Genomic DNA, 72,089 nt, shown 5'->3' with positions numbered 1-72,089 from the left:
TCTAAACAAAGCTGGGGCGTAAGCTGTTCAGCGTCGAGCCCTCTCAGATCTCGGACCTGCGGAAACCTTACAACTGCTCTCAATGGGGCGACACGGCGCTTCTGGTGGCGCCGCTTACCAGGCAACGGTCTCGGGTTACACTTAATCGGAGTAGCTCGAAGTTAAAGAAGCTAGACGCGTCACTCGCCTTCACAACAACAACAACCACAACAACAACATCATTTATTTATTCCAAAGAGATAAATACCCATGGTTTCTTACCAAGATATTATAACACATAATTCTAGTTAATTTGCCGCGACATCCTCCTCACCCTGGACCAACTCCAACGATACATCGATTTATTTTTGTCTGGTAATCTCTCTTGGCTTCAGAGCAGTGCAAATAAGTCGATAAACTCCGTCTCGGACAATCCGTAACTTCTTTACCCTCGCCCTTTTCCACATATATCGCCATACGAGTCTTCTTGAATAACGATGATATCTCCGATTTTGATCTTCCGGCTTCTACAGACGTTCTGAACTTGATGATAGCTCCTGAGTCGCCGTAAGTAGTCCTTGTTCCAACTATTCCAGAAGTCTTCTGTTAGTTTCTACTGGAGCTTGAATTATTTTACTTATCTGACTGAGGGCTCGGATCCACTCGGTAAAGGACACGGTGTCCGTAATTAAAGTTCCAGTTTCAAAAATTTCTACAAAGAGAACTGCTGCTCAGAATGACGTCAGGCTGTGAGCGTCTTAACGTAAATGACGCGGTCGGCTAGAAACGACAGATGAATGTAATACGACGGCTATGGTTTGAGTTGCACATTACACTATCCGTACTGTTCAATGTACATCACTGCATTAGTTCGACAGTCAACAGTTGCGGCACTGTTAATTAGGTAAGCCCACCGAAAGGGAATGTCGTACCACATCGGATAGGAAAACCTGTTTTTAATTGTTATGAGGCAAAAAACAGCACAAACCGCAAAATGCCATCGCTTTTTAATTGACCTGGAACCGAAGACCGCATAAAAAGCAAAATGACATCGATTTGTAACTATCGTGAGACTGGTGAATGACATGTTCAACGTATTTTCCACCGTTTTGTGCCCCAAGTTGTAATCAAGAAACAGCATGTTTCACAACAGATCGAAGTGTCTCGGAGGTCACGTTCAGAACGCGTTGCGCAATGCGTGCCTTCAATTCAGTTTCGCGTTCGTAATTGGAGAACTGAAGACAAAAAAAATGGCTCTGAGCACTACGGGACTTAACTTCTGAGGTCATCAGTCCCTAGAACTTAGAACTACTTAAACAGAACAAACCTAAGGACATCACACACAACCACGCCCGAGGCAAGATTCGAACCTGCGACCGTAGCGGTGCGCGGTTCCAGACTGTAACGCCTAGAACCGCTCGGCCACCGCGGCCGGCGGTAAAACAGGTATCATGAGATGAAAAAGAAAAAGTTCGGGGTATACAAGGAAATGAGACTGTCTAATCAGTACATCACCAATAAGTTGAATCGTTCAAGTACAGTGAAGACATCTTTCATTTAATACCACAGCGAGAAGCCGCAAGCACTAAATTCAGGTGATCTGGACAGTCAGGCTATAGAGAAATGATGGTTGATAATTCTAGCATTCCCGAAATGCCTCTGCAGCACCCGCTTCAATGGACGTGCAGTGTGTAGAGGAGCACCATCTCGCATAAAACTGATCCTACCCACGCATCCACGCTGTTAAAGGGTTGGAATGGCGTTGCTGCGCAAGACTCTCGTAGCGCCCACCAGTGACGCTACAGTTTATAGGGCCCGTAGGACTCATCTCCTCGAAAAAATACGGCCCTATGATAAACGACGTCGTCAGCCCGCATCACACAGTCACATTTGCACGAATGAAGTGTTGGAGGCGTAAATAGTCTTCGTCTGGCCAGAGAACGTTTCATGACCATTCATTGACCGCTGTTATGTCAGCAAAAAATTCCAGAGCGAGCGTTTGTCTTACTGGCAGGTCAACAGGTAGCAATTCCCGACCATGATTTTATGTTCCGTTGTTGCTGGCATGTCAATCGCTCTGGTCATTTCCTCGTGCACTGGATGTTTCCACAACACAACTCGACCCTCTTGTAATGCTGTGGCCACATGTTCGACAGACGTTGGATAACTTATTTCCTCCCTCTGCCAAAAGAACCTGACTTTTTGAATTTTCTCCAGACACTTAGCAAACATCGGGCAATGCCTTTTTTCGTATCCTTGAGTGTCCAGACATTCTGCAGAGCAACTGGCGCACTGTCACCTTTCTCGAAAAAGAGTTTTACCAGCAGCACGCGATCCTTCGAGCAGTCATGTTCGGCGTCCGGGGCTCAAACTGAGGAACAGCCGTGTGCCCCTCGTCTGTTGGTGTGCGCATACTGACGCCTACAGCACCATCTATTGCTAAAATTTTCGTTAATGTTTTTCTACCATGACGTTTTCTCCTGCATCAATAATATACTGTTCAAATTTGACGTCATTCTGAGCAGTGATTATCTTTCTACAGCGTTTTGAAACGGCAACTTTAGTAAGTCTTCCTCCTACCAGGAAGACCGTCGGTGTATTCACTTTGTCACATGTCCGGGAGACACGTCTACAATTGAGTTGAGATGTTTATAAGACTGTTCGAATCTTCAGATGTGTGTGAATTCCTAAGGGACCAAACTGCTTAAGCTAACTTATGCTAAGAACAACACACACATCCATAGCCGAGGGAGGACTCGAACCTCCGGCGGGAGGGGTTGCGCAATCCAAGACATGGCGCTTCAAACCGCGCGGCCATTCGGCGCGGCTTATAAGAATGTTTTGAAGTCTCTCTTCGTACAGAATTTTTCGAAGGCAACGTTTTACTGGACCAAACATTCTCTCCCTCCAGGGTCCCCACCAAGCTACACGTGGAGCGATGAACTAGGTGATACTGCTTTGGGATATGAAGCAGTCAGTCCAAAGCGTAGCAGTCCCATTGCCACAGTCCGTTATGTTGCAGTAATAACGCAGTAGCCCGCATCCCAACAATTTAGTTAGCAATACGAGACGACAGATTGTTCTCTTGATGGGCACATCAGTAACATACAAATATTTCCCTTTCTCTCACACGTGACGTACAAGACGGCACAACAGACTCGGTCAGAACCGTCGCAAATGCTGTGAACGTGCAAATAGCTGTACTCGGAAGTTGGGATCCACGTGGGTGCAGATATATCAGAGAGGTGCGGAAGGGATGATAGTCACATACGCCTTTTCGAGCGAAGCTGAGGAGGCAGGATTCCAACTCGATCCTAGAAGCCAAGTGTCTTGGAACAACATGACGGATACTGGCGACACTAAACCCAGAGGATAGTAGAAGCTTACGATTAACAGCGGTGTCGATTGCAGAAACGCCTGGTCGGCTTTCACTGAGTATCCACCCAAACTTCGCTTTGAGGATATTCAGACTTTTTCTGTTAGTCTGGATACATTCCAATCTCTGTATTCCTCTACAGTTTCTTTACCCTCTACAGCTCCGTCTAGTACCATAGAAGTTATTCCTTGATGTCTTAATACGTACCTATCACCCTGTCTCTTCTTGTCAATTTTCCTTTCCTCGGCGATTCTGAGGAGAACCTCACTTCTTATCTGTCCACTTAGTATTCAACGTTCTTCTCTAGCACCACATCTCAAATACTTCGATTCTCTTCTATTCCGGTTTTCCCACAGTCCATGTGCCATCAAACGCTGTGCTCCAAACGAACATTCTCTAAATTTCTTCGCCAAATTCTGTGTTTGATACTAGTACACATCTCTTGGCAACGAGTGCTATTTTACCAGGGCTAGTCTGCTTTTTTGTTCTCTTTGCTCTGCCCATCCTGGGTTATTTTGTTGCCTAGGTAGCACAATTCCTTAAGTTCGCCTACTTCGTGGTCGCCATTCCTGATGTTAACTTTCTCACTGTTCCTATTTCTGTAACTCTGCAACCCTGTGCCACGCTACCAAATAACCAAAGGTAGGACTGGGTCGATTTTTGTTCATTTGCACTTAGTTGAAGCATAGGTAACACAGTCTTTATTTAACATTAAGTTCGCCTTGATAGTACAAGCTAGTGATCTTTAACAATTTATGAGCTTTTTAGAAAACTCTGGTAACAACCTAGCTAGATGAAATTTTTCACACACAGCCGGGAGGGCTAAAACCGGAAATACAACATATTCCCAACAGAAAACGCCAGAATGGCCGATTTTAAAGAAAGGCAAACAACAACCAATAACGCCTGATTAAAAAAATTGAACTAATAACTAAAAACACCTGAAGGGCTGATTGCAACAACAAATAGCAAACTGCAACCACCGATACCTGAAAAGCTGATTTAAAGAAATAGCAACTACAACCAATGATGCCTAAAGGGCTAAATAAAGAAATGCAATTAAAAACTCAATAATGAACTAGTACTTTAAATGTTAGTTCTCAAACACGACTGAAGGGCTATCTTAAACACACACTATTTCACAACAAGTTATTTGACTGAATAATTAACGAGACATTTTAAACAGAACCAAAAGGTTTAACAAAGGACTCACAGTAATAGGCAGTCTTTAAAATTTCCACAGATAATTACCGTCGGCAATAAAATAACTGAAAAATTTAGTTCTCAGCGCTAAATTAGTGCGAGCTGCTTCACATTTCTCACATAAGTGACCTGGCCGGTACACTATAGCCGCTTCACAAACCACCAGTGTAGCTTGCGAGCGTCCACACGTCTGGAACAGACTAAAACGTTCAATTACGAGCCGGTACTGACAAATACAATAATAACAGAAATAAGAACCTAAAACGTTAATAAGCTGGCACCGCAAGGAAGCATTTTGTTACTGAAATACACTCCTGGAAATGGAAACAAGAACACATTGCCACCGGTGTGTCAGACCCACCATACTTGCTCCGGACACTGCGAGAGGGCTGTACAAGCAATGATCACACGCACGGCACAGCGGACACACCAGGAACCGCGGTGTTGGCCGTTGAATGGTGCTTGCTGCGCAGCATTTGTGCACCGCCGCCGTCAGTGTCAGCCAGTTTTCCGTGGCATACGGAGCTCCATCGCAGTCTTTAACACTGGTAGCATGCCGCGATAGCGTGGACGTGAACCGTATGTGCAGTTGACGGACTTTGAGCGAGGGCGTATAGTGGGCATGCGGGAGGCCGGGTGGACGTACCGCCGAATTGCTCAACACGTGGGGCGTGAGGTCTCCACAGTACATCGATGTTGTCGCCAGTGGTCGGCGGAAGGTGCACGTGCCCGTCGACCTGGGACCGGACCGCAGCGACGCACGGATGCACGCCAAGACCGTAGGATCCTACGCAGTGCCGTAGGGGACCGCACCGCCACTTCCCAGCTAATTAGGGACACTGTTGCTCCTGGGGTATCGGCGAGGACCATTCGCAACCGTCTCCATGAAGCTGGGCTACGGTCCCGCACACCGTTAGGCCGTCTTCCGCTCACGCCCCAACATCGTGAAGCCCGCCTCCAGTGGTGTCGCGACAGGCGTGAATGGAGGGACGAATGGAGACGTGTCGTCTTCAGCGATGAGAGTCGCTTCTGCCTTGGTGCCAATGATGGTCGTATGCGTGTTTGGCGCCGTGCAGGTGAGCGCTACAATCAGGACTGCATACGACCGAGGCACACAGGGCCAACACCCGGCATCATGGTGTGGGGAGCGATCTCCTACACTGGCCGTACACCTCTGGTGATCGTCGAGGGGACACTGAACAGTGCACGGTACATCCAAACCGTCATCGAACCCATCGTTCTACCATTCCTAGACCGGCAAGGGAACTTGCTGTTCCAACAGGACAGTGCACGTCCGCATGTATCCCGTGCCACCCAACGTGCTCTAGAAGGTGTAAGTCAACTACCCTGGCCAGCAAGATCTCCGGATCTGTCCCCCATTGAGCATGTTTGGGACTGGATGAAGCGTCGTCTCACGCGGTCTGCACGTCCAGCACGAACGCTGGTCCAACTGAGGCGCCAGGTGGAAATGGCATGGCAAGCCGTTCCACAGGACTACATCCAGCATCTCTACGATCGTCTCCATGGGAGAATAGCAGCCTGCATTGCTACGAAAGGTGGATATACACTGTACTAGTGCCGACATTGTGCATGCTCTGTTGCCTGTGTCTATGTGCCTCTGGTTCTGTCAGTGTGATCATGTGATGTATCTGACCCCAGGAATGTGTCAATAAAGTTTCCCCTTCCTGGGACAACGAATTCACGGTGTTCTTGTTTCAATTTCCAGGAGTGTACAAGTTCTCGGCGCCAGCCGCCGATTAAACAAGCTCTCGGGAGATACCAACACGACAGAGCAACCGTACACAGCAAACACACTCTCCGTGAAGTTGTTGAAGAAACAGAGCATAAAATATCTTAATAAAGGGCGAGGCAGATTGAGCCGACCCAAAGATCGGATCAGTAAGTGCATTCAGGCAACTCAAACTGCATAGTGACTAACTAGAACGGCTGACGGTAGCGGAGGGCTCTTGGGGAGGTGGGACACACTTTCGAAGTAGTCTGCAGAATCAAATAATAATTACGCTCACCGTAGTAGCAGGCTGCTGATTTCATTGTTGATCTAGCAAAACCGGAATGGATAGCCTGTAACGAATCTCGCTTGTGCGCCTCGCACAAACAGCGAGGCCGTCATTCCATAATTCCCTACGGTTTGCAACTAGCACGTTGCACCGTGCCAACAGCCCGTGATGAAACTCCACAAGAAGCGGCGTACGGTGTACTTGTACGTCTCCAGCATGGCCTGGCGTGTTTACTTCCTTATGCAGGCCTCTGTTTCCAGCTAAAAGCTAACACCGTCCAACCTACAAGCCATCACGTGCCAACTAATCGAGAACTCACTGCATCACAGTTCTCATTGACAGCCAAGGCGCGACTCTGTACTGCACAACCCGCCGATGACTCTCCCCCTCTGCTCACTAACCTCTGACAAAGATCACTAGCCGTAAATAGAAAAGATAAACTAGCCAATTGCTGATAGCGATCCGGCTCACTCATTACTTTCGTTTTTCTTCGATTTACTCTCAGTCCATATTCTGCATTAATTAAACTGTTCGTTCCATTCAACACATTCTTCTTCTCTTTCACTTAGGATAGCAATGTCATTAGCGGATCTTATCATTGATATCCAATCACCCTGGCTTCTAATTCCACTCTTGAACCTTCTTTTATTTCCATCATTACTTCTTCGATGTACAGATTGAACAATAGAGGCGAAAGACTACATCGCCTCTCTTAATCCGAGCACTTCCCCCATGATGTTCCAGTCTTATTGTTCTCTCTTGCTTCTTCTACATATTATATGTTTCCCTTCAGCTTGCCCCTATTTTTCTCAGAATTTCGAACATCTTGCACCATTCAACATAGTCGGATGCTTTTTTCAGGTCGACAGATCCAATGAACGTATTTCGATTTTCCTTCAGCCTTGCTTCCATTATCAACCGCAACGTCAGAACTGCATCTTTGGTGTCTTTACCTCTCCTAAAGCCAAACTGATCATCATCTGACAGATCCTCAATCCATTCTTCTACATATTATTCTTGTCAACAGTTTAGATGCAAGAACTGTTAAGCTGATTGTGCGATCTTCCTTGCATTGGCGGCTCTTTTTATCTTTCGAATTGTGAGGATAATGTTTCTCCGGAAGTTTGATGGTATATAACCAATCTCGTATATTCTACCTATCAACGTGAGTAGATGTTTTGTTGCCACTACCCCCAGTGCTTTCAGAAATTCTGATGGAATATTACCTCTCTCTTCTGCCTTACTTGATATCAAATCTTCCACAACTCTTTTAAGTTCTGAATTTAATATTAGATCCCCTGTCTCTTCTCTTTCGACTCCTGTTTCTTCTTCCATCACGTCATCACACAAGTTTTCCGTCTCATACAGGCCTTCAACGTATTCTTTCCACCTATCTGCTCCCTCTTCTGCATTTCCCTGTGGAATTCCCATTACACTCTTAATGTTTCCACACTTGCTTTTAATTTCACGAAGGTTGTTTTGACTTGTTTATATGCTGAGTCAGTCCTACCGACAATCATTTATTTTTCGATTACTACACATTTTTCACGTAGCCGTTTCGCCTTGTCGTCCCTGCACTTCCTGTTTATTTCATTTTTAAGTGACTTGTCTTTGTGTTTCTCTAAATCACCCTGAGCATTTTTGTACTTCATTTTTACGTCGACCAATCGAAGTATTTCTTCTCTTATCCATGGTCTGTTTTTCTTTCCAACTTCGTGCTGCCCTGTTTACAGTTGTCCAACTCTCTGCACCTGAACTGCCAACGAACTGTTCGTTATTGCAGTATCTATAGCCTCAGTGAACTTCAAGCGTATCTGCTCATTCCTTATTATTTCCGTATCCCATTTCGTTGGGTTTAATTCTTCCTGACTTGTCTCTTAAGCCGACCGTTGTGGCCGAGCGGTTCTAGACGCTTCAGTCCTGAGCCGCGCTGCTGCTACGGTAGTAGGTTCAACTCCTGCCTCGGGCATGGATCTGTGTGATGTCCTTAGGTTAGTTAGGTTTAAGTAATTCTAAGTCTAGAGGACTGATGACCTCAGATGTTAAGTCCCACAGTGTTCAGAGCCATTTGAACCACTTAGTCTCTTAAACTTCAGCCTATTCTTCGTCATCTGCATCTGGTCCTGGGTACGCCGTACAATCCAATATCCGATTTCTCAACCTCTGCCTGACCATGATGGAAGCTGACTGGAATCTTCCTGCCGTTTTCAAGTATACATAATCCTTTTGTGATTCTTGAAGAGAGTATTCGCTATTACTAGCAGAAATAAATTGTAGAACTCAATCAGTCTTTCACCTCTCTCATTCCTACTGCCAAGTCATATTCTCCTGGAACCGTTTCTTCTTCTCCTTTCGTACAGCCTCATCCCTGTCCCCCACAACTATTAGATTTTTGATCTGAACTACCCGTTTAGTATCCGCATATACTTCCTCTGTCTCTTCTTCATGACGCTACATGTACACATGAACTGTAGCTATCGGTGCTGATTTTCAGTCGATTCTGATGAGAACAACCCTGTCACTGAACTGTTCACGGTATCTCACTCTCTGTCCTACCTTCCTGTCCATGTCGAATCCTACTCCCGTTACACCATTTTATGCGCTGTTGACATTAACCTCTACTCATCCGACCAGAAGTATCTTCTTCCCATTTCACTTCACTGGCCCTTACTATATGTAGACTGAGCCTCTGCATTTCCATTTTCAGACTTTGTATCTTCCCTACTATTCAAGCTTCTGACTTTTCATGCCACTATTCGTAGAACGTCACCCTTCGTTTGTTATTCAATATTTTTCTGACGGTCACCTCCCCATTGACAGACTCCTCCAGGAGATCCGAATGGGGCACTATTCTGGAATCTTTTGCCAATGGAGAGATGATCATGACACTTTTTCAGATGCCTGGTGTCATGTCGTGTGGATAAACATTGTTTGTCTTTAATGCAGTGATTTCCGTTGCCTTTTGCATCTTCATTCCTTTGATCATTGCTGATTTTTCACCTTTTATGGCAGTTTCCCATCTCAAGGGCAAGAGAGTATCCTGAATCTTTTTCCGCTCCTAAGCCCGCTTTGACGTTGGCAGACGGAAGTCTTCGGCCGCCATTGCTGATGATTTTTATTGAAAATTCGAAGAGTGGCGAGGTTCTAACGCAGGGGCGAGGACATTTTGACTACTAGTCAAAGAAGCTACCCCTAGACAACTGGCGCTACAAATGTAGGCAGGTATATATCCATACTGTCGATGTATCGCGAAGAATTTACCAGTATTGGTCGGGCCTCATAACTAGATTAATGAGAACGTCTGTATGTTTGTCAGTAGGATCTGCCAGTGATAGATTACATGCAAATGCAGGATTGTGACGTCTGGTGATAAAGGCGGGTGTCTACTGAAGGAATACGAACACTGAAAGGAGTTAATATCAATGTGCTAGTTGTTCCATATATTTCTTTAATTTAGAAGGGCGAGTCTGCCAGATTCAGATGTGGCAACAGTGGACTCAGATGCATTGAACGTCGTGGCCTGAGAGTCAATCACTTGTAAATTCAGATTGGCAATAAAAGATCTGTTAACAGAGTTTGACTGGCTGCCAGCGACCAGATTACAACTTGTAAGTTTTTCCTCGCCTGTGAATCATGTGATATAAACACGTAAACACGTGCTGTCTGCAGGTGCGTGAAGCTCGGACTTTATGTTTTTACTTGGAGGCTAATTATAATTAAACTTTCCCTACTCGAGAGAACCCCCGTGAAAAATAAGTGATCGTAGAACATTGTAACTTTGTGGAAACATTTGTACGGACACGCGGAAAATAAATAACCAATAAACCATTGAACGGAATACATTTTTAATTCCACGTAAGGAGGATCACATTTGTTAGTTGCGTAACATGTTTACATTCTAGGTTAAAACGTGGCTTAGTGTGACGACCATCGGCATCCAAGAGTAATGTGAAGTTCATACGGATACGAATACAATTTCACAATTGTTCGCAGTGCTTTTCGAACGGTGGACCATGGAATATTCAGCTTTCGTAACGTAACTAGTGCACTGCTTGAAGATCGCACACTGCATCCAGCATTTTCAGTTATGGAAACAGTAGCTTCTTCAGCAGTTTGCGGCGCAATTGGTTGTCAGCCTCTCCCAGGAGGAAATCCCAAATCGACAGCTAATTCTAACGTACAAATCCTGTTCTTCAACCCCGGTGAGGAAAGAGGAACTCTCCGTATTCCTTTAATGCACCGAAAAGCGGGGACAATGTTCCTGTTGTTTTGATTCAACACCTATACGAGTATAGTTCAGCTCACGTTGACTGAACACACGTTGACTGTCTGCGATTGTAATGCACGCTGATGCTCATGTTTCAACCTCGCGTTACCGTACCAGTACCGGCGCCTAAGCTCAAGTCACTACACCAGCATTACTAGTAACACAAATCCGTACATCATTCCTATAAATTTGGGTAACCATACGGTAAATAGTTTCCCGACTTCACTCGCCCATGTAGCGAAAATTTAATTCGATCATCTTGTACATTGCCCACTGAACTGGAGCTCGTTTGCGCTCTGGAAGACTTAATGGTATGCGGTTACAAATAGATTTGTGATGGTTGCCTTTACAGAACGAGCAGAACGTTTTGGTGCTCTCCATGCAATTTTTAAAAGTATGTCCTTTCCTGATTCAAAGATAATAGCGGTTACACGACTTCAATACCTTCAGACGTTCCTGTAGCGCCAGTACAATTTGGCATGCCGGGCTTCGCTTTAGCAGTATAATTCTCGCACACATTTACATCGGTATTGTAATTTTCCTGTGACAAAAGATCGTCTAATTGGTTTTCGAATAGTACAACGATTGACAGAGTGTCCTTTCCCCTGCAAACGTGCCTTGTAAGAGTCAGATTTGGAGAGCAGTGTTTCAGATGAGAATTCTCCGATCGTGGTGGGGTATCGTGTAATATTCGATCTTTGGTCAGTCCGCTTTCGTTTCAGAATATTTAGTTTTTACGTCGACTTGTATCTCTAAAATTTGGAGTAGGAATTAAAATCCATGGAGTAGAAAAAAACTTTGATGTTTGCCGATGACATCGTGGTTCTGTCAGAGATAGCAAAGGACCTGGAAGAGCAGTTGAACGGAATGGACTGTGTCTTGAAATGAGGATATCAGATAAACAACAATAAAAGCAAAACGAGGATAATGGAATGTACTCGAATTCAATCGGGTGATACTGAGGGAATTAGATTAGGAAATGAGACACTTAAAGTAGTAAGTAAGTTTTGATATTTGGGGAGCAAACTAACTGATGATGCTCGAAGTAGACAGGGTATAAAATGTAGACTGTCGATGACAAGGAAAGCGTTTCTTAAGAAAAGAAATTTGTTAACATCGAGTATAGATTTAAGTGGCAGGAAGTCGTTTCTGAAAGTATTTGTATGGAGTGTGGCCTTGTATGGAAGTGAAACATGGACGATAACTAGTTTAAACAAGAAGAGAATAGAAGCTTTCGAAATGTAGTGCTACAGAAGAATGCTGAAGATCGGATGGGTAGATCACATAAATAATGAGGAGGTACTGAATAGAATTGGGGAGAAGAGAAATTTGTGGCACAACTGGGCTAGGTGGTGGTGGTGGTGGTTAGTGTTTAACGTCACGTCGACAACGAGGTCATTAGAGACGGAGCGCAACCTCGGGTTAGGGAAGGATTGGGAAGGAAATCGGCCGTGCCCTTTCTAAGGAACCATCCCGGCATTTGCCTGAAGCGATTTAGGGAAATCACGGAAAACCTAAATCAGGATGGCCGGAGACGGGATTGAACCGTCGTCCTCCCGAATGCGAGTCTAGTGTGCTAACCACTGCGCCACCTCGCTCGGTCTTGGCTAGGAGAAGGGATTGGTTGGGAGAACATGTTCTGAGGCATCAAGGGATCACCGATTTGGTATTGGAGGGCAGTGTGGAAAGTAAAAATCGTAGAGGGAGACCAAGAGATGAATACACTACACAGATTCAAAAGGATGTAGGTCGCAGTGATACTGGGAGATGAAGAATCTTGCACAGGATAGAGTAGCATGGAGAGCTGCATCAATCCAGTCTCTGGACTGAAGACCACAACAACAACATGTCTCTCTAGGTACGGTCAGAATTTAATGATCTTCTCGTAGGACAGTTAGTAGATTTTGTGTACAAATCAATATTATGGCAGCAGCAAGTAAACAAGAGGTGACAGATCGTGTAACAAAAGCAGCGCGAAAACCAGAGATAATAACAATAGCAAGCTACACCGATCTTCAATATACCAAGATTTGCAGTAAATGTCAACAACAGTATCACTAGCAGTAATACGCTTGTAATTTTTACTGAAATGTTAGATAAGGGCAAATTATGTAACAGGCGTCAAACAGATCCTTCCCGTTAGCGTGACTGTAATGTTGCTCATCACAGCTGGTAAGCGTAACACTGGTGCTAGTCAAGGAATTTTCGTGTGGTACAGGCACAAGTAAACAAAACACTTATTGAGAAAGCAAAATTAATTTTTTCCTTACTTTATTTTTAAAGTAAGCTCTTAGTGGGAAAGCTGATTGGTAAAAACTAACATTTGTATAATGTTAAAGACAATGCATTTAGCCTCCCTTTCCACCTGCATGTTGTCAAAGGGTTGCCTGTCCTCAGGCGCTAGAGCAGCCTTGAGGCATCACTCAGTTGAATCAATGTCGAAGTCTCTGACACGTACATTTGTAACGTTCTCAGCAAATGTGCGTAGGAGCCACCCACAGTGTTGCCGTTTTGTTCACATCAAATGACATTGTTGCACCCTTCCACCGATAACGCGAAGTAGGAAAGCTCGAAACGATTAAACTTTCTTTGCGGGTTCACATCACGCTCAAATTCCTTCGAATGGTTTTGAAGGATCGCTAGTCCATCACTCCTGTATAACAGAGCAAACACTACCGGTCGCACAACTCTCCAATGAGGTCAGATCATGTTCAATAGGATTGTATACCACGATCTTTATTTTATTTATTTATTTATTGTTCCGTGGGACCAAATTAAGGAAAAGTCTCCATGGTCATGGCACGAGTCAATAAATGAAATTATAACACGATAGTAGAAACAGATAAAATGAAATATGAGAAACGTATTCAGACGACAATTCGTAAGTTTAAATAAAGAAAATTAACAATGTAACACTGGAATTTGCTTAATTTTTCTGCTCTTCCAGGGGCTCCTCGACAGAATAGGAGTGAGCCATGAGGAAACTCTTCAGTTTGGACATAAAAGTGTTTGGGGTACTGCTAAGATTTTTGAGTTTTTGTGGTAGCTAATTGAAAATGGATACAGGAGAATAGTGCACTCCTTTCTGCACAATAGTCAAGGAAGTGCATTTCACGTGCAGATTTGATTTCTGCCTACTAATAACTGAGTGAAAGTTGCTAACTCTTGGGAATAAGCTAATATTGCTAACAACAAACGATATTAAAGAAAATATATACTGTGAGGGCAATGTCAGAATTCCCTGACTAATGAATAGGGGCCGACAAGAGGTTCTCGAACTTACACCACATATAGCTCGAACAGCCCGTTTTTGAGCCAAAAATACCGTTTCTGAAACAGAATAATTACCTCAAAAAATAATACCATATGACATAAGCGTATGAAAATATGCGAAGTAGCCTACTTTTCGTGTTGAACTGTCACTTATTTCAGATACTGTTCTAATGGTAAATAAAGCAGCATTTACTTTCTGAACAAGATCCTGAACATGGGCTTTCCACAACAGCTTACTATCTATCCGAACGCCTAGGATCTTGATGTGTTCCGTCTCGCTTATAATATGCCCATTCTGTCTGATCAAAATATCGGTTCATGTTGAATTGTGAGTTAGAAACTGTAAAAACTGAGTCTTACTGTGATTTAGCATCAAATTATTTTCCACAAGCCACGAACTTATTTCATGAACTACATTATTTGATAATGTTTCAGTATTACACACAAGATCCTTCACTACCAAGCTGGTGTCATCAGAAAACAGAAATATTTTTGAATCACCTGTAATACTAGAAGGTATATCATTTATATAAATAAGAAACAGCAGTGGCCCCAGCACCGACCCTTGGGGAACGCCCCACTTAACAGTGCCCCATTGGGACTGAACATCACTACAACTCTCAATATTGTGGAGAATTACCCTCTGCTTTCTGTTCTTAAAGTAAGAGGCGAACCAATTGTAAGCTACTCCCCTTACTCCATAATGGTCCTATTTTGTGGTCAACACAGTCAAAAGCCTTCGTTAAATCAAAGAAAACACCTAGGGTTCGCAACCTTTTATTTAATCCGTCCAAAACCCCAAAGAGAAAAGGGAATATAGCATTTTCAGATGTTAACCCATTTCTTAAACCAAACTGTACATTTGACAGCAAATTATGTGAATTTAAATGCTCCAGTAACCTTGTATGTACAACCTTCTCGATAACTTTAGCAAACATCGATGGCATTGAAATAGGTCTATACTTGTCAACATTATCCCTGTCTCTCTTTTTATAAAGTGGATTCACTTCCGAGTACTTTAATCGGTCAGCAAACCAACCACTCCTAAAGGAAAAGTTACAGATATGACAAGTAATGGGCTAACATACATAGGACAATACCTCAGTACTCTGCTAGATACCCCGTCATATCCATGAGAGTTCTTGGTCTTTAGTGATTTAATTATTAACTCAATCTCACTCTTGTCTTGTTAGGTTGATTCGTGTGCTACGTCTTGAGGTGGCATAATTCTCAGTGGCGGTGTGTATGATATGATTTCATCGACAACCCATAAGAAAACAGCGTGGTTTCAACGATGAGCGTCGCGGTTCTGATCTCCATTGCAGAGACGTCAAAAGAAAGGGTTAAATGTGAGTAATAGGGCGATGAGCCGACTTTCCGATCGTGTGGCACGTCCTCGGTGGCGTCGGGCAGAATTGTGCTGAAATTTGGTGCCAATGTGATATCAGTTCACATGGCTCTGAGGACTATGGGACTTAACATCTGAGATCATCAGTCCCCTAGAACTTAGAGCTACTTAAACCTAACTAACCTAAGGACATCACACAAATCGATGCCTGAGGCAAGATTCGAACCTGCGACCGTAGCGGTCGCGCGGTTCCAGACTGAAGCGCCTAGAACTGCTCGGCCACTCCGGCCAGCTGTGATATAAGTAACCCACCGTAGACATGAATGAACTTCTGAGCTATGGCCTTTCTCCGCATGTATCTACATCTTACAGTTTGCAGCGTCGCTGAGATCGAGGGTGATGTCGCAGAGCGCCACGCTATTGCACCCTTACAGAGGAAGGTCGTCGGCACCTTTGATCCAAATTTCAAACTTATGCGATGCAATGGGACCAGTTAAGTGGTTTCGCACAAGTAATATTTTTGCGTAGTGTAGATCACAGAACGATACTAGTAATAATGTTCAGATTGTTAGCAAAATAATGTATTTAAGAGGCCGGTATTAATTGTTGGTTATGGTAAAAAACTCGATCTCTCCTGAGAATGACAACGTGAGACTAATATCGTCGAACTGGGACTTGGAGTGGAACATCCACGTCACATGAAAACTCATTGACAGGTCCAAACAGTCATAATTAGTCAAAATGTAGAAGCTACGTCATTAATGATTAGGGGAATGTTATCTGATTTGACAAAACTGTAACAAAATCAGTAATCAAAGGAAGCAGGGTACAGATAGAGTTGTTAGAGCCTGATGTAGGTATGCTAAATATTACCAGAGCCTGAAGGTCAGAATGATTAGAATCGAGACCAGTTGCGCAGATTTACAGCTACTGGTATTTAGTACTAAGGACTGAGATACAGGAGCAGATTGTAGAAAAAACAGAGCGGTCTACATCGTTAAACCATGAGCAAGGCACAAGCTTGACTAGTATTTTGATGAAATACGCCAAAGTGCTTGAAGAAGATGCAAATGCCACCTAACTGTTATATCACATTTCATCTGCTGCCGTAACTACCATTCTGTCCCTTGTATTAGAACGTGCTCTTCCACCTAACAGTCGAAATGGATAAGCTAGTTACATGTGACTGAAGAAACAGTTAATAATTTGCTGTGTACCTCTACAAGGTGGATACCTAATGAATTAATGTTTACATGTACATACCTATTCCGCAAGCCATCGTATGGTGCATAGCGGTGGGTAACTTGCACCAGTACTAGTCAGTTCCTCCCCTGTTCCACTCGTAAATAGAGCGAGGGGGAAAACAAGTGTATATGTTACCGACCAAAACCGATTTTAGGATGAACTAGTTTCGTCTACGTCAAACTCGTTCATCTTGTTACCGATAGGATATAACAGTTAAGCCTAGGTCGAATCAGTTTATCCTAGTTAGAATTTACATACTTTAGGATAAACTGGTACGTCCTAGTCTGAACTAATTTTGCTTAGTCGGAACGCATGTCGCTGCCTCTATGAAAGGAGAATTCCCGAGAGTCAGAGATCTGACTCGCCCCTCGCGACTCTCTTCGCTCGCACTTCTCTTTGTTTTGAGCGGTATTTTGCAGCGACGAGTGCGAGTGTTAAGTTACTGGTTGCGTTTAAAAGATTTTATTATAATCCTAATATAATTATTGTGAGGCGTTTGAACCTGGATGAGCCTTCGCGTAGTAGACGAGCCAATCAAAAGTTGTGGAGAGAAAAGTTTCTGGAGGAAATTCTGTAGAATGAAAACAAAAAGTCATCTCATTATAATGTGTTATCAGTAGACGAATAGGTTAAACAAGTAGACTACGCAGAAAAGTTGGAAAACAGGACATCACTACAAAAAACAAGACTGAAACGATTTGCTGTTTTGAAAATTGGTGATGTAAAAAAACTCATTGCACAATGTGAAGGGAATATAAAATACTTTGTTCCAGCTGAAGAACTTTATTATGCGATTGACGCAGCTCATGTAGCTGTGGGTCATGGTGGTTGCAATGGAATGTTAGCCAAGACATCAAAAAGATATGCGAATACCACAAAGAAAATCATATGCCTCTCTTTATCAATGGGTGATATTCGTCAACAAAAGAAGACAATGAAGAAAAGAGGATTGCTTCGAAGTCATTTCTCCATACGCTAATGAACAGCAGATGCCAAGTCGATTTGACTGATTCCCGAACACAACCAGACGGGAATTTAAAATTCATTCTACACTCCTGAAAATGGAAAAAAGAACACATTGATACCGGTGTGTCAGACCCACCATACTTGCTCCGGACACTGCGAGAGGGCTGTACAAGCAATGATCACACGCACGGCACAGTGGACACACCAGGAACCGCGGTGTTGGCCGTCGAATGGCGTTAGCTACGCAGCATTTGTGCACCGCCGCCGTCAGTGTCAGCCAGTTTGCCGTGGCATACGGAGCTCCATCGCAGTCTTTAACACTGGTAGCATGCCGCGACAGCGTGGACGTGAACCATATGTGCAGTTGACGGACTTTGAGCGAGGGCGTATAGTGGGCATGCGGAAGGCCGGGTGGACGTACCGCCGAATTGCTCAACACGTAGGGCGTGAGGTCTCTGTAGTACATCGATGTTGTCGCCAGTGGTCGGCGGAAGGTGCACGTGCCCGTCGACCTAGGACCGGACTGCAGCGACGCACGGATGCACGCCAAGGCCGTAGGATCCTATGCAGTGCCGTAGGGGACCGCACCGCCACTTCCGAGCAAATTAGGGACACTGTTGCTCATGGGGTATCGACGAGGACCATTCGCAACCGTGTCCATGAAGCTGGGCTACGGTCCCGTACACCGTTAGGCCGTCTTCCGCTCACGCCCCAACATCGTGCAGCCCGCCTCCAGTGGTGTCGCGACAGGCGTGAATGGAGGGACGAATGGAGACGTGTCGTCTTCAGCGATGAGAGTCGCTTCTGCCTTGGTGCCAATGATGGTCGTATGCGTGTTTGGCGCCGTGCAGGTGAGCGCCACAATCAGGACTGCATACGACCGAGGCACACAGGGCCAACACCCGGCATCATGGTGTAGGGAGCGATCTCCTGCACTGGCCGTACACCTCTGGTGACGGTCGAGGGGACACTGAATAGTGCACGGTACATCCAAACCGTCATCGAACCCATCATTCTACCATTCCTAGACCGGCAAGGGAACTTGCTGTTCCAACAGGACAATGCACGTCGGCATGTATCCCGTGCCACCCAACGTGCTCTAGAAGGTGTAAGTCAACTACCCTGTCCAGCAAGATCTCCGGATCTGTCCCCCATTGAGCATGTTTGGGACTGGATGAAGCGTCGTCTCACGCGGTCTGTACGTCCAGCACGAACGCTGGTCCAACTGAGGCGCCAGGTGGAAATGGCATGGCAAGCCGTTCCACAGGACTACATCCAGCATCTCTACGATCGTCTCCATGGGAGAATAGCAGCCTGCATTGCTGCGAAAGGTGGATGTACACTGTACTAGTGCCGACATTGTGCATGCTCTGTTGCCTGTGCCTATGTGCCTGTGGTTCTGTCAGTGTGATCATGTGATGTATCTGACCCCAGGAATGTGTCAATAAAGTTTCGCCTTCCTGGGACAATGAATTCACGGTGTTCTTATTTCAATTTCCCGGAGTGTAGTTTACCAAGGCCATCTCGCAAAAGTTGGTTTCCTTCGTGCGTTAACATCAAAGAGGGCTGAAGAAGTGGCCTATCATTTGAATGGCATATTCCTAACTGTAGGGGCGCCTACATTCTTCAATCTGATAATGGCAGAGAATTTGTCAATAATGTTATAAGTGAACTCGCAAAGCTTCGGTCAGAACGGAAAATTTTGCATGGAAAACCAAGGTACAGCCAAAGTCAGGGTTTTGTTGAACGTGCCAACCAAGACATTGAAAATATGAAGTTCTTAGTAAAGGACAACATTTCGACGAAGTGGTCGGAAGGATTAAAATATGTTCAATTTATGAAAAATGAATCTTACCACTCTGGCATAAAACAATCACCTTACAAAGCATTATTCGGAATCGAACCTAGAGTAGGACTTTCCACTTCCTCGTTGCCTCAAGAAATCATAAATGATATTCAAGATGAAGATTACCTAAAGAAGGCAGTCGAAGATGAGAGCAATACTGAACAGCATGAAGACAGTGATGACGATAACATTGTGAAAATTGACACAAACGACTTACAAAATGCTACAAAAATTGCGACAGACAATTTTTTTTAAATGCTAAAAGAATGAAAGCTTCCTCTGACAAGTCCTATCCACCAGCTGACATTGAAGACAATGTAACCATACTTATTCCAGATGTAGATGAAGGCAGAGGTGACCTTCGAAACATAATTGGAGTAATACTTCAAGAGACTGATGAGCGCCTCCATAAATTTGGCGCCAGACATGGCGTATTTCAAAAACATTATTACAAGTATAACTTTATTAAAATTTTCCATAATTTTTGTAATAAAATATTAAAAAGATATTTGTTTTAACTTCTTTTTTATTTTTTTAGAACTGATTTCGATGCCTGCATTCACAGGTTGTTAGATGTGGGAGATATTAACCAGGATATTGAAATATCTTTAAGGAATGAAGCCACAAAATATTCCACTCCATCAGGGCAAGGCTTCGTGAAATGCAGTTGTATGAAAAACTGTACAACAAACAAACGCAATTTTAAGAATAACAAAGTACTCTGCAATTCTAAGTGCCACCAAAGTAAACCTTACGAAAATAAGTAAATAAGAAAATTTGCAGATAAGGCAATTTCTGTGGATGGATATACGTAAGTTAATCAAGTAATAGCTGTAAAATTACTGACTAGTTAATAAATAACTTTAATGAATCATATTGACTATTTTATTTATTCAGTTTACCTTGAAAAGCTTATATAAAATAGAAACTAAGTGAAATTAGTTCGGTTATTTACTATCAAAAACAGTCTTGATCACAGTTTATTTATTATGGTGACCGGTTTCGATCACTACAGTGGTCATCTTCAGGCCGATGAGTAAGAACCACCTTCTGCTGGAGTAGAGAATCTCCAGCAGAAATCGGTTCTTACTCACTGGTCTGAAGATGACTACTGCAGTGATCGAAACCGGTCACCATAATAAATAATCTGTGATCAAGACTGTTTTTGATAGTAAATATTTGTGACACATTGATGACTGTCACTCCCATAATGTATTCAAAAGTAAGAAATTAGTTCAGACTAGGACGTACCAGTTTACCCTAAAGCACGTAAATTCTAACTAGGATAAACCGATTCGACCTGTGCTAAACTGTTTTATCCTATCGGTAACGGAATGAACGAGTTTGAACTAGGCGAAACTAGTTGATCCTAAAGTCGGGTCTGGCCGGTAGCATATATATGCCTTCGTACGAGCCCTACTTTCTCTTATCCTATCCTTATGCTCTGTCGGCAGTAGAATTAGTCAGCTTCAAACGCCAGTTCTCTGAATTTTATAAACACAATTCCTTGAGAAGAACGTCACCTTCCTTCCAGGTATTCCCATTTGAGATCCCAAAGCATTTCCGTAATACTTGTGTGAAACTACCAGTAACAGATATAGCAGCCCACTTCTGAAATGCTTCAATATCTTCCCTTCATGCGACCCGTTTGGGAACACAGACACTCAAGCTATACTGAAGAATTCACGGTCTCCTTTATAGGTGACGCACACTTTCCTAAAATTCTTTCAGTAAACCAAAGTCGGCCTTTCCTCTTCCCTACTATTGTCCTGACATGCTCGTTCTATTTCAAATCGCTTTGCAACGTTACGCTTAGATATGTAATCGACATGACTGTTTTAAGCAGCACATTACTAATACAATATTCGAACATTACGCGACTGTTTTTCCTACTTATCTGCGTTAGCTTACGTTTTTCTATATTTAGAGCTATCTGCCATTCATCTATATGCTCGTACCTTCGTTGACATTCTGTAGGGGGGGGGGGGGGGGGGAAATCTAGGAATACGGAATCAGCCTGCGGCCTTTCAGCCATGCTTCGCAGGATATCATATGAGAAAGCGCAAGCTGAGATTTGCGCAAGTGATTCTTCCTAAATCCATGCTGATTTGTGGGCGAAAACTTTTCGGCCTCAAGGAAGTTCATGATATTTGAACTGAGAATATGTTCAAGAATTATGCAGCAAACCGTGTTAAGGATATTGATTTGTAATTTTGCAGGTCAGTTCTTTTACCCTTCTTACACACAGGAGTCAGTTGCGCTTATCTCCAGTCACTTGGGTCTTTGGCCTGAGCCAGAGATTCCAGATAAAAGTAAGCTGAGTAAGGGGCTAGTGCCATAGAGTAGGGCCTACTGTCTGTAAAACAGAACTGGGATTGCTCCCGGAGTGGCGACTTATTTGTTTTCAAGTCTTACAGCTGCTTCTCTATGCTCGGGAAGCGTATTACTAGTCGACCGTGTGGGCCTCTCTGCGAAGGTCAAACAAGGGTATGTTCGTACGATGAGGCTGCGTGAACGCGTAATTTAAAACTTAACTATCCTTTTGTTATCTACTATAGCCACATCAGATCCTTCGTGGATGGCGAGTCTACAACCTACACATCCGATTGTATTGAGGATCCTTGGCTGAAACGATACCTGCTGCACCGACAAACTATCTGCCATAAGCTTATCTGCTCGTCATATCTGTTAAAAGAGATACATGTTAGTGTAACGCCTTTGTATCGCCGACCTTTGACAATAACTACAAACAAAAAACATTCTAAAGTACAGTTGTACTGTTTCTTTCAAAGAAAACTGGTATTCAACCAGTGGTAATACAAGTGGATCGTATTAAAAAAAAAAAACAGTCTATAAGAACTGTCATGAATCATAAACTCATACGGTTAACAAATGTTGCTCAAGGTTGAAGGACTCCTCCAGGTTTCCTGGGTTTCCCTCGGACCATGTCTGAGTCGGGGGACGAAATAATAAATTTGATCAGAGGTATAAATAGAACCCAATCTCATGATAATATAAAAATGAGTGAGATCACACTGATGGTGTATTGGAAACACTCACTGTTGACACGGTATCGGCGTAGTGCATAGATGCAAAAAATTAATATTTGAATTTTTTATTCGATATTATGTAACAGTACATTTTCACGGAACAGAATCACAACTTTACTTCAGTCTATCTCCATCTGCAGTACGGTAATCACATATACGAAAAAATAGCACCCATGTCCCAAAATCATTTTATTCCGAGTCATTTTAACGCATTTTCTACATCTCTGAACCTCACTTCTTCGTTAGAGATCACTTCTTAGATCTCACGTCTTTATTAGCGCTCATTCCTATGATAGCGTCTTCTATAACAAACAGTTTCTGAGCTAGTTCTTGCTTAGGCTTTATTATGGCATTAGAACTGAATGAATCTATTAATTAGAATGAATATTGAGAACTATTTCTTGGTAAAGTTTCAAAATCTTATTGTGAGTGTAGTCATGTAGAAGACATTGTAAGATAATGTAATTGGTCGTAATAATCGATTCCATAATGTAAAATTATTTGTAATGAACTGCTTAACAAATATTAACATCAATTCAACCGTGGTTAATTCAAAATAGGTGTGCAAGTTTCGTGATCATATCAGGAAGGCTAGAATTTAATGGTAGTTATTCAGGCTAGTATTTATTTTGCTGGTACATGAACCTGCTACTCGAATTGAATATAAACGTTCAGATTATTCAAATTAAAACCTTCAATAATTCTATATACTCTCTAACGCCATGTTCAGCCAGATTAGGCGCGTGCTATTGTCATATTGAATAGTATCACTCGGAAACAAAGCACAATTTTTGATACTCCCGTGCTAGTTGAAATTTCGTAATACTGATCAGAGTAATCCCTTTGTATTCTGACAGTCGCCCCGTCGTCTGCTTTGCCATTGTTATCTGTGTGTGTAATTTTATGCTTCTCTAGTGCGAAACTTCGAGATATGAACCAATGCAACTTGAAGATATGTTGTGGATTGTTCCAGTCAACGTGTGGATAATCAAATAGTCTCGTGCCCTTGTGATACAGATCGATTACTTCCGCCGAACGTTATTTAGTAAGCACAAAACATATCAACCGATCAAATGAAGGAGGGTAAGAACAAATTCTAGTCTTGATCATGCAATTTGTTTGAAAATATACCCATTCAATCTACATGAACAATAAACAAGTTACAAAATGTCCAACGGGCACATAAATAATGAAGCGACTGCAATAAATAAATACCGGCTATCTTCCGCCAAATTCTGCCAAGTGTGAATAACGAGATCTTAGACTTTCTGCACAGAATGACTTACTTCGCTTCTTTACTGATAACTAGAATAATCTACTCCAATCAGCTGTCGTAAAACCTCAGTGAAGAAACTTTTGCAAGTGATGCCAACAGTTTACAATATCTACGATGAATGCCAAAGCAGGTGGCAATTTCACCGCCTCAAACTGTGTGCCCGAGGAGAGCAGTGACGATTCTCCAAGTGTCCTGCGCTACAAACAAGGCAGTGGCTCCCAAAGGTTTTAGTGCCCTGAAACCTAAACACTCAGACACCATACTACTGCCCAGAAACGACTAAGTCCAAACTCTGTCGAACTCGCTTAACTATCAAGAACAAACGTAAGCCGAAGACACCTAACCAAAAGCGAAATACAGGAACGTCTGTAACACAAGTGCATAACAGAGAAAGAGATTCCCGGGTAACTGTATGACAGACGCAAAAGGAGAACTCCCGGCTTAAGAGGAGAAGTTCAAAATCATCTTGTACGAACAGCAAAGTTCAATACGCTAGCTGACGCCTGAAACAGAAATTCTATCTACCCTGGAGAGCTCTGACAGAACTCTTCTAATTTCGCAGGCTAAGTCACAAGTCCTCCCCTCTAAAACTGCTGGCTCTCCAGCTCGCCTTTGGTTACCTTTCAACTAAGTAAGGGCGGGCGAATCATAATCTTAGTATCCTTGCTTGAACTCCCACTCTTTTCACTGTAGAAAGCTTTACGCAACCACAAACTCTCTCGTGGCTTCTCCCATCTATTCATACAAATACGCCAACCAGAAACGTCCGCTTTAAAATCGCTGGAAACGCGCTAGCAGACGTACCGGCATGCTAACGGCTCGTGGCGCCATCACACTGCCCGATACATTCCAGGCTGCTTCTACAATGTTTAAATGATTCTCAGTCCCACCAACTTGGCGTTACCCGACCACCGCCAGTCATTGTGTGGCCGTATCCTTGTGAAACTTGGCGCCTAAGGTGTCACCTGGAACGGCGATCGCTCGCCCAGGACAGCATCTATGCCACTGCGTGCCCCTAAGAGGTAATTGTGTTAGCGTTCTTCCTCAGAAATGGCATTTGAGGGCCCTGACCCCACTGTGCACCCTGTTGCTCTAACTCCTGACCGCATAGCGACTGAGAAACCAGTGTCGCTTCGCTCCATGTAGTTCGACACGGCCACGCAACGTTAAATCCGATCACCCAACATAGGAGTGATGTCCAATGTTTAGTAACAAGGTGTTCTTCATGAAGTCAGTTATATTCTATTTTCATCATAAAATGGCACCATGACTGTCAAATGATATCAAAAAACAATCTAAGTACATGTTACAGTGTAGGTCAAAAGCATTGTCAGGTGCAAAATCTTGCCATCTAAAAACACCGCCCCCTCCCTCTCGAAAAAAAAATGGCAATTTCGTACTAGCATGGGCTGACTCTTACAGTGGTACCTTATGCAGTACAAAATGATCCAAACATCAGATGCTTCATTTCCCTATCACACAAATTTACTCCCAATAATCGAGAGCAGGAGGACTGAGGACCGCCGAGGGCCAGTGTGCACTGATCAGCCAGATCATTTTGGCCACTGACCAGCTATCGATATAAACCCCTCCAGGCGAAAGCAGCGTCACCTGGCGAGAAATGACTGTAGTCAGACAGACACTCAATGCAAGTAGTATCAGTGAGCGTGCTGTCCATGTGTCGATTGGGGAAGGCCTGTGGTCTATCTGAGTTTGACCAAGGGCAGATTGTGATGATCCGGAGACTTGGCATGAGCATTACGGAAAATGCACGAGTGTTCGGGGAGAGCTGTGGTGAGTGTCTTCAACATGTGTGAAACCACGTCCACACGTCTTGGGGTTGGACGGTCAAGCGTGATTACAGATGACGGACGTCATAGGCTGGGCAGACTGCTAAAATAGGACAGGCGTAACTAACGTCAGAATTTACTGCTGGGCAGAGTACAAGTGTGTCTGAACACACAGTGCACCGAACACACATAATAATTGGCCTCTGCAGCCGACGACCCATCGGAAACCACGACTGAAACAGGCACGTGATCATCGCCTCTGGATTTTGGCACAATGGCAGAGCTTTGCTTGGTCTGATGAGTTCCGACACCTTCTTCATCATGCCGATGGGAGGACACGAATCCGTCGTCTTTCAGGGGAACAGCTCCGTGACACCTGTACTGCGGGAAGGAGACAAGCTGGTGGCGGTTCTATTATGTTCGAGGGAAATATTCACTTGGACATTCATGGGTCGACTGGAGCTCGTGCAAGGCACCACTACAGCCAAGGAGTATCATACACCCCTTCATGGCGATCATGTTTCCCGGTGGCAGTGGCATATTTCAACAAGATAATGCGGCATGTCACAAGGCTAAGAGTGTGATGGAGTGGTTCGAGGAACACTGTGGCGAATTCCACTTGATGTCCTGGGCCCCAAACTCGCTAGATCTGAACATGATCGAATACATCTGGGATGTGATTCAATGTGGCGTCATAGCACATCGCCCCGCTCCCCGGAATTTACAGGAATTGGTGACTTGTGTGTGTGCAGATGTGGTGCCAACTCTCTCCAGCGAACCTCCAGCGGCCTCATTGCTTCCATGCCCGATTCGTCGCCGTTGTTATCCTTGCTAAAGGTGGACATACCGGCTATTAGGTGGGGTGCCATAATGTCCTGACTGATCAGTGTATCTATCCACACTCATTCACCCGTTCTTCCGTGGGTTACTGGCTCAATAATATAAATTTAAAACATAGTTATTATTTACATTACATTAGTGGCTGCTTAGATGTATAAAAAATATTATTCTCAGACTTGACCATAATAATTAGAGGTAAAATAAGTCACTTTAATAAAACAAAAGTTAAAAGAAACAGTGCAATGTATAACGAGCTTTCGTTCCCTACTGAAAATAGCCGCTCCCATATTCATTCAATAGTCCCTAACCATAACTTATTTTGACAAGCACAATATAGAGGAATATCATGTCTGCAATAATGTATCACAGGAACGTTATATGCAAGCATGAATTCTGTGTTACATGTGTCACTGTGAACTGTAAGAGGACATGATGTAATATGGAGAGGAAATGCTTCCAGAGTGGTCGTCTACCAAGCTATTTAGTTAGTGACTCATCTTAAAACAAAAGGCAAAGCAAGCAGATTCGCCATCTTACCTTCAAACAAGACATTTGTTACTATACCTTACACAAAGTTCATTGTAAAATTACAGTGCAGTTATGTCTGAACGTTTCCTTTTTTCTGTAATGTGAGTGAACTAAATACAACATTTCCGTAACTGTGTTTATATGGCCAGTGCACGTATATGATGTACAATTTGTAAATATTCCATGTACGCTAAATTTAGTTAAAAACATTGGCTGCTGTGACAAACTGCATGTACATTTAAAATTATAAAGTTCAACAGAAGACATTAAATGAAAACTGGAAGCAACAACTAAATTTTTACAACATTTTACGTTTACTTAAACAATATGGTAGCTGAACATTAGTGAAATAAAAAAATCAGTAAATCGATAAATATAAACAACATATAAGAATGCGAAACATACAATGAACAAAAAATAATATACATAATTATCATGTACAGAAACCAAACATAATAATAGGATATAAAACAATTAGTGTATCAGGTGACATGAAATCGAATTATATATGGCAGTCAGGGCTAAAGTACACGTTATGATATTGGTACATGAGGCTGATTTGTCTTTTATGAGCTGCCTCACACAACATGAAGTATTCACTTCGGTGATGAATTTATTGTGTTCGACAGGGGAGATGTTATAATATTTCACTCTACATGAATGTCACTACGACACTTACACATTCCACTCACTTTTCTGAAAGTAGTTTGCAGTCGGAGACGGAACTGAATAGTTCAAATAAGGAGGAATGTGGTGAAGAACGACCCATGGACCGTCATCTCGCTGTCAACTCAACATGAACCCTCAGCTTGTGCAGTGACCCTCAGAGGATGCACCATGACCCTCAGGGCATGCAGGTCAGTCGGCATAATGCGCTTCCAACGATCTCAGTTACCATTGTGTACTTTCCGGAACAATTCATATGTGTGTCCATGTTGGGGCTCCACATAGTGTTAAGGTGGATGACAGTCAGATATGACTTTGGTGGATCTACAATTTTTCTGCGATGATTAGGAATAAATACGTGTACATACCTAGTCTTCTATTCTTCGTGTTCTTTAAATATCGTTATTCTGTTTTAATACCCAGTCTTCATCCCTTCACGTTCTATTGCTTTTGTTTTGTTGACTACTGTAGTTGAAATTAGGACATGGGCAATTACGATAGGCAGGTTTATTTCCTGTACGATTAGATTATTTTCAGAACGTGAGTCATTGTGTGTGGCTGCGGTTGTTTGGGATTGGTGCTAGCTAGCAATAAGGGTGTACAGATAGTGATTATGATGTCACTCTCTTACAGTTAAAGATCTCTCGGAAGAGCTGCAAGCTAATAATAGAGGTTACAGACAGTGACTGTGATGTAACTCCACCTAACAATCTCTAGGAAGAAGACGAGAGCTGTCCTATTCTTCACACAAGTATGAGCAGCCCAGCTGTTATTCGGTTACTAATTATGCTTAGTAGTACAAATAAAGTTTTCCTGTCTAGGTACTTTGATACAGGTGTTTGAGACGGATTTTTAGTTGCAGTTTCCACCCACTTTTCTGGCGTCTCAACAAGCCCAGATCATGTTAGCTCACGAAGGTTGCGTGCTGTTAACGGCTACACGTCGGTCAGAAGCCCCGTTTGTAATCCTCAGGGGATCAGCGAGTGTTACCGTGCCGCCTGTCGACATGTGAGACCAGCCTGTAGCACACTCTGGTCTTCCCTTTCGCCGTCAATGGCTGCCTGGTCGCCATTCACCGTTGCTGCTCGGATCACTGCACCCCATTCCGTGGCTCCATTCTGTTTGCGCATTCGTGCATGTCCCAGCGACGAATCACATACCTGTACTGGCCGTAAATTCAATCATACTCCATCTAGGCTCAATAAAATATGAAATTTTAGAGACCAACAAAACCCTTAAGAAAGCAATACAAAGATATATACATGCGGAATGAAATAAAATTTGAGCCCCTACAACATTCTCCTGACTGAAGTTACAAAATTTAGTGTCCAAACAACAGTGAAGTCCTTCAAGATTTATCTACGTAGCAACGAACTGCTGCTCAATATTACAAAAGTTTCTCAGGACTCTCACTTATATTTAAGTTTAACAAATCAAATAATTTACAAATTCTTAACAAAATGTATAGCCACAAAGTGGTAGCATCTATAAAAATATTTAAAATATTCGGATTCCTCAACATCGCCTAATGTGCTATAATGGCCTGTTTACATTAATTAATTACTTCCATTGATCAGTCTCAGGGTAACTGCTATGATGTGGACTGTGTGAAGTGCATAAGAAATGCTCGCATGAATAAAGAGTATTCTTTTTTTTTTAAAAAAAAAGCTTAAAGTTTTTATTATCTACCCCATTCCCTTAAACGGCACAAAATTCGTATATTATACCCACAGAGTTTTGTATTCCTATTCAAACATTCGTCTATGGTATAGAAGGAGTTGTCAGGGAGATTTGATTTCAATTTGTTTTTAAAACTGTTCCTCCCGTGTGTCAGATATTTTATTTCATCCAGTAATTTATCAAAAATTTTTACAGCAGCATATTTTACTCCTCTCTTTGGCAAAGATAGGTTAAGTAGAGTATAGTGTAAGTCTTTTCTTCTGGTATTATAATCATGAAAGTAATTGTTGTTTTTAAACTGCTCCATGTTGTTGAGAAAAAAATTCATTACTGAGTTAATGTACTGTGAGGCTGTTTTAAGAATTCCTAACCTTTTAAAGAGATGCCTACAAGATGTGCGACTATGAGCACTACACATTATTCTAATCACTTTCTTTTGAGCAGTGAGTACTTTTTGCCTAAGTGTTGAGCTAACCCAAAATATTATTCCATATGACATCAGAGAGCGAAAGTATGCAAAGTATGTTACCTTGCTAATTTTTATATACGCAAAATTAGCAATTATTCTGATTGCAAAAGTAGCTGAACCTAGTCACTTTAGGAGATCCAAAACATGAATTTTCCACTTTATTAAGATTCTCATGTATATGTACACCCTAAAACTTACTATGCTCTACCCTGGCAACTGACTTCTATTGATGTGTTATATTACTGAAGGAACTGTACTCCTTGCAGTAGAAAATTGGATGTACTGTGTTTTTTCAAAGCTCAGAGCAAGCCTACTCACAGCAAACCAATCAATGACTTTTCCAAAGACATTATTAATATCATTTTCCGTTGGAGTTTATTTTCCTGAATTATTAATGATACTTGTATCATCAGGACACTGTGTCGGTTTACCTTCTTGTTTCAGATAAGAAGGGAGGACATTCACATATATCTAGAACAGAAGGGGATCCAAAATTGAACACTGTGGAACACCTAATGTAATTTCACCCCAGTTACATGAAATGAGAAACGTCCTTAAATCATTTAAATCATACAAAGAAACTTTTTTCTTCCTGTTCTGTTGGTATAACTTAAGCCAATCATATGCTATACCATAGAATTGTAATTTTTATAAAATAATGCCGTGGTTCACACCGTCAAACGTTTTGGATAAATCACAGAAAATTCCTATTGGTGACATTTTACTTTTTAAAGACTCTATTATGCAGGAAGTGAAAATGTATATTGCTGTCTCAGTGGAACAGCATTTTTGAAATCCATACTATGGTTTATTAAGTATCCCAGCACTGCTGAGATAGCTAATCGATCTTGAGTACCTTACTTTCTCGACAGTTTTTGATAATGCTTTGAGCAAGGATATTGGCCAGTAATTATTGACATCTGTGGTGTCCCCTTTTTTGTAGAGAAGCTTGACAATTGCATATTTTAACCTGTCTGGGAAAATATATTGAATTAGTGATGCATTACGGATGTGACTCAGAACATCAGTTGCAGCTGCTCTGCATTGTTTTAATGTCTTGTTAGAGATGTCATCTACTCATACAGAACATTTATTTTTCAAAGATTTAATGATTTTCCTTATTTCACAAGAGGTTGTTAGATGAAAATTAATCTGACTAGGAGTTCTTAAAACTGAGTCCTCCATGTACTGCTTAGCATTTTTTAACTATTCTCACCAATTTTTTCACCTACTTTTAAGAAATGTTGTTAAATACATTAGCTACTTGTGTACTGCTTATTAAGATGATCTAATTCTCTTTAATAGTAATACTATCTATCTCAGTGGTTACTTTTCCTGTCTCTCTTCTAAAAACATTCCATACTGATTTTGTTGCCCAAGTTGTTAATTTCATCACTAATATATATATATATATATATATATATATATATATATATATATATATATATATATATATATTGTTATTCTGACAGCTTATCTGAGTATGTTACAATAACCTTTACAATGTAAAATTACTTCTGAGTCTATACTAATTCTTGCTGCCTCATACAGTTTTCTTTTCCTTTCTGAAGACACTTTAATACCTATATTGATCCAAGGTTTCTTTGAAAACTGTTTGGTGTTACATTTAGTAATTTCTTCTGGGGCAGCAGCGTTCAAAAAGGGATATTTATCAAGAAATACGTTGCACTTATCATTGTCATTTGGCTCATTATATACGTCTCCCCAATTAACATTTCTCAAACTTTCTCTGAAGTTCTTTATAGATATCAGGTTGATCAGCCTTAAACTTCTACTTAATGGTCTCTGAACTGTGCACTCTGGTAAGTTTTGTAAGTAATCAGTTGTGCATCATGGTCTGATAATCCGTTTATAGACGGTAAGCATGAATTAGTTTTACCCCCTCTTGGTGCACAAATACATTATCTGTCACAGTGCTACTCTCTTGAGCTATATGTGTAGGGATGCTAATCATTAATTCTAAGTTGTATATCATTAATAACACTTCTAGTTCACTTGTCCTATCAGAGTTTCTTAGAAAGTTTACGTTAAAATCACCACAGACTAATAAATCCTTTTCGTCTGACAGACAGCATAATAGAGAGTCAAGCTTTTTTTTATGAATAGCTCTCAAGATTCCCGGCTGGGTCGGGGATTTTCTCCGCTCAGGGACTGGGTGTTGTGTTGTCTTCATCATCATTTCATCCACATCCGATGCGCAGGTCGCCCAATGTGGCGTCGAATGTAATAAGACTTGCACCAAGCCGGCCGGATCTGCCACGTTAGGAGCCTCCTGGCATATGGCGACAAACGCTCATTTCCATTTACAATCTCCTAATGGGGTCCTGCACATTGTTGCTAATATCAACACTACATTATCTAGTTGTAGTTCACATGCACAAACTCCAAAGTGCTGATCGACACAAAAGTTTCTTACTTCTAGAGTTTTGTACATATACCAGTACCCTTGTTTTGTGTAAATGGTAACTCCTCCTTTATCCATGCTAGATCTGCAACTGTAAGATGCTAAATTATACCCATGTATACTGAAACTTTCCATCCCCACAGTTACATGGTGTTCAGACAGACAAAGTATGTCAATCTCTTTGTTCTTTTTGAGATCATCTAAACACACTAACAGCTCATCTACTTTGTCTTTTTATTCCCTTGATATTTTGATGAGGTAAATTGATACTATCCTTAGCTTTATCAGTGCGGAGCTCGTGGTCTCGAGGTAGCGTTCTCGCTTCCCGAGCACAGGATTCCGGGTTCGATTCCCGAGATGCCTCAAGATGACTGGGTGTTGTTGTGTGGTCTTCATCATCATCATTCATCCCCATTAAGTTCGGAGGAAGGAAATTGCAAACCACGTGCACTAGGATCGTTCCTCTACACTCTATCAAGGATTATGGGACTTCATCATTTGCTTTATCCCTATTTACTGCACATGAGCCCGCCCACTTGGCCGTGCAGTCTAACGCACAGCTTTCCGGATTGGGAAGGACCTCCTGGTCCCCAGCACAAATCCACTCGGTGGACTTGTGTCGAGGTCCGGTGAGCCGGCTAGCCTGTGAATGGTCTTAGGTGGTTTTCCATCTGCCTCGGCGAATGCAGGCTGGTTCCTCTTATTCCGCTTCAGCTAAACTATATCGGAGATTGCTGCGCAAACAAGTATTCCATATACGCATACACCTCCATAACAACGCAAACATAGGGGTTACACTCGTCTGGTGTGAGACATTTCCTACGGGGGTCCACCGGGGGCCGAACCACTTAATAAACCTGAAAGAGTGGTTTGGTGTGAGGCGGGGGAGGGGTGAAGTGGACTTCGGTAGTCATCGTGGGGTTGTGGACCACTGCGGCTGCGGCGGGGACGGAGCCTCTCCGTCGTTTCTAGGCGCCCGGTTAACATACAATACAATACAATTCTATACATGAAGCTTTACAAAAATTAAAGGAAAATACGTTGATTAGGCAAATATATTTCCATATAACCCCTAAACTTCACATGTAGTATCCATGTCAGTACTTACCTTATTATAATGTTCATCACCTGTGCGTTGTATTTAGGATTGGCCACAGCATATTCCGATCTGAAGTAGAGTTAGTTTTCGCAGTATGGCCATTTGTTCCCGAAGGTTGGCTGCCGTTGACGTAGTCTCTAGGTTTGCCCGATATCACGACTTCTCCATTGACTGTGGATATTGTGATGACAGCATCTGCTAACAGGACCAAACATGTGGCAATGCATAGTATATATAAAGATATGTTCGAGGGCACTCCTTTCCGCTTTTCGTCCTTACGAAATTCGTAAGATCAACACAATGACACAGAACAACAAGAAATTTTAGTATAGTTTAATAAGTACTTTTATTTCATCTGCTTCCTTAATATCTTCCTCATTTTTTCTTTTCAGTCTTGTCCTTACGATACATTTTCCATAATATTATCTTTGTCTATGACGCTGCTCCTGTCACGTCTCTTTGTCCACATTTATTTCCCTTTGGTAATCAAAACGACTTATTTCATTTAAAATATGGTGTCTGCAGAATACAATCATTCTAGCAGAAATATCTCTACACACTTTTTTACAGTTACTGCTCATTAACGTCACTGAAGTTGTCACAAAATACATTACATCTGTTTCATGTACTCAGGTTTTACATCTACTCAGAACTTACTAACGCTCATCAATTGTGAGAACATAACCGCTCTCACTTCAATAAGCTCCTAAGTGTCAACAACATAATTTCCATTTAACGTCCTTTCGTGTAACCACATTTTCATTCGTAATTTAACGGTGCGCTTGTACGTCTTCATGCCGAGCCAGCCACCTCATAAAGTCCCTCGTCCTTTCCAATGTCGATGGAATAAAATCATATTTTTATCCACAATATAGCCATAATATAGTAGTGCGTTCGTATGTCTTTGCACGTCACCCCATAACGTCTCTCGTCCCTTCCAAAAGAGAACAAATAAAATAGCGATCAGGCACACTGCCATGAGAATACAACAGAATAGCAAGTCACTCCCTGGTGAGACCAAATACAACACGCAAAATTATTTCGTGTTCCCATTTTTAAGTGCTGTTCCAAAACCAGTCTACCGTGACACAGGACTCTCATATAACTTGTTCCGCGACAATTATGTCATAATTCGCACCTTTTACGTGTACCCTGCACTTATTTTTCAACTGGATCTGATGCCAATACATTCTCATCTAAAGATTATTGAGGTTCTAAGTAGCCTCCCTCTTCCCAGTGCCCTCACATCAGTCTCACATACTACATTTGTGTGCACCAATTAGATTCTAATGCAAATTTCGTACTATCTATGTCCTGTATCCTTTGGCACAGAACAAAAGAAACAATTCGACATGTGATTAAACATTCATAAGTAAAATCATCCTCGCCTTACCAATTTTCGGTTCGCCTCTGATCTTGCCTCTTCTTTCCACCTGTCACATAGTGAATAGCACCAAAATATTATCACCTAATCCTGTCTCTAACGTACTGAGTATCTATACATAATATTTTCAGTCTCTTGACGCTACATACCACACAAACATCTCAACTTACTCTATAAGTGGCTTGCAGTAGCTCATGTGGTTAACTTCTAGAGACTTCTTGTTTTTATTGACTCACTTTAGACCGCGTTTGCCTGCACAGTCCTTTGTAAATTTTCGTTTGTTTGTAAGACAGACAGTGGGATTTGATCAACACCACTTGCCTGACTATGAATTCCCACACATACCCAATCTCGTCTTCCTGTGCCTCGCATTTTTTAAATCCGTGAGCCGAATGTTCTGGATCACCTCTCTCACAGTGGCTCTAATCTGTTCACACATCCTTGTAAGAATGTCCACTAGATCACGTAGCATGTCAGGTGGCAACAAAGCATCCCCTCCCTAAGGAAATCGAACTGGGATGATAATATGAGATTAAGACTGTTTTTGCATTGTGCCACTTTAACCTTTTGTAGGGCAAAACTTTCTTTTTAAAAGAGAGCTTCGAAATGTAATTTATTACTTTACTTATCATACAAACATACGAAAGTATTTAAGATTTAAAAAATCTGTGGTACTAATTACTACAAATTCTTATGCTCGGCAAAATATCGACAACAATCCATTCTCTGTAAGCGCTATTTTTTTGGTTGGTAATTTAACCAAATTGTGAACATGGGGTCTTTTGTTAAAATAGCAGTTAACAGAAGAAACGAAAGCTTTATTTGTTGTTATCTTTTGTTATTTTATGTAAATGCATAAATATCAACACAGAATGTAACACATAAAATCATAAACGATATTTGTTCTGATGCTTAGCTCTGCAAGTGGAAAGGTGCAAAGCATTGTCTGATCAAAGCTACACTACGAGTAGTGCATGCTCACTTACTGCCTTTAGTTTTGCTTTGTGCGTTAGAAATTACACACATCCCTGATGTACTTGCTGTAAACATATGCACAGTCAGATGTCTGAACTGCAACCATTTTCTGAAATTTTGACCTACTAATAACTATTTTTAGGCTGTGTGTTGATCCCATTTTCGGTTTTGATCAGAAGTTCCCAGTTTGTTCATTGTCAGAATGTTTATAAATTTTAGATGTTACAGAGGTTTAGCATTCTCAACGAGAAAGCTAATATCTTTTAGCTTACTCATACTGAGTACGAAGGGGCGATATGTATCTGCTTTCTTAGCAGAAGAAAAACTTCTTAGCCATGATCGCAATAAAACACTATCGTGTGGATGACCGGTTTCGGTAAAACTATGTTACCATAAACAGATTTTCGTACAGATTAATATAAACACATTTTGTGTGAATCTGACACAATATTTTTATAATAACCTGTACAGAGATCTGATGATGGTCATCCACAATACAGTGTTTTATTGAGATCTTGACTAAGAAGATTTTCTTCTCCTAAGAAAGCTAATCTCTCTATAAAGTACATTTACATTTACTTTTGGTGCATTTTCATCCTTCCACACCTAGAAGGGAATGCAAACTCACAGAAATGTTGTTTCATTCACTGTTCAGAAAACCTTAGCTGATATGGAAAGGCATATTAGAAATTTTAGAATCCAATTCTGAATTAGAAATATATTTTAATACTTCTTCACTGTTTGACTGAACATCTTCTGTAAGTTCCTACTAGAACATCCTCTTCATTTGTGTCTCCTTCATACTCAGAATTGGAGACGATGTCGTCAAACACATCTCCCAAGTGAAGCTGTTCTTTCTCAGAAGGGCTCAAGCCTGGTTTTCCCCAAGGTTTTGTCACATAAATTGTAAAAACTATTGTTTATGTTAAGACGCTGTAATTTAAGTACAAGTATGTATAAATACGATATAGAAGCCAAAATGCAGATTCAAACTATTTACTAACAGCAATACCATAATTTTGAAACTATTAGCTCAAAAGTCAAGTAAAAAATGAAATAGCATAATAACACTAAATAACTTGTGCATATGTATTTGTTTGTAACTGAAATATTATCTTAAATTCGTGGTAAATTAACATTATGCGAGTGATTCTGCCGACACGAGAAAAAGGCCACGTTTCACAGTGATTTGCACTAGGTGCAGTGAAACCTGAGGCAGCGTATGTATATGACACTATAGTATCGTAATAAATCGATTTCATTTTGTAAATGTAAAGACTTACCAGCAAACTTCGACGCAGTCCGTCCACTGCAAACTTCAGCTTCGGTTTCCCTTGCTCTATCCAGCTCACCCCTCACAAAAAGTCGACCTTTTACTAACGTAGGAGTCAGCTTCTGCAAAACTTCCTATAACATCTGAGCACAATCCTACATTTTATAAGCTGTTTGATAAAAGTATTAAACACATACTGACGTATGATAGTAGCCCAATATAATATGTGCAACAATATTTGTTTACAACTGAAATATTACGTGAACTCGAAGGAAATTGAGCTATGTACGTCTTTCTGCACACATGAGACAAAAAAGTTTATTTCACAGCTATTTCCACTAGATACAGTGAACATTGAGGAAGATTATTGTCAATATATATATATATATATATATATATATATATATATATATATATATATATATATATATATATATATATATATATATCACACTGTAAAATCAAAATAAATCTTCAAATATTTTCCAGATGTAAAGGTTTATCAGCAAAATTACTACGCTTGGCTTGCATTGAAAGCGGAGACTTCTTTATGGTTACTTTATCGACCATAAAGCACAATGAGTGCTACCATTTGTTGACAAAACGATGTAAGTTCATTGTAGTTGATTCGTTGACCACAGGCTTGCCATGCTGTAGATTAATGCGGTAGGGTTATTTAGAGGCATCATATTATAGATATTTTTAACCTTATGTGGTGTGTTTAAAATATCGACCACAAACCTACAAAGGGTTAAAGTCTATTTCCAGATCTAGATCTGTGCTTCGGTCCATACAGTCCATACCGTCCACCAGTCCTACCTCAGCTAGGAAGTCTCTCCAGAGCAAACTGCTAATGGTCAAACCGCTGGCTCTTCGAAGCGGCATCAGAGTTACCACCTTTGATGTGAGTTCAACTACAACCATTATGTAGTCGAACCTCGCTGTGTGGTCGGTAATGAACCCATTAAATCAGTGGTTGCTGTTTGTCACAATTTTTATGGGATAACAGGATAAAGCAAGAGCTTGCGTTGGCAAAGTTGTAGTCTTATCCTTCTGGTACATTATGCAAATGGACAGCACCCTCCAGACCCATCTTTCCATGTTTTCGAGTCCCAAAATGAGCATAGCTCAGGTGCGTATACCATATTAATTTCATCGCAACGTCTTTTGGTTCACACACAACCCACAATGAACCGTACAAGTTCGTTCTGTGGAAAAGAATTCCTTTTCTCAGTAGGCATTGCTCATTAATCCTGGCTTCCGTATGGTCATTCCACTTCCCTTTCAAGTTGAGTGAGTTGGGTTTTTTTCCTACTCACTCCAAATGTTCTGCATGGTCAAAGTTATAAAGTTATCGAATGAAACTTTTTGCAGATAAAACAATGAAAAATGATCTTCCTCTAATTCATTTACTGCGATTTCTGTTAAAATGATCGGGTAACGAGATAGGGCATCTGTCATGACGTTGATTAGACTGGTCGTGGAATCAGTTGCAAAATCGTGCTCCTGTAGGGAAGTGACCCACTGTGACATTCATTGCTGTGTCAGTGTCACAGGTAGTAGGTACCCCAAGGCTTTTTAGTCCATGTAGACCCTCGTCTTCCAACCAAACGAGAAATATATTAATTTCCTGAAGCATCGTACAACTGCCAGTGCTTCCAACTCGGTATGGAGTATTTTTTTCGGCTTTGGATGACACTGAGAACCAATATGCGATCGTTTTCTGTATCTTTTATCCATTCTGCTCGTATTATTGGAAAATCATAACTCCCAAAACAGATTTTGCTCAGTCTGAGGCCTTATAAAAGTCCTGGGATAATTCAGCGTGCCACAGAATGGATGACATTACAAGTGCTGACTCTGGAGTGTTGAACTCGCGATCTGCACAACCGTCCCGCACCCCTGATGCTTTTTTCCCGTTAGTTCACAGAGATGTAAGGTAGTTATGTATGTGAATTTTTTGTAGAAATTCACTACTCCAAGAAATCCTCTCAACAGCTTCTTGTTGGTTGGTATCGCATATTTCGCAACTGCGTCCATCGTTTCAAGTTAGGGACTGATGCATTCTGCAGATATGAAGTGCCCTAAGAAATTTACTCCGCAGCTTCTGAAGTAGGATTTTGTAGTGTTGACAGTCACCCCATATTCCCTTAGCCCGCAGAGTACGTCCCCCCGCAGCATACTGTGCTACTTCCACAATCTGTTAGTGATTAGTATATCATCGACATAAACATAGAGATTTACAACTGTATTAAACATCGTCCTAGTGACCTACTTAATGATCAAACTGATTTAAAAATTGCAAGATTTTTAGATAATTTCCAGTCTATTTTATGTACAAATGACAGATTGTGAAATGGCTTACGGACGCAATACCTTTGACATCTGATGGGAGTTTACCACCCTGACATTTTGTATAGACTAGCGTGTAACCGAGGTTTCATAAAAAAAAAATTACGTGGTTGCTTCAAAAATACATTAGTAACTGTGAAGTTTCATATCCGCTACCATCTGCAATGTAACTATTCTCTTATTTTATGTATTTCAGGATCGCCAATTTTTATGTGATGTATGTGACCAGTTTTGTCTTAAATCATAAGTAATAAATTTTAACAGTAATTCCGGTGGGTTTTACTATAAAGAAAGGTTTATGCAATGGGGCAGCAGCAGGGATTGATGTCCCTGCTGACTGGGGCAGTTGTGACGGTGGCAGTGGGGGTGTTGGTGTCATGGCAGCGGCGTTGGCAGTGGATCATGAGCGCACACTGGAGTGTTGACATCTGCAGATGAGGATAAATTAACTCTGGGAATGCAAAGGCGAATGGGGTCTCTCGAGTAGTGGGGAAGGAGGGAGAGGAGGGTCGAGTAGGAGGGGACAGTAAGTTGGGGGTAAAGGAGTAGTGGTGGGGGGAGTGGAGTACAGTTGCGAGTAGATGTTTGCAGACGTTGTAAGTTGATACATCGTTGAATGAGGGCAGAGACGGAGGCGACAAGCAGGTGATGAAATCTGCATCTACATCTACATACATACTCCGCAATCCATCATACGGTGCGTTGCAGAGGGTACCTTTTACCACAAGTAGCATCTTCTCTCCCTGTTCCACTCCCAAACAGAACGAGGGAAAAATTACTGCCTATATGCCTCTATACTAGCCCTAATCTCTGTTATCTTTGTGGTCTTTCCGCGAAATGTAAGTTGGCGGCAGTAAAATTGTACAGCAGTCAACCTCAAATGCTGGTTCTCTAAATTTCCTCAGTAGCTATTCACGAAAAGAACGCCTCCTTTCCTCTAGAGACTCCCACCCGAGTTCCTGAAGCATTTCCGTAACACTCGCGTGATGATCATACCTACCATTAACAAATCTAGCAGCCCGCCTCTGAATTTCCTCTATGTCTTCCCTCAATCCGACCTGATAGGGATCCCAAACGCTCTAGCAGTACTCAATAATAGGTCGTATTAGTGTTTTATAAGCGGTCTCCTTTACAGATGAACCACATCTTCCCAAAATTCTACCAATGAACCGACTATCCGCCTTCCCCACAACTGCCATTACATGCTTGTTCCACTTCATATCGCTCTGCAATGTTACGCACAAATATTTAATCGACGTGACTGTGTCAGGCGCTACACTACTAATGGAGTATTCAAACATTACAGGATTATTTTTCCTATTCATCCTCATTAATTTACATTTATCTATATTTAGAGTTAGCTGCCATTCTTTACACCAATCACAAATCCTGTCCAAGTCATCTTGTATCCTCTTACATTCACTCAACGACGACACCTTCCCGTACACCACAGCATCATCTGCAAACAGCCGCACATTGCTATCCACCCTATCCAAAAGATCATTTATGTAGATAGAAAACAACAGCGGACCTACCACACTTCCCTGGGGCGCTCCTGATGATACCCTCACCTCCGATGAACACTCACCATCGAGGACAATGTGCTGGGTTCTATTATTAAGAAGTCTTCGAGACACTCACATACTTGGGAACCAATCTTATATGCTCGTACCTTAGTTAGGAGTCTGCAGTGGGGCACCGAGTCAAACGCTTTCCGGAAGTCAAAGTCCGTCTCATACCCTTCAACCATGGTTCGCAAGATATCATGTGAAAAAAGGGCGAGTTGCGTTTCGCAGGAGCGATGCTTTCTAAAGCCGTGCTGATGCATGGACAACAACTTCTCTGTCTCAAGGAAATTCATTATATTCGAACTGAGAACGTGTTCGAGAATCCTGCAACAAACCTATGTTAAGGATATTGGTCTGTAATTTTGAGGATCCGTCCTTCTACTCTTCTTACATACAGGCGTCACCTGCACTTTTTTCCAGTCACTCGGGACTTCACGTTGGCCAAGAGATTCACGATAAATGCAAGCTAAGTAAGGAGCCAATGCAGTAGAGTACTCTCTGTAAAACCGAATTGGAATCTCATCCGGACCTGGCGATTTATTTATTTTCAACCCACACAGCTGCTTCACAATCCCAGGGATGTCTATCATTATGTTCTCCATACGAGAATCTGTACGAGACTCAAACGGCGGTATGTTTGTACGATCCTCCTGCGAGAAAGATTTCTCAAATGATAAATTTAAAATTTCAGCTTTCGTTTTGCTGTCTTCCGTTGCCAGGCCAGACTGATCAGTGAGTGACTGGATGGAAGACTTCGTCCCGCTTACCGATTTTACGTAAGACCAGAGTTTCCTTGGGTTTTCAGCAAGATCTTTTGCTACGGTATGACGGTGGTACTGGTTGAATGCTTCGCGCATCGCTCTTTTTACAGCAGCAAGAATCTCTACTAACTTTTGCCTGTCCTCATTCTCCCGATATTTTTTGTACCGCGAGTGCAACTGCCTTTGCTTCCTGAGCATTCTCCGAATTGCGCTGTTAAACCAGGGTGGGTCTTTTCCGTCCGTAAACACATACTTGTCCAATGGTGGTGACTGGTTATTAGAGGCGAAAATTGGCAGCGAAGATGTGGACTGATGTGAGCTGGTGATGACCAGCTTCGTGGGTGAGGTCAAACTGTGAGGACTGGCAGCAAAGGCGATGACAGATAGCTAAGACTGGCACCAAAGGCGACAGCTGGCAGCAAAGGTGATGACAGGCAGCGAGGACTGGCAATAATGATGGTGTCGACAATGACTGCTGGAAACTCTCCCCTATCGAGATTCTGACATTGAGAGCAACCTAGGCAGTTGTTATTCTCAGGGCAAAGAAGGGGTTCCAGTCCTCAGATGTGTGCAGTAATAAGGTTTTATCAGACATTTTGTTATTGAATTCTCCAATACCGTTCTGAGAATGGAAAGTTCTGCAAGGTCTCTTGTTATCAACTGAGTTTGTAATATATCTGTTGGCACAAACTGAGCCAACAACGGTACCATAGCTGCTGGCCCAAGTATCTTATCATTCCCAGCCGAGGCTGCACCACACAGTGTCTGCAAGAGATATGGACGACTGGTGCTTCCATCTCTTCTTCAGCTGCTTAAGAAGAAGACATCCTTGGTTTCCAGATTATGTAGAGTAATACTTCCTTATCAGTACTGGCTCATAACACAAGACACGTGATAGCTCTTTTCAAAAGATACTTCACCTACTCTTTACTATTGTTGGTAGCTGAAGCTCTTATAGCAGTCGGGTGAGGAGGGGGGAGAGGGGGGAGTGGCATCCTTCGACCTAGCGATAGCTGGATCGAAAACAGTTATTAGAAGTGTTCATCATTGTATTTTCCAATCCAAAGCCCACAACCGCCTCCGACTCCTCAAACCCCTCTACCATCCTCCACACCTTCAAATCCTTAATCCGGCACATCCTCTGTTATTCCAGTCCCACCTGGATATCTGCCCCCCCCCCCAAATTCTATAAATCCATCCAGATCCTTGAGCATTATGCACTCCGCCTCACCTTCTGTATATGTCTCCCGTCCCCCCACGTGGATCCTTTATGACCTCATTTCTTTCCCCCATCTATCCACATACTCTACACTTCCTGCCGCCTTGATCTGCCTTACCCCCTGATTGCTCCTCTCCTCTCCCATCGTCACCCCCTGCCACGCCTTCACTGTTGTGTCCTCCCTACTGTCCATCTCTTCACCCTTCATCTCCTTTCCCAAGGTGGCTTCCATCAACTACCCCTTCCAGATGATGCCCTCTCTCCCTCCATCTATCCCTCCTATCAACTCTGATCCTCACCCCCCCTCCTTTCCTCCATCCTTTCCCTGGACTCCATCTTCCCCCCCTCCCCCTTCCATCCTGTTTTCTCTCTGCCAAACCTCTCTCTACCTCCTTTCTCCCCCCTAGTCCTTTTTGTATTCCCCTCCTCTGCCTTCCCCACTCCCTGTCGCATCTGCCCAGCAGCCCCCAACTTCTCTTATGGGCCATCTGTCGCTGTGTTTTTTAATTGTCTGTATATTATTTTACCTGTCTGCTTCGTATGTATTTTAATCGCATCACCACCCCTTTGGTCTATGTTTAAAGTTCACTGTTTTTTCGCCTTGTTACTATTTAAGTCTCCGGTTTTATAACCTGTTTTTATTATTTATTCTCTTCATCTTTTTAAAACAAAATCTGAATGCTGAAGAGCGGCATACTAAGCTGCTGCCAGCCCACCCCCCTTCAGGGAGAATCGAAATTGAGTAAAGAAAAAAAAATCGTTGTATTTGGGCGGAAAGGTGATAGTGGTGGCAGAAAGTTCTTGACGACCTAGCTTTGCCACCAAATACCTCGACTAAATATTAAAATGTGACACAGTACGTCTTGTAGTGAGGGGGTAGCAGTATTAGTGATGATTCCACCACTGAATGATCCGTTTTAAATGGAATTCCCAGACACTCCTCTAGCCACGCGCGTTTTAAAGTTTCGTGCTACCTCCAATTCCGTTCAAACGGGCTGGGGACCGTCACACTTTTCTTGGCAACAACGTGAATAATTTCTCCAGCTACAATTTGAGCTCCCTGGTAAACCCACACAATTTAACTTCAACTAACTTGGTGCCTAAATGGAGACCCATTGTGCCGGATCTCATACTAGACCAACAAGGATGACTCCTGTCTTCTGATACACATAGCGAGTGAGTGCTCAATTTGGGTACCCTAAAGTCTGGGATCCGCCACTAAAACAAAATATGGTGCAAACTGTCTCCATGATCTGTGGCCAGACAAAAAATATATTACTAAAATAAAAAAGGGTGTCGTGAAACATTCCAGAAGCAGCGAGTCTAGAATCTCAGGTTGCCAATACTTTCTTAGATAAACCTCTGAAAGCCTTCCCACTTAAGTATCCCCGTGTATAAGGAAGATCTCCTTCTTTCAAAGGCACGGTTTTAGCGGTAATGCACTATATCGGAGAACATTAGTATTCTGTAAATACAGAGTGATAAAAGTATCGTAAATTACGTCGGCATTTGTGTGGTTTAATAACTGTCCTTTTGCGGTCGGCTTAGGAACACAAAATTCTACATCCACAGCCATAATTTGCAAACCACTTTTTTAACTGCATGGCAGAAGGTACTTCCGATTGTACTACCTGTAACATTGTCTTCGTGTTCCATTCGCATTACATTCGAATCTGAAGTACTAATATTAATTACTTAAGAAGCAAATTATGTATAGCAAATTGTCTTTGTTGGCCGCACTTTCTTCATAAAACAGTCACCTCTCATCGAATTGTGCACAACTGGGAGTAACATTACATCCTCTTTCTGATAATCGAGAAGTGTAATCTGTGTTGACACCAGATGTCACACCCTACTGTTTCGTTTTAATTCTCATGAACAACATCCCACCCACTCGTCGACCACCTACGCTAGACAGCTACAGTTAGAATACGGTACTTACTGTACAGGAGAGGTTCCCAACGAGCGAGAATAAAGAAAACTTCCCAAATTAGCCTGTTGAATCCCTAGATGACTTCCGAGATGACAATACCATTCAATATTTAAATTTTTGCTTTCACAATAAACTGCTGTCGAGAACCGTTACACACTTTGAATTACCTAGAGCGGGACACAAATAGAGACTTCTTGCACAGAGAACAGAAAGACCTTTTTGTTTTACTGACCTTATATAATAGATTTCTGCCAATGGAAGAATCATTTCGAAGGACGCAGAAAGATATCGCAGTAAACTGGTTACTGCGTTTGTTGTTTTATAAACACTAGACAAAGAAAAGGCAGAATGCCTTTAAAAAAGTGTTATTCTAATTCGAGATCAATAAGGCGATAGAGACGCCGACCATTAGTGTCGTTCAGCAGTTACTTCTCTCTAGACATCTATAAGTAAATTGCACGATCCATAATTTATGTAGCAGAACGTAGAACTGATATTAGGTATCTACTGTAATTAGTTGTAAGGGTCCAAATTACGTTATTACAGACGTGAACAAGTCCATTTTTTTTCTCGGTGTCTTAGAGTACGGTGTAACAGGTCTCGTGAAGTAACTGTGAAATATAAGTGGCGCCCTCAACCGACTCTGCGCTTACTAGATTTTTTTTTATATTTGCTGTCGTAAGTGGATAGAATTGTCCTGGGTGAGTGATCTGCGATAATTACACTTGCTAGCAAGTTGTTTATCTTCCCTGTATGCTGTATTTTTCTAACAGACACCGCATACATTAGTCGTAGGTACTGAGTTTAATGCTTTCTCACAATCATTCAAGAAACGCACTGCAGCTCCAGTCTCGAATATCATGAATAATTTATTATTATTGAGTGTTTTAGTTTCTCAAGATTTCTCCCTTTGATACGACATTTCATTCCTGCGCATTTCAAAAACTTACAGCAGCGTGTGGCAAGTGCTCGCAATGTATCGCTTGTTGAGTGATATCACATGACTTACTATGGCTGTGAGTAACGAGGACATGGGAAGGAATAAATTTAGTGTGTTGTCGATTCCGTGGGGTCAGAAAACTCACTGCCAGGAATGAAGGTAGTCTAAGGTTGGCGTTGTGATGATATTGTAGTCGTTTCCAAATTTAAAATAATTCAGTAACTGCTATAATCCAAAGTTGAAATAGTGGGAACCATCAGTTACTATGCCACAACTTTTCTTGACAGTGGAAAACGTGTTACAGTTAAGTACTGTTTAAGAATACAGAAATTTCACTTCGCAGGTGACCATGGCGTAGGGACACAAATGCATTCTATTGCTAGGGAAACATTTAAGTCTCAAATGGTTCAAATGGCTCTGAGCACTATGGGACTTAACATCTGAGGTCATCAGTCCTCTAGACTTAGAACTACTTAAACCTAACTAACCTAATGACATCACACACATCCATGCCCGAGACAGGATTCGAACCTGCGACCGTAGCAGCAGCGCGGTTCCGGACTGAAGCGCCTAGAACCGCTCGCCCACACTGGCCGGAAAGGTCAGTTCAAAATCTGATGGAGTCAAGTCTGGACTGTATGAAGGACGATTGATGGCAGTGAAACCAAGGTGTCGAACTGTTGCAGATGTGCTCGAGCGTGGTCTAGCATTGTCCTGGTGAAGGAAAGGGTGCTCCACTTGTAGACGAACTCTTCGAACTCGTAAGACTCGGTCTGTTCTGGGCAGCTACACGTCAGGATGGGTGAGAGAAATGGAGAGGGAGAGTGCACATTCAAGCTGGGGCCTGTATTTGAACAATGATGGTACTGACTTTTATTCAAGCAGCCTTATATTACACTCCGGCCGGTCTCAAGGCCTCACTGTATGGAAGGAAATATACATCTACATCTACATCTACATTTATACTGCGCAAGCCGCCCAGCAGTGTGTGGCGGAGGGCACTTTACGTGCCACTGTCATTATCTCCCTTTCCTGTTCCAGTCGCGAATGGTTCGCGGGAAGAACGACTGCCGGAAAGATTCCGTGCGCACTCTAATCTCTCTAATTTTGCTTCGTGATCTCCACGGGAGGTATAAGTAGGGGGAAGCAATATGTTCGATACCTCATCCAGAAACGCACCCTCTCGAAACCTGGACAGCAAGCTACACCGCGATGCAGAGCGCCTCTCTTGCAGAGTCTGCCACTTGAGTTTGCTAAACATCTCAGTAACGCTATCACGCTTACCAAATAACCCTGTGACGAAACGCGCCGCTCTTCTTTGGATCTTCTCTATCTCCTCCGTCTACCCGATCTGGTACGGATCCTACACTGATGAGCAGTACTCAAGTATAGGTCGAACGAGTGTTTTGTAGGCCATCACCTTTGTTGATGGACTACACTTTCTAAGGACTCTCCCAATGAATCTCAACCTGGCACCCGCCTTGCCAACAATTAATTTTATATGATCATTCCACTTCAAATCGTTCCGTACACATACTCCCAGATATTTTACAGAAGTAACTGCTACCAGTGTTTGTTCCGCTATCGTATAATCATGCAATAAAGTATCCTTCTTTCTACGTATTCGCAATACATGCACCCGAATGCGGAATATGCCTATGACGTCCGTTGTCATGGGGCCTTGGGCGACTGAACCCTCAGCGCCATGTGTGTCACCAGCAGGTGAAGAACACGCTACGCGCTCCCGCATACACTCGTTGCCCCCGTTTCGTGTGTTTTGGTGCGATAGCCGACACTTTATGGCCCGGTGACAAGCAGCAGCGCACTGGTCATCCCCCAGGAGTAGATTAGGATGGTGGCTGATGACGTCTAGTTGGCTACGAGGTAGCTAGTACGTGCGTCCCTCAGCTGTATCGTAGATAGGTTGAAGTCTGTCGGCCGAAGTCCCTCAGATAGCAGTGGCTCGCCGGACACCAGATCCCCTCAATGGTGAAGTTTCCCCAAGTCCAGCAGCCGCTACGCCACACATTTGGTGCTGCTCATGCTGTGAGTTAATCAGGGGACAGGGAGCTAGCCTATCTTCACCACCCAGTGTGCCCGTGGTTTCTCTGAAATCTAGAAGCCATCTAAAAGCTCTCTAAGTGCCCATCAGTCCCTCCGGTTGATGAATCATGCAGGTCAGTGGTACAACTAGATGATTTGAGCCCCTAAATTTGATAGTACATTCCCTTATAGCTACGCTTCTGATGTAGTTCTACAGATGGGAGGGAGGGGTGAAGAACCAGTGGGGTTGCACGTGCCTACCCCGTCAGCTTTCCCTAGCTCACAATGCCCCGAGTACGGGTTGCTACGCTCGGTAAAATCCCAGTGAAATTAGCAATGTATGACTTTCTCGGAAGCACGCAAGTTACACTCTATTAATTCACTCCTGGCCACACTTTGCTGCAAAATTAGCATTTCTATGCACCTCGGGCATGATCGGTATCACAAACCGCTACTACTCAGTGGCTTACTTGATTAGCACATCAGATGAGCTGGTCTCTATTGCTGAGCCACGGGTGGAAGAAACTTTCAAAAGTGTATAATCTGCACACTGCACTTTTTTGGGGCGCAGCAGCAAGATATCTCTCGCGCACCGACAGCGTTGCGTTACTCACGATGCTACATGCTACAATTTGGAGCAGTCTAACGGAAAACCGTTGCAAAAAACCCCAACAAAGCGGGAAAGCCAACCGAGTAATACGCGTGACACGCTATATCTTACCCGGTACTGAGAACAGAAGAAAATTTCAGAGGCATTACTGTCAGCACGCCACGTTGCACTTACAACATGGAATGTCAATCGTGGCGTGCTTTTCACCGTTTCCAAAACTATACCGTGTCTGTACCTGCACTTTCACACTCTGGGATTTGGCGCTAGTAGCACCGGTAATTCTGCGTTGCTTCTATCAACTAGATAGCTAACTCATGTATTTCATTTTTTCTATTGAAAGGATTGGACAAAACACTCACAATGCCTCCATTGCCAGGTATGATAATGGTTTATGCGCCTTCTCTTGTTGCATTGGCAGCTTTACTCTGCTCCTTAGACATTTGAGAGACCATTAGTATTCTGTAAATTCAGAGTGATAAAATTATCGTAAATGACGTCCGCACTTGTGTGCTATAGCAAAAACTATTTTGCGTTTCGCTTAGAAACACGTACAAATCTACATCAACAATCATAGTTTGCAAACCAATTTTTACTTGCGTGGCAGAGGGTACTTCCCATTATAGTACATATAACGGTTTCTCCCCGTCCCATTCTCTTTACATACAGATCTATACTTCTAATTAATAACTTACACTGAGTTGACAGAATCCTTTTGCCCAGAATAGTGCGGCAACTCGTATAGCTGACCATAATCGCGAAAGTGTTGCCGTAGAATTTTGTGCACAAACGGACCTCTCGATCATGTCCCATAAACTTTCCATGGGATTCATGTTCGGCGATCTGGGTAGTCACATCATTCGCTCGAACTGTCCAGAACGTTCCTCAAATCAATCGCGAACAATTTTGGCCTGGTGACATGGCGCATTGTCGTCCATAAAAATTCCAACGTTGTCTGGCAACACGAAGTCCATCAATGACTACAAATGGTCTCCACGTAGCCGAGCATAAACATTCCCAGTCAAAAATCGGTTCAATATGACCAGAGGACCCAGTCCATTTCATGTAAACAGAACCCAAACCACTATGAAGAGCCATCCAGTTTCCACAGTATCTTGTTGACAACTTGGGTCCATGGGATATGCACCACACACTAACCCTACCATCAGTCCTTACCAACCAGACCAGGCCACGGTTTTTCAATCGTGTGGGGTCCAACCAATATGCTCACGAATCTAGGAGAAGCGCTGCAGACGATGTCGTGCTGTTGGAAAAGGCACTCGCGTCGGTCGTCCGCCATCATAGCCCATTAACCCCACATTACGCCGCACTGTCCTAATGGATATGTTCGTCGTACGTCCAACATTGATTTCTACGGTTATTTCACACAGTGGTGCGTGCCTGTTAGATTGACAACTCTTGGCAAACTCTCGGTGAAGACCGTCGGCCAATGCGTTGTCCGCAGTGAGAGATAATACCTAAAATTTGGTATTCTCGGCACGCTCTTTACACTGTGTATCTCAGAATACTGAATTCCTTAAAGATTTCCGAAATGAAATGTGCCATGCGTGTAGGTCCAACTACCATTCCGCATTAAAAGACTGTTAATTCCCGTCGTGCGGCTACAATCTCGTTGGAAACCTTTTCACGTGAATCACCTGAGTGCAAATGACAGCTCCACCAAATCACATTTTCTTTTGATACCTTGTGTACGCGATACTACCGCCATCTGTATGTGTGCATATCGCTAGTCCACGATCTGTCCCTTCACTGTAAAAAACAAATTGTATATACCAGATTGTGTTTCAACGCTAAAATCTTTGAATGCAGTTTCTTTGTCTGTACAAGAGTGTGTAAAGAAGATGTACTGTGAAGAGCTGGAGCTGCGGCTGTTGTGTTGGCGTACCCTGAGTGCTGAATATCACACTGCATGTCTCATTAGCGCTTAAGCGCAGCTGGTCATGCTCGGTACGAGCACTCAATTTTCCTGTAATTGCATTATCAGAAGCATGGCGCTGTGTGTCTATCAGAGAATACACCCTCTTTATAAAAAAAAAAAAACAAAAAAACGGAAAAAAGGGACTAGAAGTACGCCAATTCTCCGGAGAACCCCCTCATTCCTGCCTTATCAGTCCACCTAATTTTCAGCATTCTTCTGTAGCACCACACTACAAATGTTTCGATTCTTGTCTGCTAACGTTTTCCCACAGTTCATGTTTCACTAGCATACAGTGTTGTGCTCAAAACGTACATTCTCAGAAATTTCTTCATCAAATTAAGGCCTATGTTTGGCAAGAGTGTACTTCTCTTGGCCAGGAATGCCCTTTCTGCCAGTGATAGTCTGTTCTTATGTCCTCCTTGCTCCGTCCATCATGGGTTATTTGCTACATTCCCAATTCTGATGTTAAGTTTCTCGATTTTCTCATTTCTGTTGCTTCTCATTACTTTCGTCTTTCTTCGATTTATTCTCAGCCCATATTCCGTACTCATAAAGCTGTTCATTTCATTCAACAGATCCTCTATTTTTTTTTTTTTATTTTCACTGAGGACTGTAATGTTACCACTGAATCATATAACTGATATCGTTTCCACCGGGATTTTCTAAACATTCATGGTGGTGTCTATTTGTTCTATATCGTGTCTCCCTACCACTTTCGCGCAACGACGCTCTGAGCGTGTTTTTTAGGGAATTAACTAGTTTGAACCTGGGACCTGTTGCTGGTAAGGAGACGCCAGACCACACATGACATGTAGAATTCAGAAGAGTTCAGTGAGACTAGCGATGATATAACCAAATACTTAATGATCTCAGCGTCAGCTCCACTGCACTCCCTGTAAAAGAATCTTAATACTAACTAAAATTAGTGGAAAGGGTTCAAATCTTTCCTATTCTTAGTTAGCTGGTAAAATAACGTCGAAAAAGCAGTTAAGTTTACCATTGGAAATTTTATTCTACTCACAAAACATTGTTTATAAATTGCAATATTGATAAAAGGAAATGTTTCAATACAGGATGGTAAAAACCAACTGCGTTCAACAAAAATGTCAACGAATATTCCCTGAATGGGTTTCCAAGTTCTACAATCGATCGAAGGATGACCTATGCCATATCACATCTATAATCTAGGTTTAATTTAAGTATCACAAAAGAGAAAACTATCAAAATGGTCTACAGTGACCCTCAATTATCTTTAATTACTTATCTAACTTGTGGAAAATTACAGTGGCTGATGTGGCTTCTCAATAACTATATAAAAGAAAAATCATCGCGCTTCAGATCTGTTCTTCAAGTGGCAAATGTGAACACCATGAGTTTTAATTAACGATCGACACTAGTAATACGCAGAAAAGGGGTTAAAAGATGAGACTTCTGCAGTTCTGAGTGTAGCTTTATGCGCTGTTAAGCGGCATCGCGTGCGTTCATTACCTTGTCGGTGTCGGTGTTCGTCGGGGGGGGGGGGGGGGGGGGCGGCGGCCGGCGCAGCAGCCATTCAGCTCGCCGTCTCGGAACTAACTCTCTTATCTTCTCCTTACTACAATTTACCGAAGTTGGTTTAAAAAAACCTATCTGGCTGTGTTTTCATCTGACCAATCAGGGTCTCAATGTTAACCTTAAGCTCCGCCTACAAAGATTCTGTCTATCCAATGAGAAACGTTATACTTTTCGTGGTGGGGCAATGTTTTTAAAGTTTGCAACTTAACAGACGCTAAAAAATCTCACGCTAAAACCTGCAGCTAGTGTGGTCCTTTTAGCGTTATCGTAAGATCTATACTGTTCTTCTGGAGGGGTCTATCTTTTAACATGGGCTGGGGGGTGGTCCTTGACGTACCTGAGACGCGAAAAAGTCTCACGCTAAAAGGTGCGGGTGGTAGACTTAGAGGAAGGCTGGCGACGTGGGTGTCCAGTCCGTCCCTTATCGTTGGGCCTTCTAGCTTAACACGGTTCTGCTCTCGGCTTCTGTCCTCGTTTCTCCCCTTGGAACTGGATCCGCCTCACGGTGGGAAGGTGCGACATGCATTTAGGCATTCTTGTGTTAGTCTGTGTCATTCCATTTGCTCACTCGTTACATGTATTACTTTGGTTAATTTAATGTCACGATTTATTCGGAGCTATGTGACATACTAGTAGATTTGCTTATAATGTCAGAGTTTTCATGGAAGGTGTTGGATTTACTTGACACCTTACATATCACCACCCTTCGAACTTAATTTTTGCACTGAATTTAGTCAATGATTGAATTGTTGTCTAAGTCAGTCAAAAATTTTCTAATTTATCTACATATTGTTGGGTACTGTTCAGCCACGTTATTCTGTTCTATGCTAGTTTGTATTACTAATTTATATTTTTATATTCTTCCACATTTTAATTAAAAATGACAAGAGAAGAATATTTTTATGCTATTATTAATTTTTAATTATTTTCTTTCTTTATTTTTGTGTGAACTTTTTTAAAAATGTTTGTTATCGAAAGTGAGGATTCTTTCACATCGATTTTCTTAGGAATACTTTTTTTTATAAATGTAGTAATTAAGTAAAATCTATTCCTAACACATTTTCGAAATATCATGTCCAAGTAAATATGTTTTTGTTTCTAGACACTCATTTCAACATTGTTAATTATTTCCAACAATTGCTTCGACAAAGAAATATACATACACAAGTATTGAGATATTATCCTAATAAATGTTACAAATGTTTCTAAGAAAAAGAAAAACATCCAACAAGATAATTTCTTATTCTTTGTTTTTATAAGAAGAAAATAAGTAAAATATAGTTATTCTTTTATTTTTACGAGGAGAAAGTAAGTGGCATATTGTTTCTTTATATACTGTCCATTTCAGAACTAATGACTTATTTTTATCGATAGTCTACTTTTTTACTTAAGTCCATAGTCAATGACTGTTATTTTGTAGTTTATTAGCTGTCTGGTGTGCTTAACTTATTTAGTTTTTCACACATTTCTTTTGCACAATTCCTACATCACATAATTTGATTTCACACGTTCACACAATCCTATGAATGTTCAAGCGTGAAGTTGGCGAATGTTTTTGCACGAAGGTGATGGACTTGAGCGAGATGGATGTCGGCAACTATTTGATGTACAGCTTTGTTCGTCGTTCCTTGTTGGCTTTGCAAGTGTGTGTTGTTGTTGTAGAGGTCCCATAATGGAATGGAGCTGTGAGTGCAGAATCTCGTGGTTTACTGCCTTTGTAAATGTGAAAATCATCGTTATGTGTCGCTGAATGCGGTTGTTTTTCGTTGTAATACTTCGCAGACGACTAGTTTACAATAGAATAGGTATTTGGGAAGTTATGACGTCTATTCTTCACCCATCTTCTTTCTTGGTCTCAATCTTGTGAGTCTTCAACTTCTGTTCTTCCTGCTTTTTCTCTGCTTCTTACTTGCTTCTTGGTTCTTCTCTGGGCAGGATTTGGAAATATTTATTGATAACTAGCCGCTTTGAAGTTCTCCTCCTAGTAACAGTTTGATAAATTGTTTGGTCGTGTCATTTTTACTTTGTGGAAGTTTTTCTTCAGTTTCGTGCATCAGCGTGCTGTTTAATAGCAGTAGTGGGACTTTTACGCAGTCGTGGCTTCCCCAAGCGGTCTTCTCGTCAGGCCGTTTTTTGCTCTCTCCGCTGAGTAGGGGCGCCCCGGGGTTTACGAGCGGCGAAAATCCGGTGTCTGCTTGACGGTCCGTGCAGCCAGCCCCTACTGACACTAGGCGTCCCGTCGCGTCTCAGTAGAGTTCCCCCTAGCGGGAAAATTTATTGCCCACTTTCGATACAAGGGCCTTCTGTTAGTTTCGCTGTCCTTTCCCTTCTCTCGACGCTCCTGCTATGTAGGAATCGAGTCTTGCTGATTACGTCCTTTTCTTTCTTGATATATCTCGCGTTGCAACTTGTGGGTCGTTGCATCTCTTCCTTGCTGGAGTTTATACAATGGTTCTTACAAAAAGTTTTACTTATAATCAACTAACATATGTCTAGTATCTATTTGTTTTACGCCTTCTTAAAAAAACTTTACAGATTTCGGCGCCCTTTCTATGTTACAATTCTAAGATATTTGGAGTCTTAACATCTACTCAAGAATCCTCAAATTCGTATTTACTTTATTTTTGAGTAGTGTCATGGTGTATGGCATTTCAGTATTTCATGCTGTTAGACTATCTACGCTTTATCCCTTCACCTTAAGCTATGGTACTATTGGTGTAATTATTGAAACTACTTTCTTTTTCCCACCTTCCTCTCTCTTCATTCTTCTTTCTCCTGACGATCTTATCTGCAACATAATCTTGAAATATTGTGCTGATTATTTACCAGTAATAAAATTAATCTTCAAACTTGTACTGAAAGTGTTTAATACTGCCAGTCTTAGATAAATGTACCTCTGCTTTATCTCGTAAAATACCATCTAATTCTCTTTTACTGTGTTCCGAAATACTTTGAACTTCTTGCAATTTTTCGTCGATTTCTTTATGGTCTTCTAACATGAGTTGAGGCGATTCCTTCTTTTGTGCATACCATTCTAATTCTTCATCCTCTTTATCTCACGTCATTCTTAATTGTTTGTTTATAACTGGTATTTCTTCTAATTTTAGCTTTTGCTCAAAGAGAAGTGTGACATTCCCGAATGTTATGCTACCTTTCCCCATATCTATTATCGCTCGTCTCCCATTTAAAAAATCTGCACCTATAATCAAATCTACATTTAGATTAGGTACAATCACGAAGTTGGCTTCGATCTTTTCACCTTGGCATGAAAGAGTTAACCTTGCTTGTCTCGTAACTTCCGCAGCATTGTTTCTAATAGGACCTCTTACTTTAATCTTACGTGTTTTCAGAACTGGCAATTCCTCATTGGCATTACACTGCATGAATAAATTTTCTGAGATCGCAGTCAGTTCACTTCCGTGATCAATTATAATATTGACTGGGATATGCTTTACCATGGCCTTCACAATTGGTTGAATTTGAAAGGGTTGGTTCTGTTCTTCTTCTTCTTGCATCAACGAATCCTCCACTGAATCATACATTAGTCCTTTTATGGATTTTCCCTTGTGAATTCGAACTTTCTGTAGGATAAGCTTTGACTGCTACTTCTCTCTCTTTTATTTCCTCTTCTATATTTCTTCCTTCATTTACGCTTTCTTCAACATCCTCTACTTTTTCCTCATCCTCGTCTATCTTCTCCTTCTTTGTCACTACTTCCACATAATCGCATCTAAATGCACTAATTATCGCTTCATAACTTCCTTCATTATATACGTTGGGTTGTGTGCCCACTTGTAACTTATTTTCAACTTCTGTCAACTGCACATTATCCTCATTGAATTCGCTTTCCCTGGTTCCCATCTCAAATAGCTCTGCAATACTCATTACTTCATCCTTTCTTCCTACATTCGTTGTACATGCCTCTGGTTATTCATCTTCCTCGTCAGTATTCTCCCAATTAATTTCGCCCTAACACGATATTGTTATTTTCTTGTCTTCGTTTTCATCTGGTCCCTGCGGATTTCTTTCTTCCTTCTTCTCTTCTCGTGATAAGATTTTGCTTTCTGTGTTCAAGGTGCTGCAATTGTCCTAGGTCGGTGCGTCATTCTCTTTGGTATAGGCGCTTAGCTGTCAATTCGAACATTTATCGGGGTTTGGTGGTCTTATCTCCACCCTTCTATCTGTATTCTCTTTTCTTGTTCAGCCTGTTGATAGCGGTTTCTTTGTTGATAATTTGTCGGTCTATTGGTTCTCCAGTACCCGTTCCGGATGTCGTTATTCCCTCTGTAATAGTTGTTTCCGTTCCTGGGTGAATTATACTTATTGCCATATTCTCATCTAAATCCATAACCGGTTCTTTGTTGAAATCTATTGTCGTTTCTTGGTGCGAAGTTATCACGTGGTTCGTAATTATTGTTTCTTCGTACTGTGTCTTGTGGATTCCAGTGTTGTTTGCTTTCGTTTTCACGTGAGCTTCGTCTTTTTCTTGCGTCAGCTTCCGAAAATATGAACTCTAGTTTCCTTAGAATACCTTTAAATGCTTCGACGTCATTGCCTCCGCGACCTACTAATGATTGCTGATATTTCCATGGTAGCTTCATCGCGCATAATTTAATCAACTCTCCGTCACTGTATGGTACATCTAAACATTGATTTTTGTTTGCCATTACTTCGAAAAATTTCACGGGACTCTTCTCTCATGAATTTTCAAAATATGGGTACTGCAATAATTCGTACTTTACTCTGTTCTGTGCTTCGCTGGATCAGTATCGTGCGAGAAATTTCTCTCTGAAATCTTCGTACGACCGGCATGTCGCTGCAACATTCTGCATGGTTTCTGCGACGGTTCCTGACATGTGTGCACATATAAAGTCTAATTTGTGTGCTAGCGTCCAGTGTTCTGATAATCCTACTCGGAATTGATCAATAAAAATTCGTGGATGTAATGAGTTTCCTTCTCGAAAGTGCTGAAATTTTCTGACTGTGAGGAAATGATCGTTGTCGTACTTTGTCATAGTTCTATATGAAATTCGCGATTCTTCTCCACTTTTGTTTCAGATAATTTCTCTCGTCGTTCTTTCCTGTTGTGGTAGATCCATTGGATATTGTCCACTGTAACTTTCGCCTGACCTTGCGTAGTATCGTTGGAGTGGTGCGCAATAATTTTCTTCCATCGGTTGTGAACGTGTAGCTGAATGCATTGCACTGTACTCTTCGCGACCTGGCTTTCCTTTGTCACGTATGTTACTTTCCGTCTGTGACTGGAATCGCAAATGCGTAATATCTTCGTTAATTGCTTGTTTTTCCGGTGCTATTACAAATACGGATGTGGTTGTAGACTGTGTGCTTGTTCGATCCTGTTCACTACGCTCTTCAATGGTTTGCAACAACTCTGTTCGCAATTTCTGAAATTGTCGCTTCGTTTGCGCTTCTATTTTGACTATGCGGTTATCATATCTTTTCAGTGCTGCTTTTGTGATACGTTTTTGTAACACACTGTTTTCAACAATTTCACGCGCTGTACCTGCTGCTTGTCTAGTAATTACGTTTATCTGTTGCTTTAGTTTCTTGACTTCTCCCTGGGTGTTGTTACGTATTGTTTTGATCTCGTCCTGAGTGTCATTACGCAATGTTTGTACGTCCACTTTTACCTTGTCAATGTCTGTTCTCAATTGACTGTAACCTGTTATTAAGTTTCCTATCACTTCTCGAGATTCTTATTCCTCGTCTTCAATATGACTTAGGTGTAACTGAATTTTTTTGTTTCGTTATTTAATCTCACGCATTTGTCTCGTGGTTTCTGCATTCTGAATCTGAATTTGGTTCGCTATGTCTTTATTTTGCATTGTCATGATTTCCGTAATTTGTTGTAATAATTCTGCCAGATTGGTGGGTCCTATTGCGTTTTCTTCCGACGTCCTACGCTCTGTGTTTTCGCCTAATTGTTGGTTCGCAAGCGATTGCATTGACCTGTGCTGTGACACGTTTCTGCTCGCATTCCTTTTACTCTGTGGTGAGGGAGCTCTGATTGCTTGTAGTATGAGTTCTACGTATTCAAGACGCAAGTTAGAAACCTCATCGGCTGTCTCTCTACTTTCCTGCTCCTCTGTCGTATGCTGACCTAGATTTTCTGTGCCTTGACGTACATTATCGCCGTTATGGTGTGTTATATGTCCTATTTCTCGCGATACTGCATCGTCTGTTGTACTGTCCTCTATTCTCTGTCCATTTTCATGCTGGCTCTCTACCTAAATTCGGTCAAGGTCTCGATCTGCCATTGCTAATCTTTCCAAATCCCTTATTTTCTGTTTAAAAGTAATTCACGCGCTCTACTTCGCGTCAACATCCGCTCATACGACCTCACGCGTTTCATAAACTTTTTGTTCACACGACTTGATAAACCATTCACTTACTTGTTGGGTCAGAACCAACTTGTCAACTGTGTGCTTGCATTGGAGAGAAAACTTAATTCTAACAATATTAAAATTCATAACTTAATTATGCTATTGTCTCTGGTAGAATTCTCACTTTTTCTTCAATACTTTTACTATTTAATGCTGCAGCTACTGTTATCGACTATTTATAACTTTAGGGAAAAAATTTCTTTTACTACGAAAATTTTTCAGCAGGTATTTTTCTGAACTAGTTAGGCATGTGGTCGACCTTCAATCATGGTATTTTACCATCCTGGCAGGGTCGCCATTTTCTAAATATTCATGGTGGTGTCTGTTTGTTCTATATTGTGTCTCCCTACCACTTTCGCGCAATGACGCTCTGAGCGTGTTTTTAGGGAATTAACTAGTTTGAACCTGGGACCTGTTGCTGGTAAGGAGACGCCAGACCACACATGACATGTAGAATTCAGAAGAGTCCAGTGAGACTAGCGATGATATAACCAAATACTTAATGATCTCAGCGTCAGCTCCACTGCACTCCCTGTAAAAGAATCTTAATACTAATTAAATTTAGTGGAAGGGGTTCAAGGCTTCCCTATTTTTAGTTAGCTGGTAAAATAACGTCGAAAAAGCAGTTAAGTTTACCATTGGAAATTTTATTCTACTCACAAAACATTTTTTATAAATTGCACTATTGATAAAAGGAAATGTTTTAATACAGGATGATAAAAACCAACTGCGTTCAACAAAAATGCGATCAAATATTCCCTGAATGGGTTTCCAAGTTCTACAATCGATCGAAGGATGACCTATGCCATATCACATCTATAATCTAGGTTTAATTTAAGTATCACAAAAGAGAAAACTATCAAAATGGTCTACAGTGACCCTCAATTATCTTTAATTACTTATCTAACTTGTGGAAAATTACAGTGGCTGATGTGGCTTCTCAATAACTATATAAAAGAAAAATCATCGCGTTTCAGATCTGTTCTTCAAGTGGCAAATGTGAACACCATGAGGTGTAATTAATGATCGACACTAGTATTACGCAGAAAAGGGGTTAAAACGTGAGACTTCTGCAGTTCTGAGTGTAGCTTTATGTGCTGTTAAGCGGCATAGCGTGCATTCATTACCTTGTCGGTGTTTGTCAGGGGGGCGGCGGCCGGCGCAGCAGCCATCCAGCTCGCCGTCTTGGAACTAACTCTCTTATCTTCTCCTTACTACAATTTACCGAATTTGTTTTAAAAAAACCTATCTGGCTGTGTTTTCATCTGACCAATCAGGGTCTCAATGTTAACCTTAAGCTCCGCCTACAAAGATTCTGTCTATCCAATGAGAAACGTTATACTTTTCGTGGTGGGGCAATGTTTTTAAAGTTTGCAACGTAACAGACGCTAAAAAGTCTCACGCTAAAACCTGCAGCTAGTGTGGTCCTTTTAGCGTTATCGTAAGATCTATACTGTTCTTCTGGAGGGGTCTATCTTTTAACATGGGCTGGGGGGTGGTCCTTGACGTACCTGAGACGCGAAAAATTCTCACGCTAAAAGGTGCGGGTGGTAGACTTAGAGGAAGGCTAGCGACGTGGGTGTCCAGTCCGTCCCTTATCGTTGGGCCTTCTAGCTTAACACGGTTCTGCTCTCGGCTTCTGTCCTCGTTTCTCCCCTCGGAACTGGGTCCGCCTCATGGTGGGAAGGTGCGACATGCATTTAGGCATTCTTGTGTTAGTCTGTGTCATTCCATTTGCTCAATCGTTACTTGTATTACTTTGGTTAATTTAATGTCACGATTTATTCGGAGCTATGTGACATACTAGTAGATTTGCTTATTATGTCAGGGTTTTCATGGAAGGTGTTGGATTTACCTGACACCTTACAATTTTAATTCCATTCTTGAATCTTCCATTTATTTCTTTCATTGCTTCTTCAGTGCATGGATTAAGCAATAGGGGAGAAAGACCACATCCATGTATCACACCCTTTTTAATCCGAGTATTCCGTTCTTGGTCCTCCACTCTCACTGTTCCCTCTTTGCTCTTGTAAGTATTGTTTGTTACCTGTCTTTTCCTGAAGCTTATCGCTGTATCGTGCATGATGCCAGCGCGCTTATAGAATAGGACGCGGAACGACTGACTGAGTGGGGATTGAGTCGTTTTACAGAACAGAAGACTGAACAGCATTTATTAATAACAAAATCCAACTTTACAACAAACGCAGACTAGAACCACAGAGTAATTTTCTTTAACATTACATGAACAGCCAGTTAAACTTAAAACTGAATAGTGAATATTTAAATACCAAGAAATAAAGTCTTGTCTGATACTGATCAGTTAAATTTTAAACTGATTGCGGATAAGCTGTAAATCAACTGTGATATATTAATTGGGAAAATTGCAGCCCAATAAGAAATGTAGGCGCATATTGGCTGTCAAAGAGCAATGCAAGCTGTCAGGTTTCCACATAGCAGACTATACTTTACCCGGAATTAAACAATAAACACCAAACACATTAATTAAGCTTAACAGATTTCCCAGAATCAATTACTGAAACCTCAGATCGACTCCGCAGCCGAGGGGCGTAAATAAGATTGGTCCTGAAGTCAATGGGGACCAGCACGCCTCACAAATGTCTGGCCTAGACTCCCAAATTAGCGGATTCTGAAACACACAAAGTACACATTTTAAAACAAAGACCAAATACATTTAATAATACTGTAGCAATACTCTGGCCTTAGTGACCCACAGGCTAAGCCAAGCCATTTATTTTTCTCTCTACAGTTCGGAGTTAAAAGCCAGTATGTATACTAAATACAATGTCCACGTGTCAATCGACACTCCCACTCTGGAGCAAGAACTCAGCAACCTTGAGAGTAACCAAAACACATGACAGAATGTGCAGTTACTGGTCCATGACCAACTGAACACTTTTCGCATAGAAAGCAAACAAAAGGTTATTTCACAATCAATAAACAACTCCCACATGAGCACTAAGAACGAACAGTTAAATTTCAGCACTAGGTGTTAAGGCATCCAATAAGAAACATTAATTTTGTAACGCAGCAAAACGTTAATGTACATATCCAAGAAGTGGGGCAAAGAGTGAACAAGTATATCTGATATCAAATTGAGTAACTAATTAATAACTTCATTCACCTCCCCCTCCCCCTCCCCACTGGGAAATTCACTGTGGGTAATCCACCCTACTCTCTCACCTCCCCTCCCTGACCACCAACTCCTTCTGCCATATCCCCCTCTCCTATTGTCCCCATTTGGGAATTGATGGGAAATGCCCAGTCAGTGCTGAGCTGTTTGTATGGAATGATCTCTTTATTTCATCATTGTTTGGGATGTGGCGGAGTTATCCTGTTGGAAAGTGCTTCCTAAAATTTTCTTGTGTGTTGACTTTCGTGTGTGGAGACTGACTAGTCAAGTTCGCTGTACCGAGGAGCTCTGGGAAAAGCAGTCTATCCTCCACCACCTAGAAATCGCTGGCAAAACTCAACTATTGGTGTGAAAAGCGTAGGCATTACCCAGTTGAAAGATGTGTAACAACTGCATGCCCTAATTACGTAATGACACTGCTACATATCATCAATCTTTATCAGTGAAAGACTCATAAACATCTACATGCACAGCTACAGAATTTGAAGATTCAATACACACTGCATTGCAAGCTTTGGAAAATTTTGCAGTAAATATTGTGTCAAAATTTCGAAAAAAATTATCGACCTACGATGAGAAGCCAAAATTTCGAATAAATAATTGTACTGCTGCAATAAATACATCATGGCACACTCATACCTTCTGTGGGAGGTAGCAAAGTGGAGTACATAGCTATACCGTCCATCTGGCGTCCATCTGGTGTCATTAACCTAATTGTGCAGGTGCTCCATGCATTGTCTTGAAACTGCCACATGCACTCCACATCTCCACATGGTAGCATGGTGAACTTGAACTATGACCTTCTAGTGACAGTCAGCTGTACCTCACTCCCCTGCCTCCTCCCCTGCCCTGCCCAGCCAACAGACGGATGCGATTGGTTGAACTTTGGGGAGCCATTCACAGACTGTCTATTGTTTCTGTGGGTTGATCCAACAGCGAGCTGCAGTCCTCGCTGATAGTCCTCTGGAGACATGTACTGGCGGCAACTTGCTTTGTTCTGTACTGACCATGGGGCCCCCTAACAGCCTGCTTTGATGGCCTGCATAACCAGAGTCTGTACCACCAGGGCGGCTTTTGCAGGTAGCTCATAATGTTCTTGGACATATCTCACTGACTACCAGAAACTGTACGTTTCACTGATAATGAACAAAATGATTCCTGGAAGGACAGGGTGCTCTCTCTAGTGCTGCTGATCACCTGAAGCACCGACAATGAACAAAGCGCTTCCTGCCTTCACACGAAGATCAACTGCAAATCATGAAGCATGTTTCCCAGAACTAAACGTTCTGGGTGTGGTCCTAAAGATATGTTTTCGAGAGATGTCTGGAAAGGTCAAAGGAAGCTCTTAGCCTGTGAACAATAGCAAATACCTGTTTGCAGACCACCCCATCCCAAATTTGTCTGAGCCTGCTGACCTGAGTTTTCCCCAGGATACCGTCCTGTAGAAGCACTGCCATCGGCTTGTGTCAAATTAGTGGGCAGAGCTTCGGTATATATAAACCCAACCCTTTCTCCCCCTCATTCTGCTCTAGTCTGCAGTTACAGTACCTCAGTATCCAGGATTTTACTAAGCATCAAGAATATATTACAGCAGAACTCCTAGCAGAGGAGATACAACATACTTGTTAACTGCCTAGAAGCATCAAACAGAAGAGGACACTCTTGCAGAGAGAAATTAATGATTGATGCGTGGTAAGGACTATGCTTAACCATAGTAAGTCTGTTGGATCTGTCGTGCATTCACATACATAGCCCTTACTCTGAAACGGCGCTCCTCAAATCAATGTGCTTGCACAACATAGCATCAGCACTTTCCATAGGATCCAATGCAATTGAACTGATCATGTCTGTAAAATGATCAGGAAAAACGTCATTCCAAGTTGCAGACAGTGCCATTAGATAACATTTCTGCTACCAAGTGTCCACACACACACACACACACACACACACACACACACACACAATAAGTTTCAAGCAAATGACCAGAGAAACGTATACAGAGCAGACAGAACCACACCAAAACCACAAGTGTTGTACATTGTACGTATGCCATCCAACATATCTGTAGGATTTCTTATGGCACTATGTTCCAGGTTCAAATGTGCTTATGATGACATCTTTCATGGTTCACGTGCTCAAACCTGTTCTAAACATCATCTTTGTAGGAATATGATTTCAGCTGATAGATGCTTTGGCTTACGTTTTGTTAAAGAACACAGTCAGTCTTGTTGCTGACGATAATAGCATAGATCACATCGGAAATTGTGTGCTCTTCAGCATGAAGAAGAATTTAAATGCCTATCAAAGAACCGTTAAAAATCTATGATTAAGTGGTGTGTCATGAATAACAAAAATCAAAGAAGAATTTGTCTGTCATGTAACTAAAGAAGTGTGTTTGTGTCATTTAACTGCTGGCTAAGTGATATGAGGTCACAAAGTTCATCTCTGTCAGAGACGGCGTGAATGTGGAAACAATTTCACCTCTGTTGGGACAGCAATGTGATAACAGTAATAGTATTGGGTAAAATTCGGTAAGGAATCCTCTAATACCCATGTGGTTTGTAACACGTAAGGCAGAATAAGCGTTGTGATGGTACCACTGTCTGGAACATTACAGTGGCTCTTAGTTCATCTTCTATACAAGGTAATAGCACTGCAGTCTTTTTCAGTATGAACATCGCTTTCTTAGAGAACACAAGTATCACACTTTTCTATAGGTAGGACGTGATAGCAGTCATGCTTCTCAGCTATCCACATTCCAGCTACTCACATTCCGCAGCATTCAAAGCTATATGGACACTAAAGTGGCTCTAATGCTAGGCTATTAACTTTGGTTTGCAGTATGGTAACTTCAGGACGACGCCTATGTTGTAACAAGAAATTATTACATGGAGCGGGATCTGCCTGCAGTCGTTAACAGCAAACTTATCTCTACCGCAGCTAGCAGAAGACTTCCAACGTAAGCGTGTCGTGTAATGAATCACGTCCACCAAACCATTGGAAAACCTATTTCGGCACCCTCCTCTAGACGCATGTGGGCTGATATGAACTACACCAGTTCCCTGTCGTATCTTGGATATAAATCGAGTCTTCAGTTTCATAACTGTAGCGATTCTAAGTCTGTGACCGAAGGTAGTATTCTGAGTCTGTGACCGAAGGTAGTAGGGTACTGCAAGCCCTATGTATACGTTTACTTGACAGTTGTGTGCAAAAGACAGTTCATCTAGTGTTCTCTTTCGCTCTAGTTCACAAAGTTAGTGCAGTATGCAGTGTAATTTCGCATGTCAGACGCTGTTGCCTTGCATTTTTCTATGTCCTAGTAAGATGTAGTTTATTACCAGCATTTCTCCGTTGCTGACTATCATTTTATGGGACTGATGTGAACATACCACAATTTCCGAAACGGAATCAGACTTGAACTTCATAAGCGACGATCGCCATACACCTATGGAAGCCAATATAATGTTTGTGTCATGAAGAATCGATGTTGTCATTGTGTAAAAGGTAGTATTTTTATCACCTTAAAGTTTTTTTGAATGACACTGCTACCATTTGACAGTAATAATTTCTATTTTATTGTTATAAAATTCAGATTCCGGCTGAAGGTCATTTTAAAGTATAAAAACTTATTTATATGCCAAAAGACTTCAGACTGGTGTGACTGTGGCTCCAGCCTAAATAAACATCATCTTAAAATTTTTACCATAGTGTGTGGGATTCTGTATGAAAGAAAATTGCAGGGTGAATATATGTCAGGTGCTGGAAATATACCGACTCCGTTGGAATATTAACGGCATTGCATGCCACATGACTAAGATGTCAGAAATCATCCTGTTTAAGTGCAGAACCATGTAGATTTAGGCATGTATTTATGTTCTACAGTTGTACGATCACTTCTCTCTAACATTTTCATATGGGATTGTTTTGAGCTGTTAAGATTCTATTACCACGTTTCTGTAGTCAGTGTATGTTATTAGAGTCTGGTGGTGATATAACAGACGGAAGGAGTTTGAAACATTTTACTTTAGTCACATACAGAACATTGTGCTATCAGTTATGGAGTTTGTTCCAGTGTTTGGATCAATACTAAGAAAGTTTCCGTATAGCCTGTTTGGCCAGCCTGTCGGCAACTTCATTTCCTGGGATTCCGACGTGGCCTGGGGTCCACACAAACACCTCAGAACGACTGGACCATTCCAGGACATAGATGAATTCCTGGATGGTCGCTACCAAAGGATGGTGGAGATAGCACTGGTCGATAGCTTGTAGGCTGCTCAAGGAGACAGTACAAGGAAGAAACGACTTGCCAGGGCATGGACAAATGCGCTCAGGAGCACAAGAAATTTCCGCCAGCTCTGTAGTAAAAACACTGCACTCATCTGGCAAGAAGGGCTGTTCAATATATCCTCCATGAACATACGCGAAGCCAGTGTGACCATCAGCCATAGAGCCGTCGGTGTAATCCACTTGGTGGTCCCGGTACATGTCAAGAATCGAGAGCAAGTGAGAGTGGAAAGCCGTGGGGTTAACTGAGTCCTTAGGACCATGTGGAAGGTCGAAGCGAAGCTTCAGCCTAGGTGTACACCATGGAGATGCACGTGAATGGACCTCTAGTATAGGTGTTAAGGGCAAGGACTCCAGACAGAAGACATGGAACGCGAACCGCAATCATAAGCCCTCACCTGGGCCACCGATGCGGGAGATGAACCACCGTGGGTGGGAGAAGGAGATGGTAATTCGGATGCTCAAGAGAACTATGAATGTGTGCAACATAACTGGCGAACAATAATGCACGCCTAAGCTTCAATGGATGGAATTCGGCCTCCACTAGGACGCTGACCACTGGACTCAAAATGTTCAAATGTGTGTGAAACCTTATGGGACTTAACTACTAAGGTCATCAGTCCCTAAGCTTACGCACTACTTAACATAAAGTATCCTAAGGACAAACACACACACAGGACTCGAACCTCCGCCGAGAACAGCCGCACAGTCCATGACTGTAGCGCCTGAGACCGCTCGGCTAATCCCGCGCGGGTCACTGGACTCGTCCTAAAAGCTCCAGTTACCAGTCTATCACCACAGTGGTGCACTGGATTGAGTGAAGGCAACGCTAAGGGCGCCGCCGAACCGTAAACCAGACTCCCACAGTCAAGGTGGGATTGAACAAGGACTCTGTAGAACTGCAGCATAGAGCGAATTGCACCGAAGTTGGTGTTGCTCAGGCAGCAGAGGGCATTGAGGTGCTTCCTGTACTTCCGCTTCAGATGACGAAGATGAGGAAGCCACGTCAATTATGTCTCCACTACAGTGACTTCATCGTCATTAAGGTAAAGTTCTAGTTCCGGATGAATGGTATGACGCCGACAGAAGTGCGTGACACGACTTCACGGCTGAAAACTGGAAGCGGCGGGCTAGAGCCCATAACTGCACCTTGTGGATGGCTCACTGTAGGCGCCGCTCACCAACAGCAGTACTTGACGAGCAGTACGAAATGCAGAGGTCGTCTGCATACAGAGAAGGTGAAGACCGACGGCCCGACAGCTGCTGCTAGACCGTTAATAGCCACTAAAAATAGAGATACACGCTATATACAGCCCTGCGGAACCCCATTCTCCTGCATATGGGGGTACTATGGGAGGCAACAACTTGGACACGGGAAGCACGGAGCGATAGGAAATTTTGGATAAAGATCGGGAGCTGGCCCCGAAGACCCCACCCACATAATGTGGCAAGGATATGATGTCACCAGGTCGCGACGTAAGCTTTTCGTAAATCAAAAAATACCACAACCAGGTGTTGGCGTCTGGAGAAGGCTGTTTTGGTAGCAGATTCGTGGAAAACTAGCTTATCAATGGTAGAGCGACCCTGGCGGAAACAGCCCTGGCATGGAGCCAGTAGGCCACGTGACTCCACGACCCAACACAACCGCCGATTTACCATACGTTCTAACAGCTTACAAAGAACGTTGGTGAGGCTGATGGGCCGACAGCTACCCACATCAAGCGATTATTTGTCAGGTTTGAGCACTGGATGGTGCTCTCTCGCCATTGCGATGGAAAGACGCCATCGTACCAGATCCAGTTGAAAATAATGAGCAAATGTCGCTTGCAGTCGGACGAGAGATGTTTGATCACCTGACTGTGGATCCAATCTGGCCCAGGAGCTGTGTCACGGCAATGTGCAAGGACGCCGAGGAGCTCCGACTCTGTAAATGGAGCTTTATAGGGTGCAGTGTGACGTTCAGTGAACAAGAGGGCTTTCCTTTCCATCCACCGTTTGAATGTGCGAAATGCTGGGGTATAATTCTCCGACAGGGAGGCTCCAGCATAGTGCTCATCAAAGTGCTCTGCAGTCGCGTTTGCGTCGGTAGATAACAAGCCTTTGATGCTAATGCCAGTGACACCTGTCAGGGTCCAGTGCCCACAAATACATCTGATCTTCATACAGACTTGGGAAGGGAACGCATGGCATCAAATGGTCCAGACGTACCTCTCCCAACATTCCTGTTTCCGTCTTTTTATAAGCTGGCGAACGCGGGCGCGGAGCCGTTTAAAAGTTATGAGATGTTCTAGGGAAGGGTGTCGTTTATGTTGCTGTAGAGCTCGCTGATGCTCTTTCATGGCCTCAGCGATTTCCAGTGACCGCCAAGGTACTGACTTTCGCTGGGGGCACCCTAGAGAACAAGGGATCGTGTTTCCCAGTCTGCCTTGTTTAAAGCCCATCTTGGTAGACATACGGGGGAATGGCGCTGTGGGAGTGACAGGAAGATGGGAAAGTGGTCACTACCACAAGAGTCATCATAGGCTCTCCAGTGGAGAGATGGGAGAAGTTCTGGGCTGCAGAGGGATAAATCAATGGCCGAGTAAGTGCCATGAGCAACAATGACATGTGTGGGATGCTCAGTATTTAAGAGGCAGAGGTAGACGGCAGATAGGAAAGTTTCGACATCTCTACCTCGGCCAGTAAGAACGATGCCACCCCACAAGGAGTTATAGTCATTAAAATCTCCAAATAGTAGGAAAGGTTTAGGGACTTGATGAATCAGAGCAGCCAATGCGTTCAGGGGTGCTGCACCATCTGGAGGAAGATATACATTGCAGACAGTTACTTCCTGTGTCGTCCTTATCCTATCAGCCACAGCTTCAAGAGGGTTTTGAAGGGGCACAGGTTCACTGCATACTGAGGTCAGAACATAGACACAAACTCCACCTGGCACTCTATTATAGTCGCTACAGTTCTTGTAATATCCCCTAGAGCCATGAAGGGCTGGAGCCCACATTGCTGGGAACCAGGTTTCCTGAAGGGCAATGCAGAAACCAGGTGTAAAGCTTAACAGCTGCCGTAGCTCAACCAGATGATGGAAAAAACCGCAGAAGTTCCACTGGAGGATGACGTTATCACGAGCCTGGGAAGCCATGAAAATACAAGGAGGCAGGCTACACCTCATGGTCACCTGTTGCCACCGACTGAGTATTTGTATCCATTCCTATTGTGGATGAAGCATCAGCTAAATCCAGGTCCTCAGGGGACACTGAGATCTCCACCTCATCTTCAGATGGAGAATTGGAAGGGAGTGGTGGTGTTGGGGCCGCCAGAGGGTCCTTTTTCTTAGCACACTTCTTTGTTTGCTTGCCTCTCGCTTCTCTTTAGGGGCTTATTGGGAGGACTTCACCAAAGTAGCTTCAGGCACAGAGGAAGACCGTGAAGCTCTTTGTCCAGCAGCTTTTGAATCGTTTAGCCACTGGCGATTGTCCACTGTGGCTTTAGTGGAGACGTTGAGAGAGAGGGTGGCAAGGGACCCCTTCCACATGAGAGGAGCCAGAGGAGGCGGTTGCTTCTCCAGCTGGGGGGGAGGGGACCGATGTCTCATGCGTTTGGGGGCCTTGCTCCTGAAGTATGTACTTTGGAAGCAATGGAAGGAGATTTTTTCCCTACCACCAAGGTGGCGGATGAATTATATCTGGAGGCCCAGAGGGCCCACTGTTCATGGCACAGAATGTGGTATGACTGGCACTTGTGACGGCGATGGTAATGTAGCTGTAGCGAATGCGGATGTCAACTGAAGACGGTGTAATCTCTTAAATTTACGTTTAGCCTCTTGGTAAGTCAACCAGTCCAATGTTTTCTACTCCATGATTTTCCGCTCCTTTTGGAGTACTGTGGAGTTTGGCGAACAGGGTGAGTGCCGCTTTCCACTGTTGATACAAGTGGGAGAAGGCGCGCGCGCATGGATTATCTGAATGCAGTGGACGTCTGCAGTGTCGACATCTGGCGCTGGAAGTGCAACGGGAAGACGTGTGTCCGAATTTCCAGCATAGGCGAAGGGACGTGTGGTTTAACGTCACAGTGGTAAACCACCTCCTTGACCTTTTCAGGCACTGAATCAACCTGAAAGGGGAAGATGAAGGCACTGGTAGCAACCCTGTTGTCTTTGGGTCCCTTGTAAACGCGCCGGATGAAATGAACACCCCACCATTCTAGACTGGCAAGAATTTCGTCGTCAGACTGCAAGAGGAGTTCGCGATGGAAAATAATCCCCTGGACCATGTTGAGGCTTTTATGTGGGGTGACGGAAACAGGAATATCGGCCAGGCAGTCACAAGCGAGTAAATCCCAGGATTGGGCTGGGGATGCTGTCTGAATCAAGACTGTACCGCTTTTCATCTTGGACAGCCGTGTCACTTCACCAAACTTACCCTCAAGATGTTTAACAAAACGTTGAGGCTTCATAGATAGAAAGGAGTCCCTGTCCATTCTGCTACAGGCTAAATACCACGGCGAATATGGCTCTCTTCTTTCTGTAGCCCTACGTTCCTCCCATGGTGTAGCGAGGGAGGGAAACGATTTATCTATCAGCATTGTACTCGATCTTGCCCCTCTTAGAGACTGCTGGCACTGTACGGTCACCAGCAAGAGATGACTTAGTCCACTTCATTGTGGGTCATCCGCCCTGATGCCACACACTTCGATCAGGGGCACTCCCCACAGGTATCACCCAGCCACAGCAAAGGCCACCTGGCATGATGGCCATTGCTGGGAGGCCTGATTCCCCTGGGAGACAGGCATCTACTCCTTGGCATACATGGGGTGTTTACAGCTCAGGCATCAGAAGTGTGACCGCTGTGTTGTGAGAGGGTTGGTTGGTTGGTTGTTTTGGGGAAGGAGACCAGACAGCGTGGTCATCGGTCGCATCAGTGTACGGAAGGATGGGGAAGGAAGTCGGCCGTGCCCTTTCAGAGGAACCATCCCGGCATTTGCCTGCAGTGATTTAGGGAAATCACGTTGTGGGAGGGCTCCCACCAAAGGGGTACATATTGGCCCCACCACAACGGACTGGCTACTGTGCTGGATATTGGGTACAGAGAAATCCAATATTGTCATGGGGGTGAAAGAGGACAGGAGACAACGGAAGAAGATAACATTCTTCAGAAAGTGTCCTCGCCCAAACAGTTGAATTGCAGGTGGAGATGCAAAGCTATAACATGAGGTTCAGGAGATCGAATCTAAGGGTACTATGGATAACTCATGTACCACATAAGGCGTCTTTCCCCATATGGCCCGCACTTCTGTACAATTTGGAACGTGGCAGGTCAAACCATAAAAGGGACCTGAACTTACAGGGCCGAAAAGAGTGAGACTCTTTTTAGCCGTCTCTTACGACAGGCAGGGATACCTCTGGCCTATTCTCACCCCTGGACCTTCAGGAGGAATAGGTATGGGAAGAGGGGGCTGGCAAAGCTTATAGGCGACACTGTAGTGGGCGGTGGTGGGATCACTCATGGGAAAATTCTTGCAGTAGTTGACATCGGACCTGCAAGTCGGCTGATAGGTATCCTTGCTTAAAGGAAGTCTTTATAACAAAGGACCCACATTTAAAGAAGGTCAGGTATCCAAACAGTGAAGGAATTAGCGTATTTCATCAAAATATAAGAGGTATTACCGATGTGAACTCCTTATAGATCTTAACTCTGACATTATTGGTATATCAGAGCACCACTTAAATGCTGTGAAAATTCAAAGGCTTCCTTTACCAGTATACATATTAGTTGGCTGTTTTTCGAGGAGTTCGTCGTGGAATGGGGGAGCGGCGTGACCATAAACGTGAAAAACAGTATTCCATTTAAGTCTGTAGATGTATGAAACCACTTCACTGAACAGCTATTTGAATGTTGTGCAGAGCTGTTGAATTTAGTGAAAACTTCTAGTTGTTGTTGTTTATGGGTCCTCTAACTCTGACTTCAGAGCTTGTCTGGTCAAGCTAGAGAGTGTTCGCGGTTCAGTTTATAGAAAGTACCAAAAGTTAGTTGTACATGGTGACTTCAATACTAATTGTGTATGTGGTTGTGCAAAAAAAAAACAAGAATGTTGTAAGATTTCCTATATTCATATGGCCTGATGCAGACTACTTTTTGCAAGCAGGGTGCAGGGCTACATTTGCGCAACTGTAGTCAATATTTTTATTTATTCTTCATTACTAGATGGGCATTCCGTTAGTAAAAGGGTGAATGACCTTTCACACCATTATGCACAAATATTAACACTAAGAGGTTTTTGTACACAAACAAATGTTATATATAATCACAAAGCCGCGCGGGATTAGTCGAGCGGTCTACGGCGCTGCAGCCATGGACTATGCGGC

Source organism: Schistocerca gregaria, chromosome 7 (assembly GCF_023897955.1).
Source record: "Schistocerca gregaria isolate iqSchGreg1 chromosome 7, iqSchGreg1.2, whole genome shotgun sequence".
Taxonomy (NCBI): Eukaryota; Metazoa; Arthropoda; class Insecta; order Orthoptera; family Acrididae; genus Schistocerca; species Schistocerca gregaria.
This window is presented reverse-complemented; position numbering follows the sequence as displayed.